The 72,089-nt window shown below is 35.4% G+C and overlaps 3 protein-coding genes and 1 long non-coding RNA gene across 5 annotated transcripts; 1 reads left to right on the forward strand and 3 right to left on the reverse strand.

Moving 5' to 3' along the window:
• Window positions 1–5,835: 5,835 nt before the first annotated feature.
• Window positions 5,836–9,066, reverse strand: LOC136812641 (uncharacterized). 2 transcript variants are annotated; one of them, XR_010847376.1, is made up of 4 exons: window positions 7,946–8,714; window positions 7,370–7,509; window positions 6,675–6,801; window positions 5,836–6,486 (listed from the first exon to the last, which is right to left on the reverse strand). It is a non-coding gene; the product is annotated as an uncharacterized lncRNA (long non-coding RNA). The 2 variants fall into 2 exon arrangements; XR_010847375.1 differs by lacking the exon at window positions 7,946–8,714 and adding an exon at window positions 8,722–9,066 and having other exon boundaries at window positions 5,839–6,486.
• A 23,864-nt stretch (window positions 9,067–32,930) lies between these two features.
• LOC136812642 (uncharacterized) lies at window positions 32,931–43,103 on the forward strand. Its single transcript, XM_067069169.1, has 4 exons — window positions 32,931–34,418; window positions 37,643–37,754; window positions 40,996–41,122; window positions 42,739–43,103. The coding sequence occupies exons 1-4, from the start codon at window positions 34,289–34,291 to the stop codon at window positions 43,096–43,098; spliced, it is 729 nt and encodes a 242-aa protein (XP_066925270.1). The 5' UTR covers window positions 32,931–34,288; the 3' UTR covers window positions 43,099–43,103.
• A 5,620-nt stretch (window positions 43,104–48,723) lies between these two features.
• Window positions 48,724–50,933, reverse strand: LOC136812636 (uncharacterized). The gene is made up of 2 exons (XM_067069165.1): window positions 50,211–50,933; window positions 48,724–49,608 (listed from the first exon to the last, which is right to left on the reverse strand). The coding sequence occupies exons 1-2, from the start codon at window positions 50,927–50,929 to the stop codon at window positions 48,846–48,848; spliced, it is 1,482 nt and encodes a 493-aa protein (XP_066925266.1). The 5' UTR covers window positions 50,930–50,933; the 3' UTR covers window positions 48,724–48,845.
• Window positions 50,934–63,004: 12,071 nt separating this feature from the next.
• LOC136812643 (uncharacterized) lies at window positions 63,005–64,402 on the reverse strand. Its single transcript, XM_067069170.1, has 2 exons — window positions 64,339–64,402; window positions 63,005–64,207 (listed from the first exon to the last, which is right to left on the reverse strand). Exons 1-2 carry the CDS (start codon window positions 64,388–64,390, stop codon window positions 63,204–63,206), a joined length of 1,056 nt encoding a protein of 351 aa, XP_066925271.1. The 5' UTR covers window positions 64,391–64,402; the 3' UTR covers window positions 63,005–63,203.
• Between the last annotated feature and the right edge of the window lie 7,687 nt (window positions 64,403–72,089).

Consider the following 72,089-nt stretch of genomic DNA (forward strand, 5'->3'; position numbering starts at 1 on the left):
AATATCGACTGTCTGCCTTAACAGAATTCAATGAGTCTTTAAACAAAGTACACTGAAACTTGAGATTTCGATGGAGCATAGACTAAGCGCCCCTTCAATTTTCCACTACAGGCTAAAGGAGTTTTCGATTCCAAAAGATACACTGTTGAGACAGAAGATTTGATACCCATCCATCAATCAAATCGGTTGTATCTACCGCCTACCATTTTGAATTTTTGTGGAGATTTCAACATTTTGGATACGGTTATTGACACTGAGGCCATGGAGGAAGTTCTTAAAAAGAAATTCATAGGTAAGAAACCTTAATTAAGAAAGCTCCCAGCCCTGCCGGTGCCCCTACGGTGATCCCTACGGGATCCTAAGTCAAGTCTCAAGGTACGCCTTCGGCTTATATTGTGACTCTCGAGTCCAACCCTAACCCTAACTGATAATAATCGAACACCCGTCTTAGGTCCGCAGATTTAAAAATTTCACTTGCATCCTGGTGGATGAAATCGTCTACCAACCCGTGTAACACATTTTTTGGCCTCGATTCGGAAAATTTGAACATTATTGAGTAGAAATATATTTAGTTTTTAATTTAGTTTTTCGTTCGAAAAAATTATTTAGATCATCTTAACTTATCTATTTTAGCTCGTTACAAAAACAGACGGAACAAACGTCTCAACGTTAACGAATATGCTTATTGCAAATATGGCGTCGCGACTATGAGCTCTGTTATGACGCAATGCTATGGTAAATCTAGTGACCATTATGAAATGAAATGTAAAGTCAACCCATCCAAAACCTGTATTTATAAGGTTAATTGTTCAATGACGAATCAAGGTTGGAATTGCCCTGGCGTTCACCAATATAATCATATCGTTTGCTGTTATCTTAACTGCAAAGTTTGAGAAGGTTTTCAAAGCCAGTGGTTTATCTGATTTTATTTAATAATAAAGTTTCGATATTAATTATATAAATATAAGCCTTGTTAATTTTAAAATAATATTCATTTCTTTATAATTGACTGCATGATTTACTGATTCTGTAGTTATTTTAAATGCGATAAAATGAAAGCAGCACTTTCTAGGAAGATGATAAAAATTGACCGTCAGTCGAACATGTTTTTTTTTCCTATCTACGATTTTGTGTTTCCGGGGGTTTTGTTGTTTCGAATTGATTAAATAACAGTTAGGTAGGATCAGGGTTGCTAGTAACGGCTTGTCACTGTGCCGGGTGCATACTCGGCGCCTTGGGCCCCGCAGGGTTGCTAGTAACGGCTCGAATTTCAGTCAGGTTAAAAAGGGGCAATTTTACCTATATTATAATAACATTACCCCCGTCTTTTTAGTCATTCTATGTATTTACAAATTGTGTAATTTGCTGTGCGAGTGTGGCTCAACGGATAGCGCGCTGGGTTTCTGATCAGAGACTCTTTCATTTGGTGGGTTCGAATCCCGGTCGGGTCGATATTTGGAGAAAGTTTGAAATATCAAATTCATAGAAAAGTTAGTAGAAATCAGAAAACAAGTCTCAGAAAGTCAGATAATAGAAAAGGAGATAGAGAGATAGGAAGTAGAAAAACAGAAGAGTGATGTTCGATTGACGGTCAATTTCTATCACCTTCCCACTTTCTAGCCTGCCAGCCAATTTTTTTTTAATTGACAGAGGTTTCCACGCGAGCAGTTTTCACTAGCTGACGGTGACAAGGGTCCGCTCACCATTGTCATTACTACTATTATTACATCTCAAACCGATAGATTGTGTCCGAGACTGTTAATGTCCATATTTGACTGATTGTTGACCAGAGAAAAAGTTTAGATATATCTAGCCTTGAAACAATTATCTCTGAATTTTAGAATCTGTTATCAGCCAGTCAGTCATTTTTGGAGCGAAATCAGAAAGTTCATAATAAAGTGTTTTTTGTGAAAATCCGAAACGATCTTTGAGATCAAAAGAAGAAAATCTTAATAAGCCCCCCATAGGATAATAAAAAACGAAAAAGACTCACCAGTCATACAAGCTCCTTTCAAGAGATCGGTCAAATAATGGACCGGTGTTTGTCGGCATAATGGGTACACCAACAAATGACGTCCCGTCAATCCAGCAAGACTTGAAGCAATGTTTGTGCAGCTTGTGTCCTAAAAAGTAATGTTTGATAGTTTAAGGTTTTAGATTAATGACGGAGAGTGTAGCTGATGTTTAAGTTGTACGATTAAAGAAAAAAAATGTCATTAATTCAGAGTTTCTTCTCTCATATCGGCCATTACCATTTACGCAAGAATCTAGATTTTTGAGCTCGTTTCTGTCCTTTTAAGAGCTGTCTTACCCTCGTGCACCAGGTCATTTTTTTAGGAATACATGCCTGACCTTATTTGGATCCCCGGGTTTATGAATTTCTGAACCCCCGGTAATTAGTTTTCCAGACCCCCAACCTGTTTATTCTGGTTTATTTACTTACACAAGGAAGTCCGAGACTTGCAAAATGGTGTAAGGCATTTCGACATAAATATAAGTAATGCTAGGCCTTTTTAAAGATCACATACCTGTGTCGGAGGCACGTGACCAAAATCATTGTCCATTACGGCGCATGCTAAACGGTGTAAGCCTGTCTCGTGTTCAAGAGGAACGGAAACAAATTTGCCAACACCTTGGTATTGATAAACGTACGGTATCGAATGCTGACCAATTTCCACCTGCACTGAAGCCATATTTCTGCTCTCCGCAAGCACGTAACGCGGATGAATACATATACCAATCAAAAGGGTAACGTTTTTTCAGGTTATAACCAAGCTCGATTGTTTCTTTAAGGTTTTCAACGAATCGAACTTGATTTGAAAAATATTGGATAAAATTTTTGATCAGTTTAGTTTGATAGTTTTCAAGTTGATAATCTTTTCCATTCTCTTGTCTTTGATTTGAAAGTGGTAGGGTGTTGGTGTTTGCTCCAGAGAGGCTGAAATATTCAACCGACCAGCTTCATCTGATTCCTCGCTAAATTCTTTTTTCGGATTTTGATTTTTCCTTGAGCGAATAAAAACTCACTAAGCGCAATAATGCTTTGGTTGAAGCCGCTCATTAGTTTATCCAAAGCGTCGCTTTTACCGTTGGCGTACGCTAAATATTTAGATAAAAGTGCTGACGTCATCAGTTTAATACTAATCATGACAGCATCGGTGTTTGCCTCGATTGACCAGGTGGCGGGTAAACAGAGTTTTGAGTAAGTAAGTAAAGATAACACTTGTGTCTGGAGAACTTTTCTTTATGGGCGTCACAGGGGGCGTTTCATCGTTTTCAGGGCGAATTTCTTTGAGGCCACTGATACGAGTCAGTTCATTTTGTATGGTTTGACTGATGCAACGTTGGAGGTTTGGTAACCAATTCTCGATGCCATTCTCGCAAGTGATTGGCTAATAAATAAGCAGGAAGGAATTGAATTAGATTGTCGTTAACTTAAATCCAGAACAATGATATCTGGGCAATATCAAAATTTTTGGAATTTTATTTTACAGTAGTGGAAAAATATTAGCCGATTTAAAGGATGGCATGGGCAAAAACTGAAAAAGCTTCCCATATGTTCAATATAATTAACAGATTGTATCACTTCAAAATAAGCACCGGAGCACTTTTTAAATTTTCAAAATCTTGGGTACGGCGCCTTTTAGAGGCACATCAGAGGGCGCTCTTTAAAATTGAAATAACAGTTGACGCTCTTTATTCGATTTTTAAAAGGGGGGTTGGATTTTCATCGAATAAGGGAGTGTATGAAATAGTAGAGCGTCGTTTATGAGGGCTTCTTGTTGACGGTGACTTTCAATATTATCGAATAATAGAACGTCGAATTAGAGAACATCAACTGTATACATTTTGAAAGGCCTGTGTGTGCAAAGGAAGATCGCACTCCTTTGGGCGCGGAGCTCTTCAATATTTTTGTAGGTAGAGAGCTGATTTGAGAGCGGCGCTAAATAGAGGAAATACGGTATTGGTAGCCATATCGATACTTGGCAAACGCAAATAAGAAAACAAGATGATTTGTTCGTACTTTTCATCTTCTTTATTGGTTCCCTACCACCCTACCGAAAGTTCGAGAAAAAGCGAATTGAAAAGTTCGAGTGTAGCGTAAGCCTGATACATACCTTATACTCAGTGACTAAATGGATTAGAGTATTTTTATCTGTAAAATTTAGAAGTATTGACGACTCTACTAACCTTTCTCAAGAAATAAATGCTTGTGGCTGAATATTGAGCTTCTAGCGCCTGCGCATGTGCGACATACTTCACAGGAAAAAAAATTTGATTCCCTAGGCTATGGAAATGCATATTTCCAGATCTGGAAATCTGGATTTTTCCCTAACCAATCCCTAGCTAGGGAAGATGCAACAGCTCCCTAGTTATGGAAATGCAATTTCCCGATCTTATGACTATCTATGGATGTTAAATTTCCCTATTATTGAAAAGTGCTTTTCTCGAGCGAACCTCAATAAAACCCCATAGGGTTACCCATATTCACGAATTAAATCCTGATTTATAGAAAGCTGGTAAAATAATTAAATGTATTCAATCATTCTGTTAGCATTGGTTCGATAGCTTTCATTCGTTCTGACATGCACTTGCGCTACTTTGAAAATCCCGGCACTTTTGTCACAACAGTGGAGCTGCACTAGAGAGCCAACTTAATGACCTCAAACCCGTCTCATCGATCCACTGAGCCCTTGCGACGCAAGTCCATTGCGAACGAATGAGACCACCCTGGCGGGGCGCCTAACCTTTAGCGTTGTGTTACACACTGATCGAATACACCCTCATAATGGTTTGCTTTACATACGACTCGAACACTTTTGAGTGAAAAATCACTTGTGGTTTTTTCTCACGCATGCGTAATACAAGTTTGGGAAATCAATTTTCCCTAACCTGAAAATAATTTTCCCGAACTTTAGGCTCTAATTTGTGACAGTTTAAATTGTTTGATTTAATTGTCTTATTTGAAGGGATGAAAAATAAGTTCTGATTTAATTAATTGCTTAAAGGATACACTCAAATTAAAGAGTTCGGGAAATCGAATTTCCCAATCTGGGAAATTTTATTTCCCTAATTCGAAAAATCACATTTCCAGATCCAGAGAAAAAATAGAATAAAGCAGGCAAGGTCACAATTCGTGATATTTCCTTTCCCTAGCTTGTAGAAAGTAATCATTTTAAAAACTCGTGATCTCTCTTTTCCCGACTCATCCATAATCAGTTTAGAAAAACTTGGGGTTTTTAATTTACCGATGCAATTCTGAATGGGTAACTAGAAAGTTGAAAATATTAGTTTTCCACATGTGGAAATCCGTTTTCACTAACACATAATAGGTTTCCCTAGTTTCCTTACTTTCCCGAACTTAAAATTCTAGACTAATGTGATCGAATAAAAAACAACATCTGAAAATTAACAATCCCTAGGCTAGGGAATCAATATTTTTTTCCTGTGTTTTTACTTTACTTGATTACTACAAACTTTTACACAAAGTCTTCGCGACAACCTCTTGAATGAGAGAGTCTAATTCTATCGAAACAAAGAGATAGAAAATAGAGGAGGTTGCACGTTTCTCTTTCTATTATACTATGTTAGTTATGATCATGAATAATTAATGAGGGAAGAAAAAAAGAGGGAAAAGTTTACGGAACCGACTAAATTGAGACAATCGGTGTTTCATTCAAAAAGATACTATCGACGCCGTAAAAAGGTGTTTGAAAACGAAAGTAGAACGAGCAGAGAGACAAATCAAAAAAATGGTAAAATAATGGCTACTGTTTTCTTTGACAGCTCAAGTCTTTTGGAAATTTATTCTTAGATATTAGCTCTCTTGAAATATACTGTTCACTTGCTCACGTTCTAAAGAAAGGTTTACTTCAATGAGAGTCTATATAGCTGCAAATAAGGTAAGGTAAGTATAGGGAGAAATCTAGCATCAGTTGTCCATTTTAGCTTTTTTATGAGCTAAAAAATTTATATTTTTCTACAAAAATCATAATATATTAAATCATATAATGTACTATCATCAAAAGATAAATATCTACTAACAAATGTATTGAGATTGATAATTTTAGATCAGTTTGGACTGGTTTGGAGAGAAAAGAGAAGATATGCAGATATAAGATGATCAAAAACTTTAAGAGATTATAAACTTCAAAATTTTCACCTCATGTCACAGACTGTCCTTGACTGTCACAAGTGTGAAGGTAAGAGGTATCCTTTCTGTCTTTATGTATGTGTATTTACTTTTTCTGCTTAATTATAAATTTTTGTTTGAAACTTCACAAAAAACATTTGGAAATCCAAATCAAATCCAGCTAAAATCTAACAAAACAATTGAATAACAATAATTTAACAATAGAAAAATCAGAACGACCTGCCCATAACCATAAGTTGAGGTTGAGGTTGGCTGACTAAGACGACCACCCAAAGTGTAAAATCCAGGATATTCGACAAGCAGCTCTTGCATCAATGAAGTGAATGTCTTGACTAAAGATGAAAAGTGAAAAAATTCTGAATGAAAGAATAAAAGACGGAGAAATTGTTGGTTTTCTATTTTGAAAAAAAACCTCCAAGACATGCAAGGCCAGGAGCACTCACAGAAACATTGATTGCTTAAAAATTAACATTGTACTATTTCATACTAAAATAACTTTGAATGCAAAATCATTACAAACCTGTAGTTTGCAGCCCTTCAACAGTTTGAATAGCCAGGTACAGTCTCTTGTTTTCTTTCCTCTTGAGCAAGCCAGGTGTGGAAAGTGCCTCTGTTTTCCCACCTTTCAAAAATGTATTCGTCAGCCACTAAAACGATAAAAAGTTATAATTTGGTCACAACACACAAGTAAACTGTCAACATTATCTCTTATCAAATAAAAAATGCTCCTTTAAAATCATGAGATTTCTTTCACATATTGTATAATATGGAGTATAATTATCTGGATAATAGTAACACCTAACCCTCCCCTTAAAGGGAACTAGCAGGTGGTGAGAATACCTACAAAAACTAATCCCATTGAAGAATATAGGATAAAAATGAAGAAACGTTTGTCTTTTGTTTTTATGTACTGTCTAGAAAAATTATTCAAAATTTCTGTTTATATCAAGCTAGTCATCAAACTAAAATCAGACTAAGAACAAGCAGACTTGTAGCTATAGACTAAATTATTTCAATGTCATGGACAACAACTGAATACATCATATCATGGGATTTTTATTGTCATAAAAAGCCATTTTATTTCAGACAGACCTAATTCTCAGACTTCACCTAGCATGGTCAAAAATAAGAAGGAAAAATATAAAAAATGATAACTGTTGTATAATTGTATGCTTAGTAACATAAGCAAAATTTTTGAGTTAATATGGAAGTTACCTGAGCTGCAAGTTTAAATGTCATCCTATTTAGTCGATGTGTTCTCTTCTTAATTTGATCATGTAAAGCCCTGGGATTATGGTATTCTCGAACTCCCAGAGTTGTACCACACGGATCCAACTGATCGAGTGTTTGTCCAGCTAAAAGGAAAGGAGACCTTACAATTTCAATCATTTTTTTGAATTTCAACACCTGGTAGTGATAATACTATTTCAAACAAATCATCATTAATAATATCGAAGGTATATATCCTCTGGAAATAATAGACAAACCATTGATTCTCATTTGACTCTCATTTGAGAGTTTTCAAAATTGTTTTGTACTCACAAATGAAATAGAGCTTTCTATCCAAAGCACATCAGATTAATACTGAAGAAATGGACTTTATCTTCCTTATTCTTTGAGTTTATAAAATGAACGGTTTGTACAATGCTCCATCAGATACCAAACACCTGACCTTCAAACTCAATATAATTCCAACACTTTAACAGCTCCCAGACTACAGGAAATAACTCATCACTTGAAGCAGATGCAGTAGGGAAAAAACAAAAACAAAAGTAAATCCAGTGTAGATACCTCGTAAGTAGTACAATAAAAGCTAAAACATGTGAGGCCGATTGTCTTGCTTGTTGGCCCTCCTCATAACATTGCCTTTCCAACTTACAGATTTCCTCATTTATTTCACCCAATAACAAAATATAAAGTCTTCAGCATCAATAATTAGACAAGCCACACGGTCTCTTTAATATTGTGAAATTTTCTCTCCATCAACAAAATCTGCGAAACCACCAGTATCAATATCTGGTGTTGCTTTAACACGCTGAGTTGAGTTATGCTTGACTTTCTATTTCTTCCTACTTTTTCAGCTTGGGTGCTTCTGGGTGCCTTTCAACGCTGATTCAAACTTCGTACAAACAACTCTACACTTTTCACAGATTTTCTCAGGATGAAAATTAACAGAATCATTAATATAACATCAACTCTCAAAGCATTGAAAGCATCAAAAGAAGTTGCCTCTTTAAGTTTTCTACGGTCTTACTTTTTATGATGAATTGGCTTATCATGCACCGGTCGCATAATAATCTACACTACGTTTTTACTAAGCCAAGGTAGGGTAGGTTTGTTCGATGAAATTCAAATTCTTTCAAGAAGAAGAAGACTTCCATCTCTTCCTTCAGTAATAAAAAAAACAAATCAAGAAGCAAACTTTTCGAAATTCACTGCCAGAGTGAAAGACAACAAGAACCTGAACCTAGTCAGTCGAGTTGAGTACATGAAAAATGGGCTGAACTCAAAGAGCCAGACCACAGTGAAAAGAGCCAGACCACACTAGAAACTTCAGATATACATACCTCAAGGCATCCTCTACCAAGGAAAATTATTCCCTATTTGAGAAAAAATGTCCATCTTTTCGATTTCGAGTGATTTCCATCAGTAGGTGCTGTTAGCTACTCAACAAGACAGGCCATCTTTCTTCGATGATAATTTCACTGTATCCTTGGTCAAAACGTAAACAAATCATTTGATTGGTTGAAATAAATATATCCAAAAGCATTTGAGATGTTTTAAACAATGTAGTACTTGCTGTAGACGTTGTTTTAGTCATAACTCGAATAGACATAACAAAAATAACAGCAGAAAAATCACCGCTTCGACCCGCCATGTTTGCTTCCTTCTCGATTGGCGGCATAACACAGCTCGCGTCAAAGGCGATTTTTCTTTGTAGCAAAACAAAGGAAATTGAATAGAAAACAAGAGTCGCCTGGCTTTAAAGCAGTTGCGTGCAACCTCCTCTATTTTCTATCTCTTTGTTTACATTAAGAGAAAAGCAACAACTGAAGTTGTTCTTAGCAATTTCCGAACCAAGGTACAGAAAATTTTCATTTCACATACAGAAGTGATTTTAAAACATCATTTTGAGAGAAAAAAGATTTAGGAAAGGTAAGAGTTCTAGGGCTTATTCACAGAATCCGTAACTGAATATGGAAAATGTTCGCCGTATACATAAGGCCTAAGGTTAATGTTATTAATATTGATTACTTTCGAAAGTTTTATCACAAGAACCTAGAACAATGGTCTAAAGCCTATAGAGTCGAATAAAAATGAATTAAATTTTCATTATAGCATTTGAGTTGGAACAAAATCAGAACAGGATAAGACCGCAAATCATTTGCCTGATTTTCAGCAAGGATAAATTGTTTCTTCCATTACGTTATAAAAAAATTCTGATAACGTATAAATCAACTTATCTAATAAAAGATTAACCTCCAAGCAGCTCTTCGTGCTCCACGCATTCCAAGCATGCGCTCTAAAGGGAATGGTTCTGCAAGAAGACCTGCGAAAGTTCTCGGGTTTTCTTTGATGGCCGACACTCTGAAATTTCAGAGTACTTTTCACGATTCAATCGCGGCATTCGCATAAAATTTATCGATTTGCTCGGGCCTTCTTTGGATGCGTGGGGTAAACAAAACCGATTCTACTGCGACCGTGGCTTTCTTGCTCCGAACCAAATCCAAGATGGCGCCTGAAATTCACGTTTTGGCTCTTGGTCAATGTTTTGATCTTTTTATCGATTTTGAGACTTATGAAGGAAAATTCAATGTATCAAATGTTTTTTATTCATTTTAGTGTAGCTCTGACATACACCCACAGAAGTGACTGCTCATACTTATTGACCTAAAAGCTTTGAAAGACTGTTTTGAAAGTTGTATTAATTGTACACTGATTTTGCTTGGATGTTTTCTCATTTTTGTTCAAGATCAAGGCTCAAACACCAACCAAATTATTACAGGTATGTTCTCTTATGTAATGATTACTTTTCTCTTGCTATCTGCTTGATGAATGGGGACAAGCTGGAGTTTTTACAAGATAGAGATATGCTGAATTTTGCAGAACAGTATCAATTCATTATTTCTTACTACAATGTTTAAAATTACAAAGTAACATTCATTGAAATACTGAATATATCGAAATTCTATCAAAAAAAAATTACACCATACTCAAATCCCAAAGTCCCGAATTGCAAAATATCAAACATCTATTTAAAAAAAATCACACCATACCTAAGTCCCGAAGTCCCGAATTGAAATACATCAACTTTCTGAAAAAAAATATTACACTAATCAAAAGTCCCGAGGTCCCGAAGTCCCGAATTGAAGTATGTCAAAATTCTATCAAAAAAGAATTTACACCAACCATACCTAAGTCCCGAGGTCCCGAAGTCCCGAATTGAAATACATCAAATTTCTGAAAAAAAATATTACACTAATCAAAAGTCCCGAGGTCCCGAAGTCCCGAATTGAAGTATGTCAAAATTCTATCAAAAAAGAATTTACACCAACCTAAAGTCCCGAGTTCCCGAATTCCCGAATTGCAATATATCGAAAATCTATTAAAAAAATCACATCATACCTAAGTCCCGAAGTCCCGAAGTCCCGAATTGAAATACATCAACTTTCTGAAAAAAATATTACACCAACCCAAAGTCCCGAGGTCCCGAATTGCAGAATATCGAAAATCTATTTTTAAAAAATCACACCATATCTAAGTCCCGAAGTCCCGAAATGAAATACTTTAACTTTCTGAAAAAAAATATTACACCAACACAAAGTCCCGAGGTCCCGAAGTCCTGAATTCCCGAAGTCCCGAATTGCAGAATATCGAAAATCTATTTTTTTTAAATCACACCATATCTAAGTCCCGAAGTCCCGAATTGAAATACATCAACTTTCTGAAAGAAAAAAAATTACACTAATCAAAAGTCCCAAGGTCCCGAGGTCCCGAATTGAAATATATCAACTTTCTGAGAAAAAATATTACGCCAACCAAAAGTCCCGAGGTCCCGAAGTCCCGAATTGAAGTATGTCAAAATCTTATCAATAAAAAATTTACACCAACCAAAAGTCCCAAGGTCCCGAAGTCCCGAATTGCCGAATATCGAAAATCTATCAAAAAAAATCACACCATACCTAAGTCCCGAAGTCCCGAAGTCCCGAAATGAAATACATCAACTTTCTGAAAAAAAATATTACACCAACCCAAAGTCCCGAGGTCCCGAATTGCAGAATATCGAAAATCTATTTTTTAAAAATCACACCATATCTAAGTCCCGAAGTCCCGAAATGAAATACATCAACTTTCTGAAAAAAAATATTACACCAACACAAAGTCCCGAGGTCCCGAAGTCCCGAATTCCCGAAGTCCCGAATTGCAGAATATCGAAAATCTATTTTTTTTAAATCACACCATATCTAAGTCCCGAAGTCCCGAATTGAAATACATCAACTTTCTGAAAGAAAAAAAATTACACTAATCAAAAGTCCCGAGGTCCCGAGGTCCCGAATTGAAATATATCAACTTTCTGAGAAAAAATATTACGCCAACCAAAAGTCCCGAGGTCCCGAAGTCCCGAATTGAAGTATGTCAAAATCTTATCAATAAAAAATTTACACCAACCAAAAGTCCCAAGGTCCCGAAGTCCCGAATTGCAATATATCGAAAATGTTGATGTAGACTATGGTGTAGATGGTGATGAATCAGATAATGATGATGAAGATGAAGAACAATAATGCACATGAGAAAAAATTGGTGTTTGAATTGCTCACAGTCTAGATTTACTGGTATGCCTTCATTTTACCTGTTTTATTTTTTCAGTGAAATAATAAATAACAAGAATGGAAAGAAATTGTAGCTGTGGCTCGAAAAAGAAGAACAACAAATCTGCTTTGAATAAGCTTTTCCCATCACTATCCAAAGCAAAAGCTTCAAAAAAGGAAACTAAAAGTGTGCCAAGGAAGGAGTGTATGAAGGATTTATTCCTGATTCCATCACCGAAAATCACAAAAGTGCCCCTCAAATTGAAATGCCAGAAATACTATGAACATGGATTAGTTACAGTAGCTTTTACATTTGATAGTGAAATGAGTGAACTAGATTTGCGCAGCTCTATTGCTGCTGCTTTTGATGAAAGATTTCCTGACTTTCCTGATTTTTCCTTTGTTAAACCTGTTGAAAAGGCCTTAATGGAATGTAAGGTTGAGGTTTGGAATTTAAAAACCCTTAAACATGTGTTTGGTGCAGGACCAATTTATTGGTATCTTCCACAATCCAGGTTTGTAATGGATGAAGAAGACTTGGATGATATTGAGATTGATGACATTGATGACATTGAAGATGGTAAAAGTGAGGACCCACCAATAAATCATCCACCCAAACGTCCTTTCCAAAAGTCAAGCCTACCTATACAGCTTCCTGGACCAAGTGTAAAACGGAAAAAGGCAGATGGAGGAAACTGTCCAATTTGCAACAAACACTTTCAAGACACTGAGGTACTTCTGGTACATGCAGACAAATGTGCGATGAAACTTGAAATAATCAGTGATGAGTATAATTGTCATCTCAGGAGACGATACCTTGCCCTATGATTATCAAAGTGATAACAACATCAATGAAAACTGCTCAAGCAGCACAACTGATTTTACTGCAGAGCTGGTAAATTTACAAGAACTACAGAAAGCGGCAAAGAATGATCTCCTTAGATGCAGAAGGCTCCCAGCATCCTGTGGCATCCTGTTGGAAGGACTGGACCGAACACTGCAACAAAACATGGACCAGACCATCGAACAATCTCATCGTCAAATTTATGAGAGAAGGGGGAACAGACACTGGTGGGTTGAGGAGAGAGTTCCTTTCAAGTATGTATATTTCAAATACGAGTTAGTTTTCTTGTTCTCTAAATCCGCAAGGTAACGAGAAAAATAATTCAGACAAATAAGGCAAATAATTCTTGTTCTATTTTTAGTGATATGTTCTGGCATGTTGATTATTTTACATCAAATTATTTTAATTCAAGAAACCCCCCATTATTGGTTATTACTCCCTTATGAAATTAAAAATTTCAAGATATTGAGTTCGGGAAAATCTAATGACTCCCACTTGAGCATAAAATTTATTCTTCCGTCTTTTTAGCATGCTTGAAGTACATTTATGCAGAACTCATGCCAGATGGTATGCCAAAAATGCAAGTATCTCTGGTCTTTGAGAAACAATATTTGTATGCTGGTTATGTAATGGGAATTAGTTTTCTACAACTTGGCCCATCTCCGACTATTATGAACAGAGAATGTTTTAAATGCTTATGTGATGAGCCAATCGATCCAACTCATGAGTTTTTGGATTTGCCTTCTGTGAAACCAGTAAGTTTCTAAAAATTGAAAATGAAAGTAACCCAATATATCTGATAGGCTGCAATTACATTAAACACTTTAAATGTCGCGTGGTCGTCAATTCCGTGCAACGTATGTAGACCAATGCAACAGAGTAAATTTTCGTTTATGACCCAGTTTTTTAGTCTCTTTTTTATCCTGGCACATGCAGGGTAAAAATATGCATTGTGGAGAAAAAAATGGAAACAGGACCAAAAGCGTTGCTTTCTACTCTAATTTTTATGAATCTTTTCGGCTCAATAATACTGACTGCAGTCTGCAAATCCTTGGTGTGACGAATTAGACAGACTTCAAACTTCAAATAAATTTTACTTTTACTTTGATATAAATGTTGCTAATTTTCGTTGATCAATTTAAACCAGATTGATTCCAACATTGGAATATAATATGGATATCAGTATATCAGAATAATCATTTAGTAACCTATTTAGATCGCCGATGCTGGGAGTGAAGAAGAGTTGGCACTCGCATTTCAGAATGACGCTACATTTGATTTGTTGATAAAAATTGGCCACCAAGGCTTACCATCCAAGTTGGAGAAGAAAGATGAATTCTTGAGGTAAGTTTAGGGGGTCAAAATTGGGCTATTTCATTAAAAAACTGTACAGGAGGTGGACGCACCGATTCAGGGTAGAAATATTTTTTGTTGAAAATCGGCCAATACCCCCTTGGAAAAGTGAGAAAAATAGAATACCCCTGGAAAGTTTTTCTCAAATACTCTTGGGTACCTAATAAACGTACCCCCCCCCTAAAATTCTTATTCCAACGTTCCAACCCGCTTATTAATTTTTGAAAAAATATTTTTGAAAGTTCCTTCTTTTGTCTTAATTCTTCTGGCTAACATCCTCTAATTTTTTCCACCCAAGACATTTTAATTCCAACACCCCCCCCCCGCTAATTCAGAAGATTTTTTACCAATGTATAGGTAGACAAAGTCTGATTATCATACCCTTTGGAAATTTACTTAAATTTTTACTTGAAAATCACAAAATTTTCCCTTAAAATTTTCCCTTCACCCTCCAGGAATTTTCCTCCAAATACCCCCAGAAAATCTCGACCACCCCATGTACGGATATGATGTATGGTGTATATTAAAGATTAATTTTTCAGTTAGTGGTGTACTGAACGGGTTGAAAAAAAGTACATTATACTAAAAAGGTGTTGTCCAGAGGGTTTCAATAGTTTTTCATCTTGTAGGCACATGAAATCTCACAACCAAGTGAAGAGGTGGCGCATAAAATAATTACACTCCATTATTTATTTAATTTTTTATCATTACAGAATGCTATATTATAAAGAGACATTGGAGCCACGAATTGAAGCAATTCGTCAACTTCAAGCAGGACTGAACATGCGCGGCTTACTACCCCTAATAAAAAAACATTCGGAGGAATTCTCGAAATTCTTTGTCTTCAACGCAATAGGCATCGATTACTTCCAGTTTGTGGACGAGTTCAAACCTATATTCCAACCAGAAGGTTCGAATAAGTTCATACGAGAAGAACCAATCAACAAATACTTTTGCGACTATATCGAAAGTTGCAATTCTAGTGGTAAGTTGTCAAGAATTCTGTTAAAAAAAAGTATTGAATGCCCATTGAATGTCAAATAGGTGAATTGGTAGACTTTGTAATTTCATGTGTTGTAGACATTTTTCTTCGTATTTACAGTAATAGAAACAGCCGTAAAGATATACTGTAGATAAAGTCTACAATGTAACAAAAACTAAAATATTAAAAACCCACAAAGCTTTAGATTTCAAAGATTTTAAGCAACTTAAGGCCTGGATTTCGAAAACTCCTTAGCAACTCTAGGCCTGACCCGAAAATTGGAGTTGCTTATAAAAAAATGTGTAGCTCAATAGTCTCTTTTTTTTAGATAACGCAACACATTCGCTGAGCGATGTCTGCCAGTTTATCACTGGAAGTATGAATATTCCACCCATGGGATTTCAACCCTAAATTGTCGTGAAATTTGTACACGACTGCGATCACGACTGTCAATGTTATCCAGAGGCAAGCACGTGTGCTTATGTGATCAAGTTGCCCGTCCACATCAATAGCCTCCAAGAGATGATTACAAAAATGGACGAGGCCATTATCAATGCGCCATTCTTTTTCAAGGGATGAAGTTTTTAATGTTTTTAATCCTCTTTTGAAGATACACTTTTGTAGAACATACTTTTGAAACTTTTATGTTTTGTTTCGATTTTTATTTATTTAAATGTTATCGTTTATTTTCATTTATGTTTTCTCCTTTCTATAGTTCTTTTGCTTGATTTTGTTAATCTTGACAAGAAAGGAATTTTTTTTCTCACATGGAAAGGTTTGCTCAACTAATGAATATTTTCACCTGGGAAAATTCTAAGCTCATTTTAAACTAAGCTTTACCCTTTTAAAATGCAAATTACATTACTTTAAAGTATGTTCAGAAATATGCATATTATCGCTTTTTCTGAGTTCAAGCTCAATTCATAGCATAAAAGGCCAACGTTTTAACTGATAGAGAGGACAGATGTTATATTTTTGCCCCCGCAGGAGCGCAGCGACGAGGAGGCACTCATAGCTTCACGCATAGATATTGGACTGGAATCTCGAATCTTTGCGTTTGTTTGTTTGTAATTTGATTTCCGGCCAATTAAGTGTTCCGCAAAAATAAGGCGGTAAATTATACAGCGGTAAATGTTATACACATTTTCATATTACGTTATAGGCTATTACCATTATTATATATTACATTTCATTAGTTTTGATTTAGCATTGAAAAGCTGAAGCGAGTGTTATAAATGCAAATTATAGAAAAAGTATATAATTACACCATAACACGAATTACAATATTACTTTTGCAAATCAAAACAAACAAAATGGCAGACTGGTTATGATGATGAAGCTGATTCTTTCGTCTTTGACTGGAAAAAGTGTTTTGTATATGGCTAATTTTGTTTCTTGTCTTTAAAACTGAATAAATACTGTAATTTAGTCAGAAGTTCATTTCAGCAATGATTTCAATTCTTTTTCTGGAATCTTTAAAGAAGTTTGCTCAAGTTTTCAAATGTACATTTGTATACATTTTTGTTCAAACTGTAATTTATCTTTGTCTGTTATTTTATTAATAACTACCTTTATTGTTTATAGATCTTCTTGAGCTTTAAAGACCATTATATGGTTGTAACTCAGGAATGTCTTTCTTAACTTGGTAAAATAAGATACCGGCAAAGTACAAAAAAGTAGAATGTATGCATATGAATCCAAAATTGAATGTGAATCAATGTAAACAAACTTTTTTTTTGGTCTTCAAAATAGATTTACCTCACTTAGAGTGTTTTCACTGTTTGTTCAGTGTGGTAAATCTATTTGGAAAACCTGAAAAAAGTTTGTATAGGCGCACATTCAACTTTTGCAGTTGTGATAGCCTACGTACCGTGAGATTGGGTAACTTGCATCAGTGGAGGCTAACATGCATAGCCCTCAAATGAAAGACCTGGCTGGTCATTAAAATACAAATCTCGCAGCTCTACTCTATACCATTTTTGTTTTGATTTAACTTTGTATTTTAATGACCAGTCAGGTCTTTCATTTGAGGGCTATGCATGTTAGCCTCCACTGATGCAAGTTACCCAATCTCACGGTAATAACTTGCGCTCCAGTAGTTTGGTGAAATAGCTCCAATTCTGGCTTTCCAAGTTAGGAGGGACCTTCCCGAAGGCATTTAACGGTGGTTAGACTAGGCACACAGACAGTCATACAGAAACACCATAAAGTGAAAGTATATAGCTATAAACTCAAAAAGTCTAGTAGCTTTCTGAAGGCACGTCTCTTCATTGTCTGCGCTGCGATCATCTTTAATGGATTCAATCCTTTCAGCTTGGAGAAAAGATTGCATCATGAAAAAGTACTATGCACTTTAAAAGAAATTAGGCGCATTTCAACTTTTCTCGACTGTACGTCTGAATGGACCACAATGGCATTCCTTTATTTTTCTTTTGACCAACAACATAAAAGATTTTGCTTGAGAAGTGCAATCACAGCGTAGGCGAGTGGAGTCCGGGCCTTAGCTAGGATTGGTGTCTATTTCGCCCTATTTAAGATGGCGCAGAACTTTTTGAGAAATTTTATCCGCAGTATCCTCTTGACTATTTTTTATTAGGCAAAGTAGCAATGTAGGCACTTTAGGCCGATTTTCGAACTTTTAACTACCCCTGTCAAACTTGGTTCATTGGAAAGCTCTATCTTTTCTCGTTTCAACGAGGGGTCACTGACCTCTGTAACATTTATAGAAAAAAAGTTATTGGATTTTTTGTGAAGCTAATTGGAGCAAAAATTAGCGGATTTTTACTACAAGGAGCCTTCCAAAAAGTGGGCAAAAAACAGGCATTTTTTTAGTCAAAAAAACTTAAGGTTGAGCAAGTTTTGGCTCTAACCCAAGTTTAGGTAAACACTTTTTCGATTTTTTTCTTTCAGGTGATCTTTGATCATCATACTACAGGTTGAAAAAAAAAAATCCGGGGGTAAAAAGTAACTAAAATCGCAATTAAAATTCAGGATTTCGATATTGAATGTCCATTTTGATTCATTTCGGTGCTAAAAATGGTGTCTCGTGATACTGAATGTAAAAATTTACAATTTTTCAAATTTTTGGCCCAAAAATTAAGAAATTTCAATTTTAGGCCAACTGATGACGTCATAAAATTGTTTTTTGCAATAACTCTTGGTATACTTTGATTGCAAAGCTAAAATTTTGCACACTGAAAGGTATTGTGGTAAACTAGAGTTTGAAAATTTTTTTTTTGAAAAAATCGATGACGTCAGCATTTTATTGGAAAAATTCGATTTTTGCTTATTCCTGCTGACGTCAGCAGAAGAAATGGAAATTTTTGATTTAAAAATTTTTTTTACCTGAATATCTTTCAGTGTGCCAAATTTCATTGGCTAAAGTGGTTTCAGTCGACAAATATTGAGGATTTTAGATTCGACGACGTCATAAATGGCAGATGACGTCATAAATCCATTTTTTTGCAATAACTCTCGAAATACTTTGATTGCAAAGCTAAAATTTTGCTCACTGAAAGGTATTGTGGTGAACAAGAGTTTGAAAAATTTTTTTTTGAAAAAATTGATGATGTCAGCATTTTATTGCCAAAATTCGATTTTTGCTTATTCCTGCTGGCGTCAGCAAAAAAATTCAAAACTCTTATTATTAAATTTTCTGTACCTGGATATCTTCCAGTGTGGCAAATCTTATCGTCGGAAGTGGTTCCAATCAACAGATATCGAAGAATATAGATTATTGCAAAAATTAGATTTTTGCTCACTTTTACTGGGGTAAGCCAAAAAATTGAAATCAAAATTTACTTAAAGATATAGTATATACTATATCTTTCCATGTGCCAAATTTGATTGTCTTAATTCGTCCCAGGCAACAGATATTTAAAATTTAAAATTGGATGATATCAGAAAAAGGCACTAAAATAAGAAGATGGAGATGAAGAAAACTTTGAAAACTATCATAAAAAAATGTTTTTTTGCAATTCTCATCAAGTTTTCAAAATTTGGTTTAGATTTCTCCTTTCATCAAAACATTTCCACATTCCATCTATTATCTAAAAAATCAAATGAACTAAACACAATATTTTACTGAAAATGACAATCGATTTTATTCTTGTAATAAAAACAATTTAAATTAGACATATGTTCACAGATGATATAAGTGTAAAAAATTGTTAAGAAATTGCATGCAAATGATAATCATTTTAAACACAATAATAAATGTATTTTAACTAATATTGGTTTTTAGCTTCATACTAAGGAAATAAAATCTTAGATATTTACAAGTTGATATCATTCTAAGACTCAGAGTAAGAAAGTGCCAAAATATCTGGAGACTGTCTACTAAGGAACCAATGGAAATATGGCAATGAATTTTGGAGATATCGAAATGCTGTACACCTTAGTTTCATATGAAAAAATTCCTTGCCATCAATATTTTATACCACCATAATATGCCAGTCACAAATAGAAAGTTACTTAAATGGATCTACTCCTTTACATATTTGGATTTCCAGTGCATAACATGTTACTTTAGTATTCATGATAATATACCAAATTGTCAACCTTGAAATTGTCACATTTAGTTATTCCTATTATATTTACAACACTTTCCAGTAATCTTTTTTGTGAAATTTGTGTCTTGATAAACCAAACTCCATGACATTTGTATCATTGAGATTAAATCACACCTTGGAACAATAGAGTTCCTTGGTCCAATTATTGCAAGAATGTTTGTCTTTGTTTGTATTTTCATTATGTGCAACATTATCATTACATCATTGTCAGCAAGTTACATTGTATTGTCATTTTTAGAGGTTGTCCAACTTTGTTGAATTTGTAATCCTGGCACCTGAATGTGAAAGGAAAGAAAAATTCAAAATTTCATAATGGGAAATAATCTCTTTTAAAGGAATCAATGCCAAATGTGTGGTAATTTGCTGAAATCTCCCGAGAAAAAAAGACTCTAAGGTGTGAGACTCTGCTTGATGGTTAGGCTATGTTTGCCATGCATATATACTGAGCCATTAAAAAAGTTTCATGAGAGTACAAAAAGGACAGCAGGGAACATACAAAAAGAGTCACGAGAGCCTACAAGAAGGACCATGGAGAGCCTACAAGAAAGACCACATGGAGAGCCTACGAGAAGGACCATGGGGAACGTACAAAGGTACTACATGGGGTACGTACAATAGTGTACACGGGGAACATACAATAAGGTACATGGGAAATGTATAATAAGATATTTGAGGAACATGCAATAAGCAGTCAGGGAAATCCCTCAATTGTGGTAGTAATTTTTTACTGCAATTGCGGTATAAACGTCACTTTTACATTTTTTATATGCCACAATTGCAGTATTCAAGAAACAGAATTCAAGATTCAAGGAGAAAACAGGCAATTTTTGTACATAATTGATCATTGATCATATCTTTTTAACGCGCAGACAAAATACTTTTTCTGTAGATCAGATTCTTTTACTAAAGAAAAGCTTTCTTTGCGTACAATTTTTACAGTCGATGTTTGTTTATCTTTGGCGACCAGCACTATATGCAGCAGTTATAAGCTAGCCACAAATGAAAACTACTGCAATTGCAGTATACCGCAATTGAGGGATTTCCCTGACTGATAAGGGAACTTGCAATAAGGTACACGGGGACTTGCAATAAGGTACACAAGAAACTTGCAATAAGGTACAGGGGGAACATATAATAAGGTACACAGGGAACGTACAATAAGGTACACGGGAAACGTACAATAAGGTACACGGGGAACCTACAATAAGGTACACGGGGAACTACAGTAAGGTGTACACGGGGGACATACAATAAGGTAAACGAGGAACATACAGTAAGGTACACAGGGAATGTACAATAAGGTACACAGGGAATGTACAATAAGGTACACGGGGAACGTACAATAAGGTACACAGGGAACGTACAATAAGGTACACAGGGAAGGTACAATAAGGTACACGAGGAATGTACAATAAGGTACACAGGGAACGTACAATAAGGTACACGAGGAACGTACAATAAGGTACACGGGGAACGTACAATAAGGTACCGTAACTTGGTCTAATGTCGACACCCCTCCTCTAATTCCGACACCCTTTTTATCAGCTGAAATTTATAGAAAGGTTGAAACTGTTTTTCTTTGCTTAGTGGTCAGAGAGGAATAATCCTTTTTCAATCAGTGATTCAAGCTTTCATATTATATATTCCATTCTCTAAAGAAGGGTGTTGGAATTAGACGAGGGATGTCAATATTAGACCAAGTTACGGTACATGGGGAGTGTACAAAAAGGTACCCGGGAACACACAATAAGGACCTATGGAGGGGATACAAAAGGTACACACCAAACTCATACAAAAAGGACCATGCTGGGTAGCGTACAAAAAGGATCACACAAAACGTACAAAAGGACCACACAAAGCATACAAAAGGTACACAGGGAAAGTACAAAAATGTACACAGGGAGCATATATACAAAAGGTACATGGGGAACATACAAAAAGGTACACAGCACAGTGAGTGTACAAAAAGGTACACAGGCGACAGGGATACTTTAACATCTAGTTTTCTTTAGCATCAGACATCAAGACTAACTGTATGGGCCACAAAGACAAGTGCAAGCTGTTCCAAGTTTTGATCATTAATATATAGACTATATACATGAAATCAGAAAGAAATTTATGCTTACCATCTTCTCTTCTATTCATTAATAGGAATGGATATTTCCATGTGTTTCTTTCTCCACACTTCTTCTTCTCCTGCTGCTTCTTGATCCGAAATCTCAAAAAACCCGTGCAAAATCGAAAGTGATTCTGGGACGGGGGTCATGTTGGAAATTTGAAAATCACAATATTGAATTTTGGCATGGTCTCTAATACACTTGATATAAAGTGTTTATAGTTTTTGGAAAGTTAAGTTTTTGTTCTATAATACTTAGGGTGTGCTATATTTAAAAATTGAGTTTATAAAAAGTTATGACTAAAAAAGAATTTCAAAGCTCTGTAGAATTTTACTAGGAAAAACAATAAATTCGGCACACACATGAGAAACTCAGGCAGTCCTCTGAGCTTTATACACAATCATTTGTTTGATGAAAAGCTGGTAAAAACCCCTACCATATTTTGATAGAAGAATGTATACTATTTTTTGAAAAATCGAAAACCCCGTCTTTATAAAAAAACGCTTCCCCGCTAAATTTTCGCGACAGTTTTTAGTCACGTGACTGAAGTGCCAGAGAATCAATCAATCAATCAATAATTAAATCAATCAATAATCAAATCAATTAATTATTCCCGATTATTTTTTATGTTTCAATCTTTAAAGCATTAAAAGCTTTATGAGTGCATGACATGACCTTTCAGTGGGGGCATTTAGTGAAAGCTATGACTAGTTTTATTTGATATTTATTATTATCATGGAGCTCAATGTTTGCACCCAGTAGTCGTAGATGGATTTTTTATTCACTGGACTTTATCTTCGTACCTATGAACTTATCCTTCTTTTACTTTTGAGGCTGGACTAAAAGAGGGTTACCTTAAGTGTATTAATTTTGGCGGGGATTAAATTTGGCGGTTGGGCGGTTTTTGGCAAAATCCGCCAAATTAAATACCCGCCAAAATTTTGAAAATTGACTATCGTTTTTTCTAATTGACCAAAAACTTTTATTCTATACTTTTCCAAATTGTTGAATCCCGCTGATTTCAAATATGTATTCAGATTTTTCATATCTTTGTTGGGTCAAAAGTTACAGCCCTCCGAAAAAGGTCCGAATGGGCGATAAATTGCAAAAAATGGTCGAAGTGAACCTTTTTCGGAGGGCTGTCGAAAATAAAATTAATTTGATCTTTCGTTGAATTTTCGCCTATTTTTGGATTTTAAGTCAAAGCCTAACTTCAGAAATGTTCCAGTCCAGAAAATTTCACACGAGTCAGATCATTTGCGAAATGGCATTTCTCAAAGTACCTATTATGGCGGATGAAATAAAAACAAGTGATACTTTTATGGACCTACCTGGTTATGCATTAACACATATATAATTGATATCTACATAAGCGTGACCATTAAACAATCATTTAGAACACAAATAGTGACGATCTATTAAAATTAGTCGTTTCTTTAAAAAAAAACACGTTTAGAAACCAAAATTTCATGCTCTTTCATATTCAAGACTTCGAGAGCAAAAATATATATCTCATAAAAAAATTCAGTAATTTTAAGAACATTGATGTATGCTTATTAATAGTGATTCTTATAGATAAATATGCGTTTTTTGAGCTGAAAAATTCTTTTTTTTTACAAAAATCTGCTTGAGACATCTTTAACCTACTTTCATGCAAAAATTCAGAAAAAAACAAGTCCAAAAAACCCTATTTTTAGCTGAAATTTACCCCAAAATTTTTTTCTCCAAAAATCGAGCTCCGTCATATTCGAGGGTTTATAGTTATGCATCTTTGTGCAAAAAATCATAAAGAATAAAAGAGCCAATCTCGAGAAAAGCTAATACCTAAGTAATTGATAGTGTGCTTATAAAAAAATATCGAATTTGGCCAGTTTTTCTATAAAAACAAGCTAAGCAGCCAAAATTTCATGTCTAAACACACATAATTCTTTAAAAGTAAGCCCTCATGAGCAAAAAAAACATCTATCTCATAAAAAAATTGAGTAATTTGACTAAGAACATTGATGTATGCTTTAATAGTTATTCTTATAAATAAACATGCGCTTTTTGACTTTGAGCAAACAAATTTTTTTTTGCAAAAATCTGCTTGATCCATCTTTTACCTATGATGGTACCCTACTAGCGAGGTTAAGCAAGAAGCTATCTATTACGTACGGAATCTACTACGTGACTTTTTAGACTGGATCCGAGGCGTTTTAGCCTGATTCCTAAATCTTCACGGCATAGAAAAAAAAGTGGTTAAGCAAAAAGGCGATCTATGACGTATGACGTAATGTTTATTTTTCCGTATCTCACTTTCGGCCCCAACTTATAAAATTTTATTTTTCTTTCTTTCTTTTCCAGCTTTCTTGTTGGTGGTTGGTCTATAAAATCCCCTTACTTTCAATCTTAATCTACTAAGTTTTTTCCCAAGACAAATAGTCCGGTGGCGAAAAGGGCTTTTTTGCATCAACCCTTACAAGTAGTAAATATGGGTTTTTATTTTATTTTCCCATCATATGGTCCCTTGGGACCCCAAAACCAGATTTTGCCAAGCTGGCAAAGCCGGGGAAAATTTTTTATGGGGGCTTGAAGGGGGTAGGGTCATTTTAGCCTGGGGGTCCTTAGAAAGTCGATTTTTGAAGTTCTTATTTAGCTAAAACTGATTGTGCCATCAGATAGAGCTTGAAGAGTAGATCTCCAAAATGGGGTCATTTGTTTCATTGCCCCCGCAACGAGCGTAGCGAGTGAGGAGGCCTTCATAGCTTCACGCAAGGATATTGGACAGGAATCTCGAATCTTTGCGCGCGCGTTTGTTCGTATTGTATGTTCCGGCCAATTAAGTGTTCCGCAAAAATATGGCGGTAAATTATACAGCGGTAAATGTTATACACATTTTCATATTACGTTATATGCTATTACCATTATTATATATTGCATTTCATTAGTTTTGATTTAGGATTGAAAAGCTGAAGCGAGTGTTATAAATGCAAATTATAGAAAAAGTATATAATTACACCATAACAAGGATTACAATATTACTTTTGCAAATCAAAACAAACAAAATGGCAGACTGGTTATGATGATGAGCTGATTCGATTCATTGAATGGAAAAAGTGTTTTGTATGTCTAATTTTGTTTCTTGTCTTTAAAACTGAATAAATACTGTAATTTAGTCAGAAGTTCATTTCAGCAATGATTTCAATTCTTTTTCGGGAATCTTTAAAGAAATTTGCTCAAGTTTTCAAATGTACATTTTGTTGATATTTTTGTTCAAACTTATCAAACTGTAATTTATATTGTCTGTTATTTTATTAATAACTACCTTTATTGTTTATAGAGCTTCTTAAGCTTTAAAGACCATTATATGGTCGTAACTCGGGAATATCTTTCTTAACTCGGTAAAAAAAGATACCGGCAAAGTACAAAAAAGTAGAATGTAGCATATGAATCCAAAATTGAATGTGAATCGATGTAAACAAACTTTTTTTTTGGTCTTCAAAATAGATTTACCTCACTTAGAGTGTTTTCACTGTTTGTTCAGTGTGGTAAATCTATTTGGAAAACCTGAAAAAAGTTTGTATAGGCGCATACATTCAACTTTTTCAGTTGTGATAGCCTACGTGTAATAACTTGCGCTCCAGTAGTTTGGTGAAATAGCTCCAATTCTGGCTTTCCAAGTTAGGAGGGACCTTCCCGAAGGCATTTAACGGTGGTTAGACTAGGCACACAGACAGTCATACAGAAACGGTAAAACAAGATACCGGCAAAGTACAAAAAAGTAGAATGTAGCATATGAATCCAAAATTGAATGTGAATCGATGTAAACAAACTTTTTTTTTGGTCTTCAAAATAGATTTACCTCACTTAGAGTGTTTTCACTGTTTGTTCAGTGTGGTAAATCTATTTGGAAAACCTGAAAAAAGTTTGTATAGGCGCATACATTCAACTTTTTCAGTTGTGATAGCCTACGTAATAACTTGCGCTCCAGTAGTTTGGTGAAATAGCTCCAATTCTGGCTTTCCAAGTTAGGAGGGACCTTCCCGAAGGCATTTAACGGTGGTTAGACTAGGCACACAGACAGTCATACAGAAACACCATAAAGTGAAAGTATATAGCTATAAACTCAAAAAGTCTAGCTTCCTGAAGGCACGTCTCTTCATTGTCTGCGCTGCGATCATCTTAATGGATTCAATCAGCTTTTAGTTTGGAGAAAAGATTGCATCATGAAAAAGTACTATGCACTTTAAAAAAAATTAGGCGCATTTCAACTTTTCTCGACTGTACGTCTGAATGGACCACAATGGCATATCTTTATTTTTCTTTTGACCAACAACATAAAAGATTTTGCTTGAGAAGTACAATCAAAGCGTAGGCGAGTGGAGTCTGGGCTTTAGCTAGGATTGGTTTCTATTTCGCCCTATTTAAGATGGCGCAGAACTTTTTGATAAATTTTATCCGCAGTATCCTCTTGACTATTGTTTATTAGGCAAAGTAGCAATAGAGAATCAATCAATCAATCAGTAATTAAATCAATCAATAATCAAATCAATTAATTATTCCTGATTATTTTTTATGTTTCAATCTTTAAAGCATTAAAAGCTTTATCTCGTCAACCTGTTCCGACAAGCTCGTTTCTTGAACCCGTCTTACATTTAAAATCTATTCCATGTAAATTGGAAGTTTGTTTTGCTACCATGTACAAACCACTCTCAAGGAAGATACTCTCGGGTATCTAATAAACGTACATGTACGTTTATTAATTTTAACAAAAATTTTCCTCGATTTCAAGTGCCTACTTTTGTTTCTAATGATAAATATCCATCTTTGACTTTTGAGGTTTGTTCTACTCGTCAAAAGAAAGCAAATTACCCAATATTTACCCCCTAACCTCATTAAAAAGATCCTTCAATTAGGTTTGCATGCCTCCATTTTCGACCCTGTACGTTTATTCGCTACTGTACGTTTATTAGGTACTCGAGTACTCTAATTACTCTGATATGGTTTCCACATGATAGCAAAAATGAATGCCAATTTAAGTGGAATAAACTTTAGCTTGTAAAACATAAGAGTCATTTCTTTTTAATTAGATTTTTTCATGTCTTCGTCGAAACCTTAATTATAACTAGGCCATCGTTTTTATTTATTTAGATGGAGTGTTATTGTTATTATTTTCAGGAAAAAAGAAAATCTTTTATTTCTTCGTTTAACCAAACGTGTAGTTACTTACTATTTTTTTGTCCCCATGCATTTCTTATAATCTTGCAATTGACATTGTTATGATTATACAATTTATTATAGAATTCTTTAAATATTATATTGCTGCGGTGGCATGTTAGTGTAAGCTATGTACTAGTTTATAATTTTTTTTTTTTGATTTCTCTTTAATCACCATAAATGGTATATAGAAAAAAAAAAAAATAAAACATCTTTAATACAATATTTACAGTTGTCGTTTTTGTTGAGGAAAAATTGATGAGAAATACTAGTTTGTAATTATGAGGTTGACGCTAATGCGAGCAATAAGGCGGGAACGTAAGACAGAGGGCGGACAACCGAAATTGTCCCGCCCCTGTGAGGAACTCACGAGGGAGAGCTGGGAATAAAACAAACAGGGGAAGGGAGGAAAACCGCAAGATGGTAGACTAAATTCAAAACAAACTCGAAAGAAGTAAAGGTAGAAAAAATTAGTATAGGGGAGTAGCCTCTCAAGAAGACATAAGTAAAATCAAATGACTAGAAATACTGCTAATTAATTTATATAGATTCAAATATATCTACTGCTAGGAATTGATTGCTTTAGTATAAATTTCATTTCAATACGGTTTTCATAGATATGCCAGTTATCAATTAGCTCTCGTAATCTGTCAATGTCAGCTTTATGCTCAGTAGAAGTTGGGAGAGCCACAGACGTCAGCTTTATGCTTCGGCAAAATAAGATCTCTGGGGTATTTATGTTGTGGTTTTCAGCGGTTAATAGAGCTTTTGATATAAGCGAATAGTTCTGTTGGTTGTTTGAGGATGCAATGTGGTAGGTGTATTGTGAAGTCGATGGGTTTGCAAAGAGCTGCTTGACAAGGGTTAGCTTACGTTTCTCCAGAATATGAGATATGTCTGGGATGTTGTAGACACGGTGAATGTAGTTCCTACTGTTTTTCGAAACATTAAATAATGATTTTAAACACGATCTAGCAGTTGTGTTAAGTTGGAGTAAATCAGATCTTGAAAGATCACATAGCTCTAAGCCATATAGCAGTTTCGGAATAATGATCGAATAGAATATCGTGACAATTGCGTTGGGGTGGCAGTGTCGTATACCAGCAGAGATCAAGGATGACCAGAGTTCAGATAGGCGTTGATCCCTGTGAGCATTGAGGCTGAGTTTGTCTCGTTTCAGGTTCCAGCAGAAACCAAGGTGAGTGAGCTCTCGCTGGGGGAGAACTGGTAGGTTGTTCAAGGTAAGCGACGGGTTTGGGAGGTTCGATGTACCCGAGATGATAAACTGAGTTTTCGTTTTCGACTTAGAGTGGCAGAACTTGATACCGTTTTTCTGACCAAATGTTTCACAGTGGGAGAGCATCATCTGAAGTTGACTAAGACACGGACTGAGCAGGATGATGTCATCAGCATATACAATAATTGCTGAGTGGAAGTCATTTGGAAGAAACGTACCAACTTTCAATCGCTTAATTGATTCAAGAAGTCCCTCGGTGTAGACGTTATATAGATACGGTGAGAGTATACTGCCTTGTCTAATGCCTTGTGATAGGTGGAATGATTCAGAGTTGTGTGTTGCATAGTGAATCAAGGCTGAGCCGTTGAGATAGAGTTTGATAAGAAAAGCCAAAACGATGCCTGGTATGTTTTTTAGAGAAAGTTTCTGGAATAATGAAAGCCAGCTGCAGCAGTCAAAGGCTTTCTCTGCGTCGAGACTGCATATGTAAACGGGGGAGTCCTGGTTGTTGTAGAATTGAACGGTGTCGAGAAGGATGGCCTCTGCATGGAGAGTGGACGAGTTGGCTGTGAAACCGAATTGCGAGGCGTTGTTGCTCTTTAAGCTGGGACATTTTTCAATTATAATCAGTTCAAGAATTTTGGTGATAATGGGAATCAGGCTGATGCCCCGATAGTTGTTAGGATCTTTCAACGATTTTTTATAAGATTTTGCTAAGGGTATGATGATGGATGAGCTCAGGCATGGTGGTAACTCATCTGATTGAAAGATGTTGTTTGCAAGACGTGTGAGGTGAGTGATAAAGGTGGGAGAAATCGCAGAAATGAAGTGCTCGGATCTCAAGCTGAACGGGTCTCTGGCTTTACCGCTTTTTAGTTTATTCAAAGCAGTCAGTGTTTCAGATTCTGTAACGTAAAAGTTTGAGCTGTTGGTGTCTAACGAGTCTAAGAGACGGCGGAGTTCCTGGTTTGAGAGGGTGTTATCAAATCCGTCAACCCTAGGAGTATTTAGAACGTGATCGAAGTGGTCTTTGAATTCTCGGGAGATGTCAATGCTGTCAGTTTTTCCGTTTATTGTGTACTGTTTTTGAGAGCTACCTTTCAGTTTCTGAATTTGTTTCCAATAAGATTTAGGTTTTATGTTTTTTATCTTCTCAACATTAATGAAGTGGTCTACGGTAGATTGATGCTTTGCGTGTTTAACTAAGGATCTGAATCTTTTACGTGCAAATAAGTATCTATTGTATGTCAAGCTTGAAGGGTCTTTCGTAAAGTTGTCGGTTCGCCATTGGTTGAAGGTTTGTTGAAGAATTTTACGGGCTGAGGTCAAATCGCTGTTCCACCATGACTTAACAGGAAAACGGTAGGATTTCTTCTCCATCGTGGAGTAGGCTTCTGCAGCGCATCGGCCGAGGGTTTCATGTAGGTGGTCCAACTTGAGCTTGGACGTTTTCCTGGGATTGACCAACAAGTGACTCCATTACTTTTTTGTTGTACATGTCAGTAAAGAGTTTATTCTTCCAGATATAATTTGGGACAAACTTGCTGTTGAAGGAATCATCCGGGCTGGGGCAGATTTCTGGTGTAACGACTGGGATGGAGAGCGACATTACGACTGGTAGGTGGTCACCAGTGTTGGTAGGTTCTGGAGCAAGGACACCAGTGTGTTGAAGATGGTCAATCAGGGAAGGTTGGATTAGGACGTGGTCAATATATGATGAGTTGGGTAAGGAGAGATGGTGGTATGTGTAGCACGGGCCGTCGCCGTGTGTTATGTCTATTGGTTTAAGATTGTTTTCAGTAATGAATTTGGACAAGTGCACTGTGAGCGCATTTGGTGCTGCAGATCTAGATGAGTTGTGGACTGCAGGGCAGCTTTGAAAATCACCGATGACGATGGGTTCTGCTGAGGAGTTGAATTGATTAATGATGCCAGTGATGCACGACAGTTGAGAATTGTATGTGTCTATACAGTCTGAGTTTTTATTGAGGGATTGAAGATATACACCGACAATGACTAAATGGTTACCTTGATGAATAGTTTTTATTGTGGTTGTGAAGTCTTCTTGTAAGAGTGTAATAGTGTTGGTGAATTTATCTTTGCGGAGGAGAAGTGCGTTGCCTCCAAAGGGTCGACCTTTAGTGTGTTGCTTTGCTGGGGTGAAAATGACGTGAAATTCATTTCTATACTCATTTAAAAGGTGTTCTTCTGATTGAGTAAGCCAGAGTTCACAAAGGAATATACAATCGTATGATCTGGCAAGACTATTGATATATACAGAGTTTCCTTTGAAACCAAAGCAATTCAATGCAGTAAAGTTTACGTTTTTAGAAGAAGCCATTGTTTCTTGGATGGCGGTTGTGGATTGATTCATCCCATTGGTCATATCTATTGAATTGGTCTCTGCTGTGAGGGGGTGATGAGGAACGGTGATCATATGAAGCATTGTTTCGGTTACGTGGGAATCTGTATGGTTTCACAATTAAACCTTTAAGCCAGCGGTTAGGTTCAAAAGCTCTGTCCCTGTCTTGAACAGAAATGTCTACACGAAATGACTGATTGTGATTGTTAGCATGGTTGAGTTCAATGCCTAAGACGTTTAAATTGGTTTCTTCTTGAATAGTTGATTTGGCATCATCGGTAGTGAGAGATAAATCGAAGCCACCCACAAAGAGAGAGTATGGTTGGGTAGGGCCGGCGACCTTTGTTTTGTTAGAGTTTTTGACACCATATACAATAATTGTCTTGTTAACTTTCTTCTGAGGAAGACCTTTGGAATCTTTGTTATCTTTGTCGATATTGGTACGGAGGATATCACTGTATGATGAGGTGTCCCGATTAGCTGATGAAATGGTACGATTAGAAGTAGGTGGAGGATTATTGTTGGTTGGAGGTTCTACGACGTTTGAAGGTTGAGAAGGAGGTGGCTCATGTTCTACTGGTATGGTGTTGGGATCAGATAGGCATGTTGGGCATTGTTTAGGTTCACGTAGGATGACTTCGTCTAGTTTCCTCTCGATGGTGCTCAATCGAGTTTTGAGGTCAGAGTTCTCTCAGTAAGGAGTTTATTATTGGTTTGGATAACCTCGTTGAGTTTCTGAAGCAGGAGTTGGCTGTCATTCGAATCCAAGTTGAGAAGCGATTTGGGAGATGTGGCAGATGAAGGATTTTTGAGGATATCAGATGCTAGTCTGACGATTTTGTTTTCTAGAACTGAGTAACCCAGATTATAAATGTCAGTAGCGGAGAGGGTTGGATTCCGTCTCTCCTTCAAAAGAGATTTGGCTGAGGCATCTACAGGAAAGTTGAATCCGTGCTGGGCAAGAGGTGTTGATGAGTCAGAGTGAAATGGTCAATGAAGTAGTCCAACATTTGCTCTCTGAAAATAGTAAGAGTTTTTATCGGTATCTTGCTGAGACGATTGATGCAGTCTTGTCTTGGATATGTGTAGATAGTTTGTAAGTTTTGGATGAAGGCAGTTGAGGGTCCGATATTGTCTTCAGTGATTGTTTTCATGATATTTTCAATGAACTCGATCCTGTTGTTCGTTGGATCATCAGGCAGAAGCGGCTAAATCCTGACAATGCGGAAACTTTAAATTTTTATTTTTTGGCGTCTTCGATGTAGGGCCAGGGTTTCTAGTAACGGCTTGTCACTGTGCCGGGTGCATACTCGGCGCCTTGGGCCCCGCAGGGTTGCTAGTAACGGCTCGAATTTCAGTCAGGTTAAAAAAGGGGTACTTTTACCCATATTATAATAACATTACCCCCGTATTTTGCCAGTTTGGTATAAAATGTTATGAATTGCGTGGTTTTGCTGTGCGGCGATGGCTCAAGGGATAGAGCGCTGGCTTCCGAATCCGAAGGTCTTTCTTTGGTGGTGGTTCGAATCCCACTCGGTGCGAAAATTAGACTGGTCGAAATTGATGAACAAATGATTGACAGGTATGAAAACTCAGTCAGAAATGAGAAACTAAGTCTCAGAAACTAGAAAATAGAAAAGGAGATCGAGAGATAGGGAGTGGAAAATAGATCCGCATTGTCAGGATTTAGCCGCACTTTCATCAGGCGGAGCGTCCGCCATCTTGTAATGTCTAATTTCCGATTTATAGTGTCTAATTCATAATTTATATAACTTAATTCCTAATTTTATAATGTCTAATTTCCGATTTATAGTGTCTAATTCATAATTTATAATGTCAATTTTCCGATTTACAGTGTCTAATTCATAATTTATAATGTCTAATTTATAATTTATAATGTCTAATTTATAATTTATAATGTCTAATTTCCGATTTATAGTGTCTAATTCATAATTTATAATGTCTAAATTCATTATTTTTATTGTCTAATTCTTAATTTATAATGTCTAATAATTGATTCATAATCTAATTCATAACATGTCTAATTCGTAATTTATAATGTCTAATTTTTTTTTTTGATGTCTAATTTTTTATTATGGTCTAAATTAATAATCAAGACAAGTAAAATAATTCATCAAGACACATAAATAAAAGTTATTTGTCTTGATGAATTATTTTACTTGTCTTGATATCCCATATTCTTGAAACGAAAGTGACGTCATTTTAATGAAAAATCCTCCGCTCTGATTGGCTTAACAATAATTAATTCGCGGGCTTTTCAACGTGTTTGAGACAAATCAGAAAATCAAGATGGCGAGTGGTAATAATGTCAATGATATTTCCAGTATCACTAACAGGCTTCTAAGGAGCCCAGAATTCAATGAAGCCCTCCGAAGGGCTGTTAGTAATCAGACACCAGTACCAGCACACCAATCGCCTGGACTCTACCATGCATATAATCCCACAAGAGGAGCAGGATCAGCAGCAGCAGAGGCTAGTGCTACTACTGCTAGTGATAGTAGTAGTACTGGACAGTTACATCAAAATGCCTTGAAAATGTCAATATGAAAATTGCGTAATCAGAGAACGTATGTCTCGCTCATTATAAAAAGGCTGGACAGTTACATCAATATGCCTTCTTACCTGTCTTTAAAAATATAAATAAAAGTAATCACGAAAAAGGACGCGAAAAAAAAAGACATAAGTGTGAGAACAGAGTAATCAAACTCGTTAGAAAAAGTACCATTAGAAGTCATAAAAAATCAACCTGAATAAATGCAATCGGAATTCCAGAGAACTTCATAATTCCCCAAACAACATTACATTACTATGTCAAACTCCCATTACATAAATTTTACAATTACGTCAGAGTAGACTACACTCGCCACCAAAGAGGTTTATTTGGAAAGGGTAATTACATTTTAATGTTCGCTTCTTTTTTAAAGATTGGCCGGGTTGGAAAAGTATGAATTTCTTTGTACATATTTTACCTACCCCAAATATTTAGGAGGCTGAGTTTTAAACGAATTGTCAAGTTGAAACAAACGATAAATGTATCAAATTTGGTCTGTTTTATTTACCCCCTGGTGACTTAACAAAAGAGACTTAACTCGATGTTACAATCCAATTATTGAAAGTTTGTCTCGGCCTTTTCATAATGAGCGAGACATACGTTCTCTGATTACGCAATTTTCATATTGACATTTTCGAGGCATTTTGATGTAACTGCTGGAGCTGGTAGACATTCCGAAGAATCAAGAAGAGTAGGGGGTAGAAGAAGCAGAAAAAATCGACAATCTTCGGCTTCAACAAAGCCGCCTTATACAGTCAGGCACATCCTGGCAAATGAACGGGGTATTTTTCACTTGCGACCATTGGCAAATGAACGGGGTCGAAAACGAAAGTGACGTAATAGCGCCGTATACCCAGTTTAATTGAACCGGGTTGGAAATATTTTGCTTCATTTCAAAGAACTGCATAGATGAAATTTTTTTTCCATGGGTCAATTTTGTCTTCGAAGATTGAAGAAACTTTTAACGAAAAAATAAAGTTCCCGGTTTTCTTCCTTTTTTCCCTTTTTCAGTTTGAAGTTCATTTTTATTCATTTTCACGCTTTTAGCCTGAGACGTCCTATCTCATTTACACTGGGTGACGAATACCCCATGCAAATGCTCACCCCGTTCATTTGCCAGGATGTGCCTGACTGTTATAGGCTAAAGGAAGTGATTCTACTTCCATGTCGCCGCTCCAACATTGTTAGGAGTCCTTTAAAGGCTCAATTAGTTCAAGCAGGTAAAATTTGCTATATATATCTTTTACCAATACCCAGACGATCTCAATCGAACGCAATCGAATCTCAATCGAACGTCAAAATTCTGGGTAATATTCGATTGTTGTTCCACTCGACTGGTTTGATCGTCGATTCCGCTTGATTGAGATCGTCTGGCTTTATTCTTGCAGCTTCTCAACATCCAAGCTCTCAAAACATCACAAGCCGAATGAAAATACTTTCAATTTCCCGTAGAAATTATGCGATGAACAATCCGGGGGGGGGGTCAATGAATCAATGATAGAATGCTTAAAGGACCCTGCCAACGCACCGGACTTAACGAACACCGGACACGCAAAAGTCCGGTGTAAAATGAGAATTTTTTTACCACCGGACAATCTCTACACCGGACTTAAGGAAGTTGGATGTCCGGTGTTGGAGAAGGATATTTTTTTCCACCGGACATGACCAGTCCGGTACTATCATCGACTTATTGCGTCCGGTGTAACGAAAAGATACTTTTTGCCACCGGACAAATACACCGGACAGTCCAGTGCGTTGGCAGGGTCCTATGCTTAATCGAACGCAATCGAACATCAATCGAACGCAATCGAATATCAATTGAATCTGAAAATTACAGTTATATTCAATTGAGATTCGATTGCGTCTGACAATCGAATTTCAATCGGTCGATTGCGTTGATTTGGTTCATGACTGGTTCGATCGTCAATTCCGTTCGATTGAGATCGTCTGGCAATACAATTTCACATTAAGAATCTGAGTTGGTTGGTTGGTTGGTCGGTCAATTAAGAAAATTTATTTGTCAGAAAATTGAGAGGGGGTTTATCTTAAAAAATCCTGCATATACTAATAAAAATAGACAATATGAATGACAAATTTCATTAAAAAACACCAATACACATTTCCTGTGTAATTCGCAAAACAGATGTGCGCGCATTACCTATTTTGTTGCTCTCCTGGTGAACAAATCTGTTTCTGCCTGGGTTTCCTTAGGGAAAGTTTTTTTTTTTTTTTTAACTTAACCAGACAGTACTAATCGATAAATTCAATTATCGAAGTAATCGATGATGATTGAAATAATCGAACGACCACTTTATCGATTAACAATCGAATGTCGAGTACCAAAATTAAAAAAAAAATTGTGAGTATTCAATCACTTTCTTAACAACCCTTTGAAGACTTGATAACCGTTCGAGTACTTTGATTGTTATTAATTACTTTCGATAACTTTGACCAGAGGAATGTAAAAAGATGGAAAAACAGCTTCTTGAAAACAATGGAAAAACGGCTCATCATATACCAGGTCTCTTGCCCTTAAGGGAGTTTATATCGAGTAAATAGGTTTCTTTTGTTGTTGCTATAAAAAATCTGCATAATTAGCGTGTTGTGACAAAATTCTTTTGTTTCAAGCCTGATTATGCGCAAACTTTTAGGGCTTATATTTTGAATACAAAATACCTATACGAAAAGGTACCTATATCATCTCGCTCAGAATTTCCTAGTGATTCTACTGGTATAACCGCATCATGACCGCATCATAATATGGAAAGCTAGAGTTCGAGAAAATTATAACTTCATCTTGATTTACTTGACTTCTGACAGTTTTACAAGAACCAATTTAATATCATTGCTTTAAGAATTTCTATTACTATACATTGGTAAAAATATTGCTCCTTATTTTTAAAGATTGAACTAGTAATCGGCAAAAAAGGAAAAACAAATTTTCATTTTTATCGTCAAATCATGTAGAAACCGTCCAATTTGTATGGCGAGCTGTCTTTTCTGGACTTTCATTTAATGACTTAGGTCATTAAACGTTTTTACAATAGAATTTTCAATAGAAGTGATTGTTGAACTTTGAGTAATCAGAAAAACTGTTTTTCCATCTCTTTACATTCCTCTGCTTTGACAACTTTGATAACCAATAATTTTCATAATGTATAATGAAAATTTGAAAAAATTCCATATATGTCAATAAAAGCTGGAGAAAATTAGAAAAAAAAATTAATATTATTAATAATGTAAAAATAATAATTAAACGTGTATTTTTTAGGACTGAAGAATTTGAGCTTTCCATTCTACTTGTGTCTTTTTTTGCAGCTTAATTTCAGGTGGCCGTGAGCCAGCACACATCGCATGTCAAAACAAAAAATTAGAATTGAAAAAATATTAGATTTTTCTTCTCTTGCAAACACAACAACACGGTTAGGTGAAATAAACAATGGCGGCTTTGTTTTTATGAAAGCTATGGGTTCTCTTTTCGCTGTTTCTCAATTTTTCTGACAGTTAATAACATAATTCAATGCACATATGGGACCCTGAGCCTGAGCTTTTATTTTAGCCAGTTTAGTTTTGTTGATTTCGTTCTCTTTATGTATGTTGTTTGTACACAACATACACAACACTAATTTGATAACACCAATTTTGGACTAACACCAATAAGGCTAATGATTCACAAGATTTCAGCCTAAAATTTGCAAAATATGAATTTTTAGCCAAAAACACTTGCAACTTCTAAGAACATTGCAAAAGTCTGCAGAATGCTCCTTCAAGTACGATATTCTTATAAAAAGTGTATTAGGATGTATATGGATTCAATATTAGAGGATTGTCAAACAATAGAGAGCCATTTACCATTTAGTCAACAATTCATGTCAAACAAGTAGCATTTCCAAACTAGTGGGTATTTGATCATCTCACTTGTTTGACAGGTCATTTGTGCAACACTGTTGATTTAACCTTTGGTTGGTTTACCCCACAAATGTTTGTAAAATCACAAAAAAGTTCTATGAAATTACTTTATTTATTGTTTACACATAACTTGTGGTAAATTTTGGACTAGCGGTTCGAAGAAAAATAAAAATAAAATTGACATATTTAGTTTATATATGTTTAGTTTTTTCTGATTTTTGTCTGCAAAGGTTCTCTAAAAGATGGCTGAAGTAATTTTTCTCAGATAATTTTTGTTTGCCGTAAAGCAAGTTTTGATTATGAGGAATTAACCTCAGAGAAAGCACAATGTTTGCAAACTGTGCTTGTCTTGCAAAATCACTGAGACAGGTTTTAGAGATTCATAGATGTTTTTTTGCTGGGATGGATCTTCCAAGAAAAATGTTTGAGTCAAGAGTCTATTGTTCCTTTCCATCTGTTGGGTCATGGAACAGGCCTCAGAACCATATAAAAAAATAGACTCTATAATAATCAATTCTTACAATTATCTTTATAGGACTGGTATACAATCAGGTCCAGCTGCGAAGGGACCTTAGTGTCAATGGGGTGTATGATATTCTCTTGGAACTTTTCAAGGATCATTTGAATGATATTAATGAGCATCCAAAGTGAGTAAATTTGAAAACAGTAATGGATGCAAAATATGTAAAACATTTTCAGTTTTGATAAAAATGACACACTTCCTATTTACATCAGAGCTCCGAATCTGCTTCTAGGTCCCCCCTGAGTTTTAGGTCCCCTCACTTTTCAGTAAGGTTCAGGTCCCAGCAAAGAAAAATAATTTGGCACCAAATTATTTCGATTCTCAACTTCAGTTGAGCTAGAATCTGAGAATGTCTGTGTGTGTGTCTGTGTGTCTGTGTGTCTGTCACCAAAACTTTGGGGCAGGCTGGAGACTTCAAAAATGGTCCGATTGGGCTGAAATTTTGCACACTTGATCCTTGGGCAAATCCCTGGGGGTGTTTTTTTCATTTTTTCAAAATTTTAATTTTTGGGGCCTGGGGACGAGTTTTTCGTTAAAACGAGGCTAAAACTTTGGGGCAGGCTGGAGACTTCAAAAATGGTCCGATTTGGCTGAAATTTTGCACACTTGATCCTTGGGCAAATCCCTGGGTTTTTTTTTTCATTTTTTCAAAATTTTAATTTTTGGGGCCTGGGGACGAGTTTTTCGCCAAAACGAGGCTAAAACTTTGGGGCAGGCTGGAGACTTCAAAAATGGTCCGATTGGGCTGAATTCTCAACTTCAGTTGAGCTAGAATCTGAGAATGTCTGTGTGTGTGTGTGTCTGTGTGTCTGTCACCAAAACTTTGGGGCAGGCTGGAGACTTCAAAAATGGTCCGATTGGGCTGAAATTTTGCACACTTGATCCTTGGGCAAATCCCTGGGGGTGTTTTTTTCATTTTTTCAAAATTTTAATTTTTGGGGCCTGGGGACGAGTTTTTCGTTAAAACGAGGCTAAAACTTTGGGGCAGGCTGGAGACTTCAAAAATGGTCCGATTTGGCTGAAATTTTGCACACTTGATCCTTGGGCAAATCCCTGGGGGTTTTTTTTTCATTTTTTCAAAATTTTAATTTTTGGGGCCTGGGGACGAGTTTTTCGCCAAAACGAGGCTAAAACTTTGGGGCAGGCTGGAGACTTCAAAAATGGTCCGATTGGGCTGAAATTTTGCACACTTGATCCTTGGGCAAATCCGTGGGGGTATTTTTTAATTTTTTCAAAATTTTATTTTTGGGGCCTGGGGACGAGTTTTTCGCCAAAACGAGGCTAAAACTTTGGGGCAGGCTGGAGACTTCAAAATTGGTCCGATTTGGCTGAAATTTTGCACACTTGATCCTTGGGTAAATCCCTGGGGGTGTTTTTTTTCATTTTTTCAAAATTTTAATTTTTGGGGCCTGGGGACGAGTTTTTCGCCAAAACGAGGCTAAAACCCAAAATGCTATAATTTTTTTTAAGCCATTAAGTTTACAATTGAGCCTACGAATGATTTCAACGATACTGAAGTTGAGCCAGTGCGGTTAGCACGTTCGACAGTTTTAATATGTTATATATTTTTAAATATTCTTTCTTTTTGTGGTGTGTGCAGGTGTGTGTACCACTATATGTCCATAGTACCACCCCTCTCAAGTGCAGATAAAAATAAAAAAGTAGAATATTTAAAAACAGAACATTAAAACCAACCAAAAAAATATTTTTATAATTTCTTAATTTAGGGGAACTCAACAAATTTGTCATTTTCATTTTTTTCCTGATTTTTGGTAATATTAAGTATAAAAATGACAAAAAGTATTTAATTCTGATCTCTCGAATAAAAATCATGAAAAATCTCTCTTAACTTCAGTTAAAAATGTGTTAAAAAATCACCCCCTTTTTTAAAAAAAAAGATTGTCTTCTCTTTGGATTTATGACGTCACAGTATTCAGAAAATAGAACAAATTCAGTTATGACTGCAGTATGTTATCAGAGTTCTGTTTTAAATAAGAAATAAATACATAGAAAAGGATTCCTGGTAAATTGTGGGTGATTTAGCTGAATAACAATAAACAATCCAACAAGAAACACAAAAATTTAGTCACAAACCCTCTACTGAAAGGCATGTCTTCACTGATTTCTAGCCTGAGAAGATAAGCATCTTCGGCTTTCTGAATACAGATACACGTCATAAAACAGCTGAAAGTCTTTTTTATTTGATAAATAATTTCATTTTTGTAGAGGGGAGCCTCTTTTTAAAAGCTCATTAAACAAATTTTTAGAGTGAAAGGAGAGTTGCAACCTTGAAATCTTGAAAATTATCATTAAAACAAACCATCAAACCATCAAGATAGAAACGAAAAAATCCAAAATTTGTTGAGTTCCCCTTTAATTATTGTGATTAGCCCCCAGAACTTTAGTGCAGCCCTTCAGGTCCCCCCACTTTTTAAGGCCCCCTCTGAGTTTAGAAAATGAGACAGCTCTCACCCACTTTTAGGCCGATTTTAAATTTACACCCCCCCCCAAAAAAAAATAAGTGGGGGGGGGCAGAGCCATGCATTTAGAGAAGTGAGGGGCTTGATTATATATAACCCTTTTTTAAAGCATTTTGTCTATTTGGGTTGACTAGAGTTTAGTGACAATACAAGGGGATGATTTTTAATTTTTAACTTTATAGATTATTTTTTTATTTTTGTTCTGTTCAGCCCATTCCTAAAAATGTTTTGAATTGAGAAATTACTTAAAAGTGTAAAATTAAACCTTGATCATACACGTTTTTGTAAGAAACAACTTTATAAGAAACTGGAGGCTGAAAATAAGGAAATATTAAGGAATTAACCATAAGATTTCAAATTAAAAAAAAAAACAGAAAGAAATTTTCTTTTTTGAATCAATAAAACTAGCGAAATACTAAAAACACAAGAACATCTTTTAAAATGGTTGCAAAACAAAAATTAGAAGTAAAAATAAGGAAAATAAGGAACAAATTAAGGAGCTGTGAGCCTCAGGCTTTTTTAGAAGATAAGGGACTTCAGTCTCAACCCCATCAGACTAAGGTTCTTTTTAAAATAAACAATGGGTAGTCCAGAAATTTCATCCCATCTCTAGTTTTATTTTCTTTTTTTCAAATTGAAAAAAATTCAGCATATCAGGAAAGGCAAAAAAAATTTCTTCAATTTAACATAAAGAAAGTTTTATGTATTCTGTAGGTTAGAAATTCAGAAAATAATATGTTTTAAGAAAGATGCTGAATTTTTCCCTTTTCTATTTTTGGATCATTAGATTCGCCCCTTTTTGTAAATTTGTGGACTTTTGGAACAGGCTTGAGGCTTTAAAAAAGTACCAGGGTAATTTGGTGATAATTTTTGATTTTTTTAAAGGTTCCACATTCTTACTGGCATTGGCCAGAATTTGGTCACACCAAGAACAACAGGACCATTGGATGCAGCAAATATCCATGCTGTATTTGGCCAAAAAATTGTTTGGCTTATACCAGTAAAACGCCTAGTAAGTTATTTTGGACTAATAAAACTACAGAGAATTATTTGCCAACAAAGATGCATTTTTTTCACTGGATGCGCTAAATCCACCTAAAAACATAGTGCAGAGGGTTTTCTACCCATGCCCTGAGAGTCTCCCCTATTGATTTTCAAAAAAATGTTTTGATAAAAAGACATCCAAATCATGTCAATGTCCAAGGACAAAAATGTTAATTTTGACAAGAAGAAAAAAGGTCCTATAAATTAACCAATGCTTTTTTTGGGATCAGCTCATTAGTTTTTTCTGATTTTTTACACAATGATGCAAAATGGCAACACCCAAAATGTGGTAGATCCTGATTTTAAAGGAAAAAATTTGAGGCAAATTTGGGCCAATACTGTACGTGCCTAAAAAGTTTTTCTGACTTTGTCCAAAGTTCTGTCATCACTTTTTTCTGATTTTTGGCAGAAAGATGGTGAAGTGGTTTTCCCTGGAACATTTTTGTTTGTCGGAAATTCCCTCCAACCATTTACATTTAAGGAATAATCAGATGAAAAATGAAATTTGACCCACAGCTAGTCCTGAGTAAAACCTTCAAATTTTTGCACGGACAAACTTTCCAAAACTAAAATATTTCAATTTGAAATCTGAGAATTTTGAACGTTACATGGTATTGTTTTTCAGCAAAACTTCAAAATTTCAAAGTGGCATATCTCAGCCATTGAACTTTTGTTTGCGAAAAGATTTTTTTGAGGTTTGAGTCAGGGGAAGCTGTATATTCATTTTTCAACTGATTTAAGCTTTCTCAGGATCGGCTGATTATTCTTTTATGATTTTTGGCACAATGATGCAGAATAACAATGTCCAATATGTGAATGATCCAAAAGATTTTGGGGCAAATTCCGGCAAATGCCTAAAAATAGGGTTTCTGGACTAAGTGCAAAATTGCTTCATTTGTTTTTTCTGATTTTTGGCAGAAAGAAAGATGACAAGATTCTCTGACAGAATGCTGAAGTAATTTTCCCAGGAAAATTTTTGTTCATAAAATACAACTTTTCGTATTTTGGGAAATTCACCTTTACCACTTCACAATTTTCATTAGATAAGCTTTATTTTTCCAGTCTGAATTGTTGTACAATTATTGAAATTTTTTTCCTTTTTCATCTGATGTTGAATCCATTTAAGTAACTATGTTGCTTGTTGAAAATGCTCCAAACCCCACACAAACCGGCCTTCATCGGCACCAATGACATGGCTTTTTCTTAATTAAAAGAATTTTTCAGATTTTAATATTGAATTTGACCAACACAATAGTTTATACTTGACCAAAAGCTTTTTTTAAGAAAGTTAAGTATTGGGAGGGACCCACCATGGTTCGACAGGAAAATTTTTAGATTTTACCCTCAGATTGTCTTTTTTTAAAGTAAAGGAACAATCTTGTATTTGAAAAACAATGTTATGCTTCTTTGAAAAATCTTAATCAACCCCACCCTTATTCCCAACATTTTCCCTTTTTATCCATAAATCTGACCCCTCCCCTATTTTTCTCTTTTTTGGAAGTTTAAATCCCCCTTTATGGAGGGGGGGGGGCTCGCACTATGAAGCTGCCAAACTACATAATACTTTCAAATATATTTTCATAGCGTATATGTGAAGAATTTGATGAGTTGTGTCTTTCCGACGGTGAATACTCTGGTGGCAGTGGAGTTGGTGGCAGTGGAGCTGGTGGTGGTAGCAGTGGAGTTGGTCGTGGTGAATACTCTGGTGGCAGTGGAGCTGGTGGTGGTGAATACTCTGGTGGCAGTGGAGCTGGTGGTGGTGAATACTCTGGTGGCAGTGGAGCTGGTCGTGGTGAATACTCTGGTGGCAGTGGAGCTGGTGGTGGTGAATACTCTGGTGGTGGTGAATACTCTGGTGGCAGTGGAGCTGGTGGTGGTGAATACTCTGGTGATCGTGAACATTCTACTAAACCAACCACAGAGGAAATGTTCGACACGTTGTAAGACATGTTTCCTGCTCTTGATGCACTAAAAATCATGAGTACAATGAACAAACACAAAAACTTTGATGACACAGTAGATGCGCTTAATACCTTTTCACTTGATCCATCTTCAGTCTCAACGGGTGCAGAAGTAATTACCATATATACACAACAAGTAACGACCAAAGATGAGCTTCTCACAGTGAAAAGGGAAAATCTCTGGAAGGACGCAATGAGGTTTTATAAGATTGCTTCTGCTCGTAAGTCAATGCTATTCAACAAATTCCGTGTGGACTTTGATGGGGAAGTTGGAGTTGATGCTGGCTCTCTTTCAATAGAGTTTTTTACAAAATTCTTTGAACAAGCACGTTCAGAACTGTTTGAAATGGTCCCAAGTGGCATTTATCTTATTCCAAAGCGATCTGGTGGAAATTTGACATCATTTAAAATATTTGGGATGGCTATGGCTCACAGTTTGATGCATGGTGGGCCACCATTTCCTTATCTCCACCTGTGGTGCTATTTGATGCTTTTAGATAAAAGCGATGATGAAATTGCAGCTTGTCTATTTGAAAGTTATGAAAACCTCATTCCTTTAAATGCTGGCTCATCAACTGTTATCCAATTCTTAAATAAGTTATCTATTTGTAAATCGAATGATGAAATCCAAGCAATATTAGATTCCGCAGAAGGACCTGCGTTTGAACAAATAATAAATTCGTCCCAATGGGACATAAATGTTGAAGTAAATATCAATAACATCGAAACATTGAAGTCGATCATTTTATGGGAGGAATTGGTCACAAAAAGAGAAAAGCAAATCAAGGCTATGAGGGAAGGCATGGAGATCTTAGGATTTCTCCCATTCTTACAAAATTACGAGTACCTCTTAAGAGAGTTTTTTGTCGGAAACACGAAAGAACTGACACCAGAAGTTTTATCACAAATCATACTTTGGGATGACGCAGAAAACCCAGATCACCCAGCATATCCGACGCTACATCAATGAAGCCAATGTGGGTACTCTTACATCTCTCCTAAAGTTTATTACCAGTCATGCCATCATCACAAACTTAACAGATTTTAAGATTTCACTTAAACTTGCAGATAACAAATTCACACTTCTAGACGCAGATTCCTGTTTCCAGAGACTGATATTGCCCGTAGTGCACGATTCGTACGAACAATTCAAAAAAGATGCCGATACTACACTGCGACATGGAAGTGAAGGCTATGGGAACATGTAATTTTACATTCCATTGTATTGACTCAATCGTTAAATCAAAGTGTAGAGCCCTTTTGTTCATAAACACGTTTATATTTATAACTAGTTAACTTTGTATTCGTTGCTCGCGATACCATGGTTATCTTTTTCGAACATAATTTTTTTGAAAAAAGGTATTAAACTTTCAGTCTTCTTTTGTTTTTGCTTTTGTTTTTAGAGGTTAAACAAATCACCTTTCTATGGTACACACTCGGAAAAGGGTGCAACCTCTTTTTTTGTTTATTTTAAATTTTTATCTTGAAGATTTCTGTAGATAAAAAAAGAAAACCACAGTTTTTATAAATAAGGCAAGGGACAAGGGGAGTGCATCAAGTTGATTTTGTTCAATCATAAACCAAAAATAGACTGAGAATTGTACTGTGGTTTTATTCATTTGTTGCAAACCAAAGAACCGAACAACCCACTCCCATCAGGGGGGGCAAGCAGTTAGTACAGAACACTATGTGTACTAACTGATTTTTGGAAAAATCTGTACCCCACCACCACCCCCTGTCACTTAGTACACCGTGTACTAACTGTCTTTGACCTTGCTCAATATATATACCACCCCCCAAAATAAGGATCCGTCTCTCTACGGTGCATTCCAGGTGAATTTCACACCCCAGGGAGGTTTTATGAGGTGTATTTTTACGTTTTTACCTGTCTTTACCAGGTTTTTACCACTAACTACTTTCAAACAAATAAAAATATAACAAATTATGGAGTAGGTCAACCGCAGTGGGGGGAAAAATTCTCGTTTTGAAAACAGTTAATACACCTTTTTTCTTCCAAAATTTTGTATACACCACCCCTTTCGGCAGTTAGTACACAGGTGTACTAACTGTATTTTGCAAATTTGAAAATGTACACCACCCCTTTTAACAAATTATGGAGTAGGTCAACCGCAGTGGGGGGAAAAATTCTCGTTTTGAAAACAATTAATACACCTTTTTTCGTCCAAAATTCTGTATACACCACCCCTTTTGGCAGTTAGTACACTGGTGTACTAACTGCATTTTGAAAATTTGAAAAATGGACCCACCACGGTACTAAGTGTCATGGGTGTCGTGTACTAACTGCTTGCCCCCCCCCTGCTCCCATGAACTGAATCAGACTTTTATTATATCAGTTTATAATTATATGTATATAGAAAAAAGAAAGATGTAGTTTTATGTTTATTTTTATGCATGGTTTATCCACTTTATATACAAGAACCAAATTGATGGTATACTAGTTTGTTTGTAGTTTGTTTCCTTCGCCTACACGCTGTTTTTTATAAGAATATAACTTCTATAAGAATATCCGGGTGAGATTTCGGAGTTAGAACAATAGAATAATGCTCACCCTCAGCCAAAGTACACTATTCTTATAAAAAAAGGCGTGAATAGATTTTTATTTTACTTTTGTGTCTGACCCGTCCGAATTTACAATAATTTGATTTGCTTCTGTGATACTGATAATGATTTGTTTTTATTGTTCTTTTTTAGATGATATTAAGAATTATTAAGAAAAAAACATTTAAATATTGTGTGAATCAACAATATCTTTGGATTTAATGAGGTTACACACATTTTCCAGAAAGCATGGATTCATAACATTCGAGGATACTACGTACACAAGAACAAGAATTTCAATCTTAAGCCAATCTTCTACTTTTACTTTGGGTCGTTTGTATCGATGATGCGGTACTTATTAAACATACCAAGAAAGTTACATCAATCATTAAATGTGAGTTCAGATTCATCAAATTGTTTCTGCTACGTTGTTCAAAATTTTTTGATATTATTAAAGCCTTTGGGTTGCTTTTGGGATTTTAGGTCTCTTGGGTCTCAGAACCACCGGGTAACTTTTCAGCCCTTTTTAGTTAATTCTATATTGGGACATTTTGCCAATTAATAGATTTTGGAACATAGGTTACATAGACTTAGAAAGTGCCGTGTGTGTTTGGACCCTAAGGATTATATTTCACCTTTCCTGAGTTTTTCTAAGGGTCGGGTTTTCAACATACTCAGGCATATTCTAGAATCAAATTAAAAAAACCTTTGTAAAATATCTCTTTAGGGGCACTTTTTTATACATACAATCAGTCTCGCTAATTATATCTAATTAGATCTTTTTAGTCAAAGCACTTATTTTATACTGTCCGTTTTTTTTAAAGTAAAACCAAAGGAAAGTCAGAATTTCATAGGTGCTAAATCTTTTACGTACAGTGGTGTATTTTACAGACCAGAATAGAAACATGAGAAAGTGCCAAAATTAAAAAGCGTGGTGAATTATCTCGTTTTATTGTAGGGCACCCCTTAGATCTTGACAACTTTTTGATATTTTGCTGATGATAATCGGCAAAAAGATTCCTTAAAATCTCGGGGTTTTCGAGTAACGCGACTTTTAATTGTCAAGGGTTCCGTCCGTTTCAAAATGATCTTTTAAAGGAAAAGGAAAAACTAATATGACTAACATTCAGCTCAGAGTAGAAGAAAAAAAGGGGTTGTTTACTAAGCTTTGATCACCCGGTACCAAGAAATGTAAGGTTAAAAATCTTTTTTTTACATTGCTCGTCAGCAGTTTCGTGTGAGCATTTTCTGAACTTTTCTACTTTTAAAGGATTGTTTTTTCAACTCAATAGGATGATGTCAAGTTTTCTTTGGAGTATCCGGGTATGTCCATAAAAGTATGACTTGCTCATTTTCTTTCTAGTCGTTGGTACATGATCAAGAACGTGCAGTTAGGCAGGGCCTGGCAGGACACATAAGATATCGAAAAACCTTACGTTGACAATATCAATCAAATGGTGCGGCTCTCAGTTATGGAAGTAAGTGTTTCTTTTTTTAAAGTGACGAAAATCAGATTGAAGTAACATTCATCAGACAAAAGCTCAAATGTTTTAAAATCAGATTTTCTATCCATTTTCGGACATTGTCTTGATTAACTTTGCGTTATTACCTTTTGTTTCCTCCCCATAAATTTTTGACTTCTTGGTTGTCAACCACCCTCCCCCTAAAAATGAAAAAATCCTTTTCCCTTCCTAGACATGTTGAAATCCCCCCTTTTCACGAGCTGGATTTCTGACTTTCAAAAAAGCAAGTTTTGAATTTTTGAGACCCAAACAATCTCATGTTCCGGATAATCAGTCTTTCTCAATCGACTTCGGGTGGGTTTCAACGCGCATAAATTTAGGCATGGTTTTCTTGACACTCTGGACCCCTTTTGCGGTTGTAGGATTAACTCATTTGAAAATACTCAGCACTTTCTTCTGCACTGTCCTACATATTGCTATGTGAGACATTCTGTCCGATGAGCTTCTAACCTTAGGTATTACTTTTTACCCATTTTAGTCCTTCTAAACAGTTTCTAATTTCTTATTTTTGTCATCGAGTATATTCATGAAACCGAAGGTTCAGTGGTGCTTTGTTCTAGTCTTGACACAACATTCACATTATCTATTTCAACATAGTCTCTGGCGATATAACTTTAGTTCTTAGCGGGGAGGGGCTATTATATCTATATTAGTATTGTTATGTAGTATATGTTCATTAATGCACTTGTGATCTTTTCAAATAAAGAAAAAAAAATTTCCTATAAATTGACCTGTGTCAGTTTGTCCATCTATGTAGCATTTTTCTCGAGATACATTCGCAGGATAATCCTGGTTTTTTGCACAGTGTCAATTGACTCTAGACTGTCAAGAGACTGATATTTGATAAACATCATCCAGCATATTTTGGCCTAAAATGACCCAGAAATGTAAGAATGGGGTTTTTGGACCCTGTCAAAATTAATTCATAGCATCTTTTTGATTTTTTGAAAGAAATTAATGGATTTTTCTGGCGCAATGATTTCATTTATATTAGATATTTTTGTAGACCGATTCCCACTGCTTGGCACGATTTCCTTTCCTCTCGAGCAAAACGATTGTTTGATATTCCATTGGTGTATTTGCGGCTGCCCACGTTAAAGCTTTAAAGGAGTGGGTCAATATCCCTGAAAATTTTCCTGACCTTTAGAGCAGTGCGTGTCATAAGAAAATTTCTTTTGGTGCTAGATAAGCAAAACGAGTGGATTAAACGACTGCTCGATATGACGATTTCTCGTTTTTTTACCTTAACCTAAATGCAATCATTGGATGAAATAAAATAAAATAAAATGCAGCCTATAAGCCTAGCTGAACCCAATAGAAAGTGTCAAAGTGTGCCAAGAAATATAGTGAATCAAAAATAGATTTAGAAGATGAAAAAAGTTTTCTAACTGGGTGTAAATAAATCGAGTTATTAGAAAATTATAATCGTCCGTACGGTAGTGTGCACTGATTCCTGCTTGTATGTAAAAACCAGGCTCGTGGGAATTAGCCCAATTGTTGAATCTGGTTTCTACAAACTAGCGGAAATCAGTGAACACTTAAAGTGAATTTGAGTTGTTCTGTTGCTGCTATTTAGCGGCGAATGAAATTTAATTTGGCATTGGACCAGAATTATGAAAGCGAAAATTTGCCAAAACTCGTGTGTGTTTTAGTTTTCTAAACAATTTATAACGTTTATATAGGTTTCGACTTCGTCATTTCGACGGGCTCCAGCTATTATATCGTTTACACGGCGTTGTTCCTCTGCCGTCAATGGATAATAGGTTCTCGGTACGACTATTCCCAAGTCCTCGTCATCTGCTACTGGTCCTTGGTAGTCAATACCATACTCATTCCAGTTAGGATTTTGAAGCTGAGCGTAGCCGTTTGGGTTTTCGTCTCGATACCTCATCAGGCCAAGGTGCCACAACTGCCCAGGAGAAAAGTTATTTTCACTACTTAACGGATGATTGTCCCAATCTCTTGCCAACTCGTCTAAAGCTATATTAATAATGGGGAGAAAAATCAAATGCAAGATATACAAATGCAATTCGTCAATAGGGTCCAAGTAACCTTCATCTTCCAGGAAGTAGAATATGGATTGAAAGCGAACAACAACAAGCCGCTTGACGTCCAGCCATAATCGCTCAATGCGCTGGTTATGGACGGATGATCCCATAATAATACTACCTCTATTATGCCCCCTGTTCCTCTCCATAAATCTGGCTACGTCTACATTTTCCGTTCCCATATCACTTCGAACTCTTGATGGGAGACCAAAATTTCGGACAGCATTCTCAAATAATGTTAAAACTGTGCCAGCACGATTGTTATCACTGCAGTGGAGATAAGTTATCCTTCTCGTGTATCCGTCGATACCACCATGGATTACGAACCGCCAGCGAATCAACTTGTGGTGACCATCAATATGCCTAAAAGATAAATGATAGTTTTGAAATTATACACGAATTGTCGAATTATAGGCGGAGTTTGATCAAGTCTGATTATGTTTTAAGCCCAGGCGGGGGTACTAGGTTTGCGAGGTGACGGGTATGTCCGAGGCGAAAATCGAAAATCGACCCTTTGAGAGAGAAAATTTTGGTGATTTTGGGACCCTTTGAGAGACTTTTTCCTAGATTTTGGTCCAATTTTTCCAAATTTTGGTTCGATTTTCCCCAAATTTTGGTCAAAATTCTTGGAAATCGTGACCCTTTGAGAGAGAAATTTTTGATTTTTGTGATTTTGGGACCCTTTCAGAGACTAACTTTTGAATTTGTACCCCTTTGAGAGACTTTTGAGGAATGAGAAAAGGTACCCTTATGGCTCGCACATACCCGGCACCCATTTTGCCTAAGTACCCCCCCCCCGGGATTTTAAGCTTTAGTTGTTTTGTTTGTAAAAGTTTTCGAATAAGTTTTCGAATTACATAGGTGTACTGTATTTCGCGAAAGATACCAGAGATACAATCCTCTGAAAAAACCTTCAAATCATTATGCTATCCTCCTTTTAAAAGCAAAAAATTATCCTTTCTTACCAAAGTGAATTCGGACTAGCAACATTATAAACTCTTCTAACAACTGATATTGTCCGTCTTAATGCTCGCCCAACAGGATCAACATCATTGATTGCATCGCGAATTCTTCTTCTTTGTACAAATATGTCCCTTGATCTCAGCGCACCTATTACCATCGTTTCACCAGCATCTGGAAGAATTTGCAATATTTCTTGAATTTGACTACACAAATCTTCATGGGATATGACTGTATATGTGACTCTTGGGCCTCTTACTTGAGATATATCTATTCCATGCTCACTGCGCCTCCTCAATAACGTTCTGTAAGAGACACCTAATGTCCATGCCACAACTTTCCAGTTCCTGAAGATCTCAAAACCATTAGTTATCTCATCCACTGTTAACTCCTTTCTCGGTCTTCCCATACTAGGAGTCTGGTTAGTTTGATGACGACGGTTCACTAGCAAACCACTCAATCTATGGCTTGCATCTTGTGCTGTCCTCAAGAGGGATTGCATTGAATCAATAATTAACTGGTTGTTTTCATTCTTAAGTAAATCGTTCAGTAAATTCAGCATGTTTGTAACATTTTCCAATCTAATCTGACAATGTTCTAAAGCTTGCATCGCATCAATACGAGAATGTATATCTCGAAACTCATCAGGAAGTTTATCCAAGAATGAAACTACGTCTCCTACCACTTCATCCGCCATGTTTATTTGTGTTTGTGATTTGGACATTAAGAAAGGTATTGTGGGTAATCTTAACAGCGCATGCTCAGGAATTCTGGACATGTCCTAATGGACTTTTTTTTTAACTTTAGACATTATAAAATGTGTAGTTTAGATATCATAATTTATAAAATTAGACACTAAAAATTTATGAATCAGACGCACTATAAATTAAAAATTAGACATTACAAATAAAAAATTAGATAGTAATAAACTAAAAAAATTAGACACTACAAATTAAAAATTAGACACTATAAATTGAAAATTAGACACTATAAATTAAAAATTAGATACTATAGATAAAAAGTTAGACATTACAAGTTTGAAGTAATCAAAAATCAATCATCATAAATTAAAATTTGAACATTATAAATAAGAAATGAGACATTATGAATGAGAAATCAGACATTATAAATAATGAATTAGACATTATAAATAATGAATTAGACACTGTAAATAATGAATTAGACACTAAAAATTATGAATTAGACACTAAAAATTATGAATTAGACACTAAAAATTATGAATTAGACACTATAAATAATGAATTAGACACTAAAAATTATGAATTAGACACTATAAATAATGAATTTGACACTATAAATAATGAATTAGACACTATAAATAATGAATTAGACACTAAAAATTATGAATTAGACATTATAAATAAAAAATCGGACATCATATTATACTTAACATGAAATAGTTTAACTCAGACTTTTGTCCCTTATGGCGCCCCATACAGTTCGGATCTTTTTAAGTTATAATGATCGATGATGTAATGTTTGCAACCAAACACGGGTCCAGACCTCTCGCAAGAAGAAATGGCGCGAAATTATGAAAAACACATGGCTTTTTATTTTTAAATTTAAACCCCATTTAAACCTAGGATTGCTTCGACTTCATTTTTTAGGGTTGTAATCAAGCCACACAGTACATCATATATTGATTTACTGATGTAAAACTTACATCTTGAAGAGTCAAATTTAATTTTTGATCCTACATTTTGTATACCTTCACAATGGTTAAAAGAGGAAGCAAGAAAAAACAATCCTCCTCTTCACCCGGGCCTCTTCAGGAACTGAGGAAGTTTTTGAACCACAATCATCATTCACACTTGAAATTTTTTTCAAATGAGATTACTAAGCTTAAAGGGGAACTTACATCACATTTCACCACTCAGTTAACCGAAGCTAAGGATGACATCATAAAACAGCTGAAAAATGAAAATCAAATGCTTAGAAGTGAACTTCAGAGCACCCAAAAAAGAGTTGTCAATTTAGAAACTGAACTAAATAATCTTCAACAGTACAACCGGCGTAACAACACTGAGTTTTGCGGAATCCCAAAGGAGGATGAGGAAGACCTGGAATCAAAAGTTCAAAAGTGATAGGCATTGCAGATACCATTGGAATCGAAATTAAAAGGCAAGATATCGAAGCCTGCCATCGCTTGAAAAAGAACAGAAAAGAAAAGACACCAAGGACCATCGTCTGCATCGTGAGATTTGTCAATCGTAAATTTTGTGACCTTCTGCATCAGCAGAGAAAGAAAAACTTGAGTCAAACTGAGACGAAAGGGAAACTCTCACAATTGGGAATTAATGATAAATTTTTTATAAATTGCAACTTAGCTCCCTACTCTAGATTCTTGTGGAGTCAGTGTAAAAAACTTTATGATGGAAAACTCATAGACAGATTCTGGGTATACAACGGTTCAATTTTTATTTCTACCATAGAAAATGGTGAAGATGTCAACACGAAGATTGAACATTTTGAGAAATTACAGTCAATATTTCAAGGATTTGATTTTAAAACAACTGTAACTTCATAACTCTGATAATTCATCTTACGGGGGACACTCCTTCTTTCCCTAGACTGGAGTCGTTTATAATGCGTGTAATACTAATAATACCAATACTAATTCTAATTGCCCCCGCAGGAGCGCAGCGACGAGGAGGCACTCATAGCTTCACGCATAGATATTGGACTGGAATCTCGATTTTTTGCGAATTGTTTGTGCGTCGTAATCGGCTTTCCGGCCAATTAAGTGTTCCGCAAAAATATGGCGGTAAATTATACAGCGGTAAATGTTATCAAGGACACTTGTATAGCGTAGCTGGACTGAGTACAACGGCTATTTCTCTTTCTCTTTTTAACACATGTCTGTCGTAGCGAATCCGCGAACCCCGGTCAGCGGTTGAGAATATTTTTTTTAATTAATTGAAATAATTAGTTGTTGCAAAGTTTATTAGTTTTCATAAGGGACTTTTTTGCAAGATTTTATATTTGACTTTATCTTGAATGAAGATTTTTAAAATAAAATATAAGTTTGATCAATTTATAAGCCAAAAACCTTGAAAAAAGGGTCCTTGGAAAAAGTTAAATTGTAAATTACGTAAGTTATTTCAAGTTATTTCAAATATTTTAAACAACTCTTAGAAGGTTGAAGTTGAAAATGACGAAGAAAAAATTAGTAAAAAATAGCCTAAACTCGCCTAAACTTTCACCAAAGTGCCCAAATCTTATAATGGCTATAGCAAGATGTCGAACAAGGAACGGAATACAGGGTGTCCCTAATAAAAGTATCGAGTTTGAACATGCGATTGAGTAGAAAGTTTTAAGTGTGTATTCACAAAATTGTATTTTAAGCTCTCGCTTCTTTATCATTACGTAACAATAAAAACATACTCTGCCTGTTTACAAATGCAATGAAATTACGATCATGAGAAAAACGCAACAATTAAAACATGTTTGTAAAGAATCCAAGAGAATCGTATGTAAAACTATCAAGATAATAAAAATGGAATGTATGCAGAACAATAAAAAAGTAAAACGAGGGAATTTGAATTTTTATTAATTTGGATTTTTAAAGACGTACATTTATGCAACAGGGGAATAGTAAAAGGGCTATTGATTAATTTATACGTTGTAACTACCTTTTGTAATGAGCCTATGTGATGGAGAACGTTCTTATATTTTAGCGATAACACACACAAACTTTTTTACTCAATCGCATGTTCAAACTCGATACTTTTATTAGGGACACTCTGTACATCATACTACAGCTGCTAAAAGCAAAATCTAAACATCATTCACGAGAAAGAAAATTTTCTCTTTTTTAATGATTTGATTGTATAAAGGTGTGATAAAACTCATTATAAAGTAATTGTTCGATTGTTGTTTTCTTATTATTGCTATCATGTCAAAGGAATTTCATAAAATATCTTTAGCAACAAACTTTCCGTGCAAATTCCATCTGTCTGACGATGGTTTTTCATTGTCTAAGTACTTTTATTAAAAAGTATTTCTGATTGGTTGAAAAAACATGAGGAACGACCTCTTATTGGTCAAAGAAAGACAATATCTATTATTACGACGACACACATGGTTCAAAGAAAATAAATTTGTGCTCAGTCCAGCTACGCTATACAAGTGTCCTTGATGTTATACACATTTTCATATTACGTTATATGCTATTACCATTAATTATATATTACATTTCATTAGTTTTGATTTAGCATTGAAAAGCTGAAGCGAGTGTTATAAATGCAAATTATAGAAAAAGTATATATATAATTACACCATAACACGAATTACAATATTACTTTTGCAAATCAAAACAAACAAAATGGCAGACTGGTTATGATGAATAGCTGATTCTTTCGGAAAGAGTTACATCGGATCACCCAAAGTACCCTCATGTTTTTTTTTTATTTTCTTATCTCTGATCCTGTCTTTCTCTTTTCTGACTGTCTGAGTTTCTGAGTTTCTGAGACTTAGTTTCTCATTTCTGACTGAGTTTTCATACCTGTCAATCATTTGTCCATCAATTTCGACCAACGTAATTCTCGCACCGAGTGGGATTCGAACCACCACCAAAGAAAGACCTTCAGATTCGGAAACCAGCGCTCTATCCACTGAGCCATCGCCGCACAGCAAATCCATGCAATTCATAACATATTATACCAAACTAGCAAAAGACGGGGGTAATGTTATTATAATATGGGTAAAAGTACCCCTTTTTTAAACCTGACTGAAATTCGAGCCGTTACTAGCAACCCTGCGGGGCCCAAGGCGCCGAGTATGCACCCGAACTATCATATTCAAATTCCCTTGGCCTTAAGAAATTTCGAAGGGGCTAATGACCAGTGTAAGATGTCACGAGTGACGTCACCAATTCATATAAAGAAATAGTACCAAAACAACTATAAGCCTGTTCACTGCACTTCTATGTATTACACGAAACTGTATAGCACATTATAGTTAAACATACTAGATCCAAGGTATCACAACATATAATACATATTATAGATGATAGATATAACTATAATATAAGCTATTACGGGCTATAGCAAACTTAACTACTGTTAACTATACATATATAGTATTAGAACTATACATATATATAGTATTAGAACTATACATAATATAGTATTAGACAGAGGAATTAATTACTACACGGTACATAACATAAAAATAACACTATATTGACATAGCGCCGTCGTAGTTTATAGTTTAACATAAAAAACACCCCGAGTAAGTGCTGCAACTTAGAATTCGATCACATTATGAATGTAGCTACAATATGAGCCAACAGCCTATAATCAATTTAATACTATATTATGTGTGCCATAATACCATCGTTCTGTTATACAAAATATTTGGCGTAGTCCCGCCCGATAGTTTGAAAATACTAAAACCCGCAATTTAATCGGTTAAGTGGGAATACCATTAGATTATTAGTAGGTACCATTAGATTATTAGTAGGTACCATTAGATTGTTAGTACAATCTTCAGATCTTTAGATCTAATATATTGGATCTTTGGATCATTGGATCTTTGGATCGTTGGATCTTTGGATCGTTGGATCGTTGGATCAGTGGATCGTTGGATCAGTGGATCGTTGGATCAGTGGATCGTTGGATCAGTGGATCGTTGGATCAGTGGATCAGTGGATCGTTGGATCAGTGGATCGTTGGATCAGTGGATCGTTGGATCAGTGGATCGTTGGATCAGTGGATCGTTGGATCAGTGGATCGTTGGATCAGTGGATCGTTGGATCAGTGGATCTTTGGATCAGTGGATCGTTGGATCGTTGGATCGTTGGATCAGTGGATCGTTGGATCAGTGGATCGTTGGATCAGTGGATCGTTGGATCAGTGGATCGTTGGATCAGTGGATCAGTGGATCGTTGGATCAGTGGATCGTTGGATCAGTGGATCGTTGGATCAGTGGATCGTTGGATCAGTGGATCAGTGGATCGTTGGATCAGTGGATCGTTGGATCAGTGGATCGTTGGATCAGTGGATCGTTGGATCAGTGGATCTTTGGATCAGTGGATCGTTGGATCGTTGGATCGTTGGATCGTTGGATCAGTGGATCGTTGGATCAGTAGATCGTTGGATCAGTAGATCGTTGGATCAGTGGATCGTTGGGTTATACTCATCACCTTTTTGAAAACATCTTTACCTAGAGAGAAGAGGAAATCCAGCTAATGAACGGTAACATAAAGTCTTCGCACTGGAAAGATTCTCGCTTCAGTTCATTTCAGAGCGACCTTTGCAAAAAAAAAACTGAACAAGCCAGAACCAAAACGGAATATTCCAGAACAAACTGGATTAACCCGAAAAAAAACCATTAACAGGCTTCGCAAGAAAAACTACTTGCCAGCTTCATGGCCTGATCGATCGTTTAGCTCTACAAAATAACTTTGAGGTGTGTCGAATTAAGGAAGCACTTATTAGGTAGCTTAAACTAGGCTTTAAACGAATGCGTGCGATATAGTGATCGGATTGCCATAATTTTTACCCATACCTAAAAGGTAAGAAAAGGTAAAAGAAACATAAAATAATTAAGTTTGGGGAAAGGAATTATGCTCTTTCTATATCGTATTCCAGAAGCAGTCAGTGAGCTGAAAAATTGAAAATTTTGGCTGACGATTCTTCGAAAATTGTTGACGGTCGTCTTTTTTTGTGATGCAGCAGTACATACATGAGCATTTTCAATTCACCTGAAAGCTTTGCATTGAAGTTAGTGGGTAGTTGTTTCCTTTTTTCATTGCTCTTTCAAATGGGTTCTTCCAGAAAAAGCTTGTATACCCCGGGTGGAGGATATGTCTTGTCCGATGGTAATTTTGCACTGTCCGGGGTAATTTCGGGTGTCCAGAGGTCAGCTGATGTTTCTCCGGGGGTGAAACCCGTTTCTCTCTCGGTGGGGGGGGGGTAAAAGTCACTTTGTCACTGAAAATTGTTATATCCTCCAGCCAACATTTACAATTTCTACAATTTTCCTATTGCAAAAGTCATTTTTAAAGATTATATTTTTGTTTTGCAAATAGACAGAGCTTCAAAAATTAATGCCTCATCGCCAAATGGAGCGTGTAATTTATTAACCAAAAAGTTAACAACGCTCGAAGGGGGCAACTACTTTCAAAATCGTTGAAATCAAATGGGTAACGAAATGACAAATACTATTTTCAAAAAGCTTTTCAATTGATTTTCTTTACACTAGCCATACCTTTCTTTAAGGTGCCACCGCGGCAAAACGAACACATAGAGTTGAATTCAGTGTTCAAAAGGAATGCTCTCATCTGAGACAAAATTCTTTCAAATGCTAACAAATGTGTCAAGGGAGTGACTTACAGTCTACTTAGAGTGATATCCGTGCCTTGTCTTACACGTTTTTTATAAGAATACGAGGCTGAAATTTGGCCAAAACCTAAGAACAAATTAAGAAGAATCTAAGCCTCAGATTTCAGAAATTACCGAGAGGTACAGGTCTCCATCTTCATTAATATTGACATTCGAGCCTGAAAAACTCAAATAAAATTAAGGGCAGCCCAGCCAGAATCATATGACTTACTGGTTTTTCCTATAAAAAGTGTATATCTGAACATACTGCTCTTCATATGTTATTTTTACTAAAGTACACGTTTGGCAATATAACTGTTCAAATACTTTGAGTAGAGTAATATTTTTAACCTATGGCTGCGTTTAGACCAGCCTGGCATTTGTAATTGCTTGCAGTATTCTTTTGAATTCTATTATTCCGCGCAATTGTTCGGTTTCTCAAATGCCTAATGATGCCAGCGTGTTGGCATTTGAAATGCCATTTTGAGCAAAGGAATCCCCTTTTCTGGCATTTCAAATCAAACAAAGGAACCAAAACAAAGAGAAACAAGACGACTGTAAGTCGAAAATTTCGCCCAACATGTCAAAAGATGGAAACAAAATGAAAAAAGAAATGAAACAAAGTGATAAATGAGATGCAGTAGTACCACAATATAAAATAATGGGATAAAAATGCAAAAGCATCCAGCGAGGACTTTTTTTTAAACATCTGCTTCCCAGACATAGTCTTCCTGAAAAATTCGATCTGCTGGCCAAAAGTTTAAAAAATCTCATTCCTAGAAAGGAAGATCTGTTTCCCTCAAAAAGTAAATTTTTAATCTCAAAGTGTTTTTTACCTAGAAAATTTGATCTGTTTTCACACTTTAAGAGTTAACATTTGGATCTGTTTTTCCAACCTTATAAGGAATCAGATATCTGTTTCCCTAACCTGGAAATTTTTAATTTTTTCTCCGCGCTTTTAGTCATTGATAAATGTTTTCCCTAAGAAAGTTTAATTTGTTTCCAATGCAATGTCATCCTTTTGGAAACAGATATCTGTTTTCCAATTTACTATGTCATCTCCCTAGAAATATTTATCTGTTTCTCTCTGATGACGTCTCAGCGCGTCTCAGCTGGAGCATGGAAACAGAAAGTTTTAAGGAAAAGGTCATTCCTAGAAAACCGGATCTGTTTCCCCATTTTTCGGAAAAAAGCTCTCTCCTGGAAGAGGGAAACAGATATTTCGGGGAAATGGGCTCGTTCGAGGGGTAAATCACTTGAAAAAAGGTGTACGATACTTTTTGACTTTTTGAGTTTTCATTTGACTTTTTGACTTTTTGACTTTTTTCAAACTTTTTTCAAACTTTCATTTTGATGACTTTTTCTAACAAAAACGCCCACCGCCCTCGAACTTAGTACCCAGTCCACCTATTATATTGATAAATCTCCACCGTAGGGGCTTCCCCACACAACAGAAAAGTCTTTTGACCACTAGAAAGAGAAAGATAAATATTCGTTGGTCAAAAGACCATTATTTTCTGAATTCTCTCGCTTTATTGTTTGGCTGATCCCCGGCTGATCAAAAGATGAGAATTCAAAAAGGGTTTTGACGTCAAACATTTTATTTAAAAATAGGAAGAAAGGAATTTTCTCTCTCCTGATTTTCTTATTTTTATTTTTATTTCCGTCTCTTTGTAAACACATCTAAAAAATATATATATTTACAGCTTTCGTTTTTGATTAAAAATATACGTTACTGAAAAATACTACGTGAAATTTAAAATTAGGGCCTCAAACTCACTTAACAGCTTTCTCTTTTGCCAATGGTGACAAGTGACCGCTAAATAAATTTCATAAATCCCCGACTCCCAAAGGATCACGTCGGTTTTCGATAGCAATCGCCTTGGTTATGAATTTGATTAAACCCTTCTTATGCTCCGTTGATTAGATTGCTAAGGACTGATTGCTTATTGCTTAATAAATATTAAGTTCATAAAGAAAGCTCTGAATTTTCGTCATAACTCTGGGCGATTGCAACCATTGAGTAGAGTCGAATCTCTAACCTTTCCCAGGGAAGGTTAAGTGAAACCTTATGATTTCCGCCAAAGTCATGGCGACGGATTGAATCTAGTGCAGTGGTTTCTTTGTTTTTTAGTAAGTACATTTTTCTAATTCTAGCATATATTTTACTTTCAATCCGGCGTTTGTGTGAAAAACACGCGGGGAGTGCGTTTCAGATTTGAAATAAGTGGTATCATTTCCCATCCAAGAGATTCGAGTCTAGCCCCTCCGGGTTTTCAAGCCAGTATTGTAACAATAAAAGTTAATTTTTACTTTTCACATTTAAAACATGTGACAACGTTGGGCCATTGTGACAATAAAAGTTGATTTCAAAATTGATTTCAGTTTTAAAGATAGTTTTAAAATGCATTTCTATTTCCAAATGAAATAAGACGTGACAACGATGGGCCAATATAACAATAACAGTTGATTTCAAATCGACTTTAGTTATGAAGATGGTTTTAAAATTCATTTCTATTTTTAAATGAAATATGTAAGACGTGACAACGATGGGCCACCATACACCTTGTAGTTGTAAAAATATTAGATGAAATTAATCTGGGAGGTCGTCAGTAGTCCGGCACTTTCTAGACCGACAGTAAAAAATGTCCGACGTTGGATTTAACGAATGCGTCAGTATTCCGACAATGAGTCAAAAAAATATATATAGAAAGCGAAATACGAATCGTTGAAGAGGAGGCTCATTTTTATGAGCAACTACATTGAAAGTTGAAGAGGCTCCAGGCCTCAAATAAGCCAATTTTTTATACTTTATAAGTAAAAGTTTTTTAGATAATCTAACCATGGCAAACAATAGCCTTTGTTGCTTAATAAGCATAAATATAGGGGGTGGTCAAAACATATTTTTCAGAAGTTGAACTAGAACGCTAAGCAACCTCCAAGCAAGCTCGAAAATAGGAGTTGCTTATAAAAAACCCTTATTCAACATTCGACACTCTTTCGGACAAAAGTGAGATCGGAAAAAAAAGACTTCCAAATTGTGGATTTAATATTATAGATTCGGGCTTTTTTACTGTCGGACTAATGACATGCACCCGTTTTATTGTTATTGTTTAATTCATTTTTTATTTCAATAGTCATTTCATTTAACAAAAATTTGACTTGTTTACGTTATTCGGCTTATTCTATTGATAGTGTCTCTATTTACAATTTCTAAATAGTTCAATTGTTCTTCAAAACTTCAAAGGATTTTTCACTCTTACCGCTTATATATAGAAGCCCCGCCTTCATTTATTTTCTTCTTATCTCACGTTCTGGATTTTTACAAATTCTATTTTCATTCTCATGATGTTTTTCCCGCTAAGATCATACATCTTTCTCTATAACTTGGTTTATTTTACCAGAATTGTAATAATAGAGAGATAATCTATTTTTAATTGGCGGTTTTATTACATCATTACATCGTGTTTACAGGTCTTGCTTCCCGGAATAAAAATGCTACAGAAAAAAAAGTTCTATATCCTTCTTACAATACTTTGGTTTTCAATTAAACTAAAATTCCAAAATGTAAAAAAAAAAAAAATTTTAAAAAACGTGAGTATATTGAGTTAGATATTGCGCGTGTCTTTTCTGCTGTATTTCTTGTTATTTTGTCGATCATATACATGATATCTGTGTACAGGCTCTGTAAAGCCCGAAGGAGTAGATAGGCAACTACAGTATCTACAGTATGTATGAGCTTTCCTCAAAAAGAAATATTGAATTAAAGATTTCGAAGATTAGCAGTTATATTGTTTTCTCACGGTCAAGAAAAAGCTAGGCGAAATACATGTTTCTTAAGCGTCAAGGCCCCTTGGTCAGGCTCAGAATATAATAACGATATTGTCATAATTTTCAGACCTAATCATGAGTCTAGGTATACTTATAAGCGCTATGTTCGGTCATTCTTATAAAAGAAAAAAACATGTAATCGCGAGTTCTAACTTCTAAGGTATCAAATGACTTCGTTGGTAGAAAGTCCTAAATTTGCTTCACTGAAAATAAGAACATTTTAAGGATACATATTTTTAGGGCTTACAACTCAAAATGTTAAGAACATCCGATGAAGGCTTCAAAAATTTTTCACTTTCTTATAAAGAAAACGTATAGGTCATGTCATTTCTTTTGCTTCACACCGCATGCTTTGAGTAATTCGCTGGGAACAATGAGTAACTGGTACAAAATCTATTGTTATTAACTCGGTAAGAATTCAATGGAACACCAGACCACATGTTTTGAGCAATTTATCTTAACAATAGAAATTTGGTACAAAATCTATTGTTATTAACTCGGTAAGAATTCAATGGAACACCAGACCACATGTTTTGAGCAATTTATCTTAACAATAGAAATTTGGTACAAAATCTATTGTTATTAACTCGGTAAGAATTCAATGGAACACCAGACCACATGTTTTGAGCCCCGGGGTGGGTACTAGGGCAAATGGGTTACGGGGATGCGCCGCTGGTCCGGATACCTTTTTGTCACCTCTACGAGTCCCAGGTAGGGTAGCAAAAACCGCAAAAACACAAAAATTCGAAAATCAGTCCCTCGTAGCGTGCCTTTTTGAAAGAAGGGCAAAAGTAGTCCCACCGACCACACATAGGGATATAGGATATAGTGAACTCCTTAATCAACAGACAGTTTAAAAGGCGGACACTGCAAATATTGGACAGGGCTTTTGCCCCAATTCTACAAAACCCTCTTAATAGCCCAATAACTTTCTGAATAATTTTGAATTTCCCTATTTAAGCATATTGAACTTTAACCAAAGTTTTCCGTATGCTTATAAAAAAAGGTGTATTAGAATTCCAATTTGTTTGCCCAAATTTCGAAAATTGCAGCAAAATTTCAAAAGGTCAAATTTAACCAGCCATAAAAATCAAGATTTCAAGAGACGAAAGAGAGTTCTTGAGAGCGTTTTTCTGTTGGGACGCACACGTTTTTTGAAAGCAACTCCATTCGGGTCAGGCCTGGGGTTGCTTAGCATTCTAGCTCATTTTCCGAAAAATTTGCTTTTGCCACCCCTGATATTATACTATACTATCTTAGGTCAAGGGCTATTGTTTGCCATGGATAGATTATCTAAAAAGCTTTTACTTCACGAGGAAATCAGCTTATTTGAGGCCTCGAGCCTAAAACAATCCGGCTGCTTATAATAAAGAAATGTGTATTCAAACGTTGTAATTTTTTTTTCAATAAAATGTTCTTTGTCTTATCAAAGTGTTTTGGCCAGACAAAAATGAAAAGAATCAAATTCTTGTTTTAATGAGATTTTAGCTTCTTTAACAAACGTTAGGAGACCAGCTCCAATAAGATTTAAATTAACAAAAACAATATCATAAATATAAGATACAAAAACTTTTTTTCAAATGTTTGCTTAATAAGAACGTTATCCTTCAAAGAAAGACAGATTTCCAAACAGTTATCAATATTTAAAAAATAATTTTAGTGCAACTGAAAAGTGCAAAAAAAATTTTTAAACCTGAGTCTGAGTACTTGGCTATAGCCTAAGCTACTTATCACAACCGTTTTCTATAGGAATAGACATTTCAAAAAATTAAGCAGCTAAAAAAAATATTTACACTATGTAAACGATGAATAGTTCATACTTCAATCACTCGTAAACTTGACGTTTGTCGCAACCTTGGTTACGACGTCAAAAGTTATGTCCAAGTCATTCTGAATATCAAGTAGTTTGTCTTGGAATTCGTCTTTAGATCGAATAGTGTGATCAATGAGTGATGCTAAGTTACGTGTTTGATTGTTTGGAAAATAGATTTTAATCACTTCCCCAGAATCAACTTCTCTCATCATAATGCTAACAGACCAGGTGGATGAACAGTCCATTTCGCGTAGAGTAGATTTACATTCACTGCAGTATTGTCGATGACCATCGTTCAGCTGAGTGCTTCTACCACACTTTGGGCAATGGTATGTTACGGTGATAGTAGAAACTCCAACAATTCTAAAACGATCGGTAGATTCTGTTTGGCATTCCTGGTCTGTGAGGTTTTTAAAAGGAGCTGCATCCTCTACCACGAAACGAAGGTTCTGTGTCGAGTTTAAATAAAAAGTGTTTCTAGTTATATTTACTCGTAAGTTCTTCATAATGTAGGTCTTCCCTGCTTCAATTGTGCCAACGTCCTCTCCGTACAAAGTTAACTTGCACGTTTTTCTGTCGTCTCGGATGGTGACTTCTTGTTTTGGGATTTTTCCTTGACGTCCGTAATGTGTGATTGGTTCGGGCACGGTTAAGACATTTGCTTTGATGGTTACAACTTGACCAGAGGATATTTCCGATAAGTCAGTCAGGCTAAGGATTGCGTTCGCTGCCAACTTTTTGTTATGATTGAAATCAACCTCTTCTTTCGGACACGATCGGATGTCTGTTCCGTTGTTAATGAACAATTGACCACGTTGGACGTTGCAGTTGGTGATTTTGACGGGAGTCTTCGACACCATGGCATCGTCTAAACATCTTCTTTTGTTAGGTGAGAAGCATAAGGTCCTCTGTGTTTGATTCTTTTCCTGAATCAGGCATTCGAAGTAATTCCTTCTTCCATCCGAAGATCGTTTCAGAGGCGAGACGTTGTGTACGAATCCACAAATTTCATCTGAAAAAAAAAACAGAAATTTGTTAAGAATTTACTCCGCTTGCTAGATATGATTAAAGATAATGGGCCTTAAGTCAAAGCAATGATTGAGACAGAAGACATGTGATAACATCGAATGAGACAAAACGTACCATTTCCTTGGTTATCGTTGTTGTTGTTGTTGTTCCCTTGTTGAGCAGCCATGTCGACGTTGAAGTGAAATGTGAAATAATGAATTGAGTGAAACAGAATGTTCATTTTATAATCTAGAAGGTTCAGGGGGTAACACAAACAAATTAAGAAAAATAGCCTATTCATTTTGGTTTTATTATCAAAGGGAAATGTTTAAAATCGTCACGGGGGTATTCATTTATTCAAATTAAAGTGTTTACATTTCATATTTCAATTTCCACCTTCAAAGAGAGAAATCAGCTTTTTTAAGTTAATGCGAGGAAAACCCCCGTTTTATACAAAGGTGTATTTGAATTTCAACAAAGAGCGATGAATTGGTGCAAATATATGACCCCCGTCTTAGGTAAAAAAACCTGTATCATTCTTTTGAATATCATTCAGCAAAAAGAGGAAGAAGTTGGTGTATTGTTTTTTTTTCTTGTTCTCTTTTGCCACCAATAATCTGGTATTATAGATTGTGTAACCCCCGTCTTTGAAATTAAGACCATGGTCACATGTGACGGTTTCTCATTGTTCCGAACTGAGATGAAGTTGGTTAGAATTGACAAAAATCGACTAATAGCTTCACCGGAATAATACGAACCGTCACATGCGAACGTGTGAACAGGCTCTATAAAGCGGGGAAAATTCCTGTATTTATAAAGCTTCATCTAAATTTCATCAAACAAAGACCGTGCAGACCCCCCGTCTTTGAATCTACAGTACAAATTTTTTTTATAAGCAACCGAGTTGCTAAGGGCTCAGGCCTCGAAATTGCCCAAAAAATAGGCAACTTAGTCCCCTTGTGGCCTCAAATCCAAATTTGCAACTTTTTACCTCAGCAATAAAAAATAACTTTGACACAACTTTAAAAGAAAGCCTCGAAAAACTTCGAAAAATGCCTCTACTGCCCATTCAAAATTGAAAAATTGTTAAAAAAAATGCTAAAATGTGCTTTTCAACCATTTTAAGCTTGGAAATTTTGAAGCAACCATGCAAGCAACTTTGAGCCTGGATTTCAAAAAGCCCTTAGCCTAACCCTGACCCTTAAAAAAACCTACATGTGTATACTTCTTTATAAGAACCGGTTAAATTTTGTTGAGGCTCGGCTGTTCTCTGTTTTTGGAACTTTGGGGAGCTTCAATTTTTTTATGCTGTTCTTATTATATTTTCAGGGCAAATTTGGGGCTTTTAGGGTGTTCCTGGGTTTGTACCCCGATTTCATTTGGTCCTTATTTTACTTAAACCTCCGTAATTCCAGGTCCGGTATTGTGCTTAAATTGTTCTTACTTTTGGCCTTTCGTTCTTGTAAAAAAGAAATTGTGTTAGGTGTAAAATTTTATACTATTTCAAAAGATGAAAGACTACTCAAAGTCGAAAACTTTGCCTACTTAGAAAAAGGAGAAAGGTCATAGAAAATCCAGGAGAACAATACACACAATTACATGCGATGTAGAATGCACAAAATTTAGCTTATATACCTATTCCGTTTGAATCAAAAGCATAAAAGTTAGGTATTTTAAAGTGAATTCTAGCCAAAAATCTGCCTTAATTTTCTAATCATCGGTTTACACGAGCAGCAATGAATAACTTGAGTCTCGATTTCATTAATCTAAGAATATGAGTATTTGCTATTTCATATTTTCGATAAATTATATACAATTAATAGATGCTAATTTACAAACCTACAAGTATTGTGTGCAAATTTGGCTTTTTTTTGACATCCGGTGGATTTCCGGCTTCCAAAATAATAAAAATTAGTTTTCAGTGTTTCGTTTACATAAATGTCACATTTCGAGTAATCAAACCATACAAAGTTTACATACCAAATCGTTTGTTTTTTTCCAACAGGAACAAATCACCAGACATTTCGAAGATTGAGGTCAAGTCTGGATACGTACGTCGAAAAAGTCACAGTGGAATCATGGAAATCGCAATAAGAATTATCATTTTTGTATTATCAATGGTCGGTTGGTGGCTGAGCGCGACAGTTGATTTACTATAGGAATGCTGAAAATCATAAAATTTTATGTTTCCGATGAGCAAATACAGCATATTGTGAAAATCGGATGAAACGATAATATGATACAATGACTTTAAGCACATATTATGCAGTATCGATGTTGGCGATTATATCGAATGTTGGTGATTGTAATGAAAATTTTCGAAGCCATTCGACTCTTTGCTAATAAAGACTGAAAATGACGACCATTTAGGATATTTTGAGATTCAATGAATTCAAGCTGCATTAGGATAAGCGATTACATCAATTGTAATAATTCCAAAATAGAAATATATATCCACTTATACCACTATTCAACGTTTCAATAATTATCCTTATAATATCAACCAAAATGCATACATATATAGATGAATCAATTCACTTGCAATGCACTTCCATATTTTTTCATTCCATATTTTTCCATATTGTCTATTTTTTAACTCTGTGACAGTCTTTTTGATTTTTGAGTAAGCAAATGAATAATAAAAAGAATACAAGAAAATAATAAAACAATTAACAAAAGCCTATTAAAAAAATGGTAGAAATATTACTTTGTTTTGAATATAACAATTTAAAAAAATCTAATAATTATGAAAAACAGAAGAAAAATGATAAATATAAAAAATAGGAATAAATAATATAAAAAATAGGAATAAATAATATAAAAATAGGAATCAATAATACAATAAATAAAATAATACATTAAATGCCATATCCATAGGTATGTAAGTTTCCTGACGAGATAGTAATCAAAAATGAATTAATGAATGAATGAGTGAGGCATCTTTAAACTAATTGTCCTTTGTCTATAGATTTTTTTCTACCATAGACCATCCATAAAAGACACTCACATATATTTGACCAATTTCTCACACCCTCCCCAACTTCATCTGCAAATGTCAAATTCAACAGAGGTCTCCTTTTGGTTAATGTAGAAAAAAAGCCTTTCTCCCCAAAGAATAAATGTCTTTTAAGTATAGTCTTTAAACGTCAGAAAACTTACATAAGAATGGAGGGGGTGGTGGGATGACCTTAATCGCATATTTTCAACAGAGTTAAGCTTCAATCCTTAATTACAAAGTTCATTTTTTCCAGAATCAAACATGTACTGATATCATATTAACAGATTTTCGATAACATCATTGCTTTAAAGAGTATTCCTAGTTTACTCAGTCTATCACAAAAAAATTCCTTTGATCAATTCATAAAAAAGCACCTATGACAACATAAGCAAATGTATCTGAATCGTTGGCTAATTTTCTGATGATTAATTTTTAAGTTAGGTAGAATTTGCTATAGGAGAAAAGGGATACTATACCCCTTTTATTTGAGATAATTTTTTTTACTTCCTGCAATTTTTACCATTCAAAACTAATCATCAGAAAGTTGAGATCATCCACCACCCCCAGTTTTCAACCCCCCCCCTTATCCCGCCGGGAATCGCCTCTGACGGGTATTCTAAGCTAGCAAAGTCAGCGATAATTTGATTCCATCATGATCGGATAAGTTCACACATTTACGAATAACTTCAATACCATACTCGTGCACCAATTCCTTATGTGTCCAAATTTGATCAAGCATTTTCCCATCGATATGTGTTGGAAAGTTCGGAACTAAATCATAATCTTGGAGAATGTCAGCCAACAATTGATCATGCTCCATTTCAAAGCCGTCCATGTTAAAGTCTCCTAAAATGATATCAATTTTGTATCTTTCAATAAATTGAGCAAGATTGTAACAGAACATATCACGTTGAATTCTTGAACTTTTATAGAGAACCAAAACACAAAATTCCTTTTCAGTAAATTCAGCTTTTCTAAATTTTACAAGAGAAAAGCATGATGAATGATCATACTCATCAATGTCAATAAAAGAAGGAGAATGACAGACAGTAACGCTGTTGAATTTATGCTGGTCAATATTATGACTAAGAATATAATAAGGAAGCTTTTCATGAATATTTTGTTTGTCTTCCTCAGAATGCTCATAACTCATCTGTGTCTCTGTCAGACATAACAAATCATTTTCATACAAAAATCTGTCCTTTTGAATATCAACTGCATGTCGTTTTAAAGATCTTACATTCAATAGGCAAACATTTAAATTAGAACTGCATCTCATAATATCTGCAATTCTTTCAACTTTGTTCTGACGCAATCGTGTGTATTCTTCACTAACTTTATTACTACAGACAAAAGCACTACGTCGATATTGACCAGTAAAGTACAAACCATTTAAATTTTTCACTCTGCTCATTGCAACATACATTTGACCAGCATTGAACTTTCTTTGCCTTGCAAGGTCAAAACTAACGACTACTGAATCCAAAGTCAATCCTTGAACTTTGTGCACTGTACAAGCATAAGCTAGTTTAAGAGGAAATTGTGTCCGAGAAATGATAGGTGAAGTGTATGGGTTTTTTTTGTCAAAGGGAAAATTTACCTCAGTCTTTTCAATGGGAACAGTTTCAGTGGCCTTAGCATATTGGTCTTTACTTTGAGCTTTTATTCCAGCCGTCTTATCGTCTAGTTTAACATAAATTAGCTCTGCTTTATTGTTTCTGAATTTTACGTCAGTGACGGTCCCAAGTTGACCATTGATCAACCTATCCTCTATATCAATATTACTAATTAGCATTACTCTTGCCCCTTTTTTCAAATCAAATAGAACTGATAAGCCACCTGTATCGTTAAGTGGCAGGTTTTTAACCTTGGTAATTTGAGATTCAGTAAAATCCCTTGGATAAACGTCCATAGCTTCTACATTTATTGTTTCCGAGGGCAGAGTATCTAATCTTTGAATATTGTGAAGATGGACTGAAGCATTTTCTGCAAACAAATGCAATGATTCTATTGGATAATCAGGATGTTCTCGTGTTATCAGTCTAGATTTAATCATACTTTCATCATTACTATTCAATTCACCTACTCTTACATTGTTCAAGAGATCAATGAAGTCAGAGTCATCCTTTTGACGCATAATCTCATCTAATTCAGCTAGTTTAAATAGGTGCCATAATTTGAATGCGCCAATAATAGGTCCCTCAGTTGAAAATACTGGACTTTGAAAAATTGGAGGTAATTGAAAGAGGTCTCCACAAACAATGATACTTTTCCCTGCAAATGGTGTGTTGTCATTTACACCAAAAATTTCACATAATCTTGTATGGATGTTCAAAAGCTGTTGCGACGAAATCATAGATATTTCATCAATTATTATCAACTTTACATGATGTAATTTATTTCTAATGGCAGTCCTTTGCTTGTCAGCCATATTTCTGAATTTTCCAACTGGAATACTCAATCCTGTGTGTACTGTGGTGCCAGATATATTGATAGCTGCTATACCAGTTGGGGCCAATTTAATAATACGTGGCTTCTCTAGCTCATCACTTTTATATGCTGGACTTTTGACAAACAATTGTAAATACATTTAATTAAGTGAGATTTTCCTACGCCCGCACCACCTGTTAAAAATATTCTCAATGGTTCTAGTAGTACAGGATTATTGGACTTGGAATTTTGCACATACATTTTTCCCCAATTTAGTACTATATCAAAATATCTCTTTGCTTAGAATTTAAAGATCTTATATGGGTATTGATTTGGTCATCAGTTTGCAAGCCATGAACTGTTTGAGTAAATGGTGCAAAATTTTGTTCGATATCATGACTTTCATCATCATTTCACTGTCTGATGAGTTGCTCATTAGGTCTTGTACTTCATCATTTTCTTGTTGAGCAAAGGCATCTTGATTATGCATAAGGTCATTGCGATAGTTTTGAAGTACTAAATCAACAAGATGACCATCAGGTTCAAAAATTTGCTTGTTCTCGTTAACAACTGCATTGACTTCATCTAAATTGAGCTTCAACACATATGAGCCATCAAGTTTCAAATCATTCTCTTCTGATCTAAATGGGTAAAACAACATTAGAATATGGTGGGAAAATTTTTCTGGATGTTTGTTTTTGTTAGGAGTGTAGTACCTCAAAACTTTTGGAACTTTACGAAGCTTAAGTTTTTCCTTACTGTTGAGTAATTTGGCTGATTTTGGAAGTGTTTGGGGTTCTTGATGATTCACTGCACTTGTTGAATCATCTAGTACAGTAGGCTGCCAATCATTTTCATCATTTGTATTTTTTTTTGTGTCTAATGTATAGTTTGCACAGAATGTGGCATAACACATAGTATTGAATTGCCCTGTGTTTGGGCGGTCAATATATCTGTTTAACATATTTCGTTTGAAAAGATCATCAGAATCCTCAGGCAATTCCTCAATTTCTTCTTTTGACTTGAAATTCTGTACCTTTGATCAGGTAAGTTAGTGTTAACGAATGAAATAGCAGGAAAGCATTTTCTAAGCCACAGTTCAGGCATTGTTAAGTAAACTGCTTCCTGGATTGAGCATTCTCTATTAGAGTTGTAAACTTTGGCAATTTTAGACATTTTCTCAAACTGACTGTCATTTGAATCTTTGGCCTGTTTTAATGCTTCTTGCATTGCAGTTGAACACTTATCTTCACTTTTTGAAAAATAGGCACACATGTATGTAACTGCCTTGTATGCATTAAAAACTGGCTGAATGTCGATATTGGCCTCCCATGCTAGGAGGCCTTCTGCAAAATAATTGTTGACAAAACAAGAATATGGGTCACGTTTTAGAACAAATGCTGATCTTTGTCTGGTGAGATTGATAAGTAATATTCATACGTTTCATAATTTAACCCTAAAGAATCCAAAATTGTATCAATAGATCCAATTTCAATATAATCAGGCTTATCAGGATCCAGAATGTTTCTCTTTTTAGGATGCAAAATTTGTATCTATATACTCTTGAACAGTTTGGATCACATTATTTCTAGCAACAAAATATCATGTTTTTCAGTTTCAGGTAACCCTTCAGGAAGTGGTTCAGACAAAATAGTATGCTTGCAGAAAAGTTTTCCAAATTGAAATCGGCATTCATTTTTGCGATATTTACTACACGTTCTTGAATGGGAGTGTATTTGATACTTAGTGACTAAATTCCATAATTCAGGACTTTCTTCCCTATCAGGAACATTAGCAGAAATAACACTATCTATGTGTTCAATATACTTTTCTTTTCCATCTTCAAGTTTTGGGACATCTTTAGCCCAAAGCAAACAATGATCATGTGGACTACCCCTGAAAGTAAATTCTACTCTGAGAGCATAGTATGTGAACATGTTCAAAAATCTGAGGCAAAATTTGGCTGTTTTTTGGACATTTGGATTCTTGTTACATTTTTATCAATAAAATCTATTAAAGTTTGGTTAGATGTTTTGTTTTTTTGTCAGTCCTTTCAAAAAATAAATCCTCTTTATAAATATATACTTTATTCAAGACAAAGTTGACTACATCTGAAACAAGTGTTAAATTACTCCAAAACAAAAAAATGATAAAAATGTAACAAAGCAAAATTTTGAAAAATGATAAAAGCTTTAATAACTTGAGTTATAGTTGTCGTATTGCTCTGAAATTTTCAATATGGGTAGAAGGGGATGTTCTAAGCTTATTTCCAAGAAATTAGCTTCCAATACAATGAAATGATAAACTTGTAACACTTTTTCTAGCAAGAAATGGAAAATTTTATCAATCCTTTTTTTGAAAGATTTATTGTTTATGACAAAAAAACTCAAACTAAGCCCTTCATAGCATTCCAACTATCGATTTCAAAAAGTTTCAATTTTCTTTATCAACAGAAATA

This window comes from Clytia hemisphaerica, unplaced genomic scaffold (assembly GCF_902728285.1).
Source record: "Clytia hemisphaerica strain Z4C2 unplaced genomic scaffold, Clytia hemisphaerica genome assembly, whole genome shotgun sequence".
NCBI classification, from domain to species: Eukaryota; Metazoa; Cnidaria; class Hydrozoa; order Leptothecata; family Clytiidae; genus Clytia; species Clytia hemisphaerica.

Excerpts from the sequence above, each read along its gene's own strand:
- LOC136812642 (XM_067069169.1), top strand. The coding sequence starts at position 34,289 with ATGCAAATGCTCACCCCGTTCATTTGCCAGGATGTGCCTGACTGTTAT. Across the intron at positions 34,419-37,642 it reads GGCTCAATTAGTTCAAGCAG|GACTGGTATACAATCAGGTC; the intron begins GTAAAATTTGCT and ends TTATCTTTATAG. Across the intron at positions 41,123-42,738 it reads TTATACCAGTAAAACGCCTA|CGTATATGTGAAGAATTTGA; the intron begins GTAAGTTATTTT and ends ATATTTTCATAG.
- LOC136812643 (XM_067069170.1), bottom strand. The coding sequence starts at position 64,390 with ATGGCTGCTCAACAAGGGAACAACAACAACAACAACGATAACCAAGGA. Across the intron at positions 64,208-64,338 it reads CAACGATAACCAAGGAAATG|ATGAAATTTGTGGATTCGTA; the intron begins GTACGTTTTGTC and ends TTTTTTTTTCAG.
- LOC136812636 (XM_067069165.1), bottom strand. The coding sequence starts at position 50,929 with ATGTCCAAATCACAAACACAAATAAACATGGCGGATGAAGTGGTAGGA. Across the intron at positions 49,609-50,210 it reads GCTAGTCCGAATTCACTTTG|GCATATTGATGGTCACCACA; the intron begins GTAAGAAAGGAT and ends TTTATCTTTTAG.